At 42.6% G+C, this 54,007-nt stretch overlaps 1 protein-coding gene across 7 annotated transcripts; it reads left to right on the top strand.

Moving 5' to 3' along the window:
• Positions 1–24,013: 24,013 nt before the first annotated feature.
• Positions 24,014–53,468, top strand: MYB (MYB proto-oncogene, transcription factor). 7 transcript variants are annotated; one of them, XM_080583723.1, is made up of 16 exons: positions 24,014–24,292; positions 27,773–27,890; positions 29,496–29,567; positions 30,297–30,389; positions 30,815–31,035; positions 32,571–32,805; positions 33,586–33,666; positions 34,062–34,166; positions 35,500–35,757; positions 36,819–37,181; positions 38,713–38,855; positions 39,247–39,361; positions 39,448–39,573; positions 40,257–40,367; positions 40,925–41,032; positions 50,780–53,468. In XM_080583723.1, the coding sequence occupies exons 1-16, from the start codon at positions 24,270–24,272 to the stop codon at positions 50,894–50,896; spliced, it is 2,289 nt and encodes a 762-aa protein (XP_080439849.1). In that variant the 5' UTR covers positions 24,014–24,269; the 3' UTR covers positions 50,897–53,468. The 7 variants fall into 7 exon arrangements, with proteins under 7 accessions (XP_080439849.1, XP_080439852.1, XP_080439850.1 ...); XM_080583724.1 differs by having other exon boundaries at positions 24,016–24,292; positions 37,029–37,181; XM_080583725.1 differs by lacking the exon at positions 24,014–24,292 and adding an exon at positions 25,897–26,646 and having other exon boundaries at positions 37,029–37,181.
• Positions 53,469–54,007: the final 539 nt, after the last annotated feature.

The raw sequence follows: 54,007 nt of genomic DNA, 5'->3' as shown, positions 1-54,007 counted from the left end.
ACAGAAGCTATTTGTGAAGTATATATGATATTTTCCAAACATTTTAGGTCAGTTACATGATCAGTACAACCCATCTCATAATATAGCTATGGTATTCCCCTGTCAAATCTACAATATGATCTTCTACAGAAAAGAAGAAAAAAAAAACCACAACACAATAGTTATACATATATATATATACACAATACATATATATATACACACACATTATACACTTAACACAATTTTCCTAATAAAATTAGTCACTATTTTTTTGTAGAATTTCCTTATATTAGAAGACACATGCAATATATATATATTAAAATATATATATATATATTTTATCCAATATCTTTGAGTCAGTTCATAATGCCATATAACATATAGTTACCGTTTTTCGGCTTTGAGTCAGATGAAGAGGTCACTTTCTTTTTGAACAGTGATTGTAGTCTGTTTCTTATTTGCGTTCATTCTCATTGATTTTGAAGCTATATTTTGCAAGGTAAGTAGTACTTAAACTTGTATTTCCTGGCCTTCAGGTTAGGATTTCCACAGTTACAGCAAGTAGTCTTGAGAGGCATATTATTTTACAAATATATTTACTAAGCATGTTCGTGGGGGGAAAAAATCAGAAAACCTCAGATGAAATAGAGATTTAAATTATCATGAGGCATAAAAGGCAAGAAAAAAAAAAAAAAAAGAAAAAAAAAGTAGCTATGAATGTATTAGAAAAAGAGGAAAACAATTCATAGATCCATTGCTTTATGTAAGAGGAAAGCAAATGTGCCTTCACACACACAGACACAGAAGATAAGTTGCAATCAAGACATTTGTCTGAAAATATATTTTAACAAAGACAGAAAAATACTGGGCAGAGCACAGAAAGAGCAAGTTTATTCTTTCCAAAGAAGGTTTAGATAAGTGACTTGCATTGTAGCTGGCAGAGCAAGATGAAAATTACTCTAGAAGAAAACTAGCAAAACTTGGAAGTAACCAGGCTAGCTGATATTGGAACTAACAAAGACACTTTCCCAGATATGAGTGATTTCCTTTGATAACCTGGGGAGGACAAAGGAGGCTCCAGAAAATGAGAAAGGACATACACCTTTTAAAGAAGGGAAAAGGAAGATGTGAAGATGCCAGGCATTATGAACTAATCAGTCTATAAAAATCCTGGAACAAATTACTAAACAATCCATGTAAAGTGCCTTGAAGATAATAAAGTGATAAAAACAGGCAACAAGGGTGTGTCAAGAACAGCTCACTTCAAACCAAAGTAAATTATTTCTTTGATAGGTTAACAGACTTAGCACATAGGGGAGAAAGAGAAGATATGCTGTATCTCAACCACAATAGTTTTGTCATTGTCTATGTGGTGTTTTCATACGGAAGTAGAATCTAGATACAGTGACCATCAGGTAGATCAGACTGGCTGAAAAGTTAGTTTCAAATCTAGTTACCAGCAATTCCCCAGCAAAGAAAGAAAGTATCTCAAGTAGATTCTGCCATGGTTCTTCCAAATCTAGATGTATTTAATATTTCCGTAATGACATGCGCAGTATAAAGGAAATCCAACCTAAAGAAATTTGTGGGCAGCCACAAGTAGGATCACAATTCACACTGATTTTTTAAATGGGAAGAATGGTGAAAATTTAGTGAACCAAAATTCAAACAAGAAACCTGCCCAATGCTACACAGAAGCAGAACACCACAAACACAAAAGGAGGAACTATCTTGGCAGTGTGGCAGACCAGAAACTGGAGGAGAGACAACAACATCACATGGCTAGGACAGAAAGCAAATCTTGGTTTACTCTCTGCTAGGGAGACTTCTGACAGTGCCCTATCTGTGCTTATATTATGGGCTCCCAAAAGTGTCTTAGCCACATCCAGAGCACACAGTAGATGTATTGTCTGTCTCAATCCTCCTGCAAATCCTGGGAGCCATCCTACTTCTCTTGTTAAATAAGAGGTTGAAGGATATTGCCTGTGCTGGAGAGGTTTGATGAGGCATATTGTATTGTGAAGTTGACAAATGCTACAGATCTGACTTAAAGGCCACTTCAGTTAATACATTTGATTATGTGCTGGTACGAAGATGGATGGTAAAGTCTTTTGGGCATATTCCAGAAGACTTTAGTTACTTCACTGCCAGAGCGATGGGTGTATTTCAAGAGCAGGTTGGACAATAATCTGACAACTACACTTGTTTCTACTTCACTGACAATAGACTTTTGGGGATGGCACCAGGCTTCCATCATTCATTTACCCTCTGTTAGTTTAGAAACAGTAGTCCAGATGCTCGGAGAGGGAAAAATATCTATAACCCTACTTGAGAAAAATAAGTTTGCCAGATTTATAAGCTGGTTTGTGGTCTGGCCCCAACTGTTCAAGTGTTAATATGATAGTCAGTAGTATGTGAGTATTGTTAGAATTGTTGGTGATATTCTGTTTGGAGTATTTTTGAGTTTTATTGTCTCTTAAAAAAAGAGAAAAATATACATTTCTGTTTTATATGTCATCTTTTATCAAAAAAAAGTAAAATTAAAATTAAAAAAAAATATATGTTAATCAATAAAGTTGGTTTTGGTTTTGGTTTTTACCAAACATTGGTACATATCCCGTTCTTAGGGCTTTATATCAGACCAACATCTACTGAAGTCAAGCTGAGGGGCAGGATCTCCATTAAGCACTGAATCATACCCATGCTTTTTGTCAACTTCACAGTCAAATTACATTTAGTTCTGCATCTCTTTATTTTTCTCTTACAGGTTATACAGAAAAAGACGAGGCTTATTCATGGACACCAAGGTGCCATAAAGATTGATCAAACATAATAAACTCAAATGGTAAGCACAAAGTTTCTGCATCAAAGACTCAAAAGCCTGCTCAGGCAAAACACACCTACATCTTAGCTGAGTACAAACCTTTCCAAATAGCAAGATACTGTCTTTAAATTCAAATACAGATCAACTGAATCTTAAAAATTAGTCTCATGCTATCTGGCCTAAACCCTGGATGACTGAACAAGATAAGGGAAGGTAGATTAACTTCCATGTTAGCTGGTGAGTATCACTGGGACTCTGCCTCTGTGGATATCACTTCAGCAAATGTCATTTATTTTTCATAGCAACCACAGCTTGTATGTGCAAGAACAGGATTAAAGGGGGGAAAAAGAAAGCAATATTTACAGTTGATCTTTTTTTTCACCTAGCTCACACACAGAAGTGATTCATTTTTACCAACAGGGAAAGTAAGGGCACCCCTTTCATGAGTCAGATTCTTTTTCTTGTGGAGTTCTCTGTTTTCAATATTTTATTTCTTGATTTTGCTTTTAATTCCATGTGACAATGATGAGCTTAGCACTGAAAATCAGTAACAATCAAATATGCTTTCTTCTCATTATATCATCCCTAGTAATTTCGATTTAAGTTGCAATTCAGGACTCCTTGTTGGTAATAACAGTCACAAGTGATAAGTCGTAAGTCTTAAGGTTGACTTCAGTCTTTAACTGAAGTGCCTAAAGTTACGGAAGCTAAAAAACGTGCCTTGTTCATCTGTGGTCAACAGAGCCACAGAACCTCATCCAAGCAGGCCATATTTCATAGGCAGATAGACGAGTGCATTTGAGTGCATTTACCTGTAGTCCTTACGGTTTAAAAATCTTGATCAGCTTAAAAAAAAAAAAAAACAATATTTTTTTCTAATTGTTAACTTGTATTTTACAATTCAGCCCTGATGTAACTCATCTGGGCCTCCCAAATCATACCAGAAATTAATCAGCCATATAGAGGTCAGGCTGAAAGGGCTCAAAAGTATTCACTGACTTTGCATGCCTCTGTTTACGGTTGTCTGGCTTTAAACACTTACCAGCAGGTGTCTAAATTAGGCTATCTAAAAAAAGAAGAACCCAAAATGTGGGGGACTTTTTAGAAAAGATTTCCCCAAGTGCCTTGTTCAAGGATTTTAAGTGAGACAGTGCTTAGTTCAGAAAAGGAAACCAAGGGCCTGATCCAAAATTTACTGAAGGGCACAGTAGGCTGGTACAACTCTGAAGTCTGTGGAAGTGACAATCACAACATATTCCGGATCATGTAATATAAAGCATATATTACAGGGTGCTGCTGCAGAGAGATGGTCATTTTCATATTGAAACTATATATTGCTTTTCTATGCACCTGCCTAGTTACTGAGTATACAGACCTTGTCTTCTCTAAAAAGGAATAGATACACACAAAAAAGTGAAGGCTGTTTTTAATCCAGTTCATTCATGATCTATGCTACAATCCCAAAACCAAGGAAAGTATAATCTTTAATCTTTCTCAGGCAGTCAACAAGTGCCCAAGGAACCTACTGCAATCATTTTGACTGGTATCTAGGAAGTGTACCTATTCCTTTTTTGAATTTTCTTGGACTTTCTGGAGCTTAAAAATATCTGGCAAACCAGCGTCACTTGGATACCAGCCATTCAAGTGTTCTGATGCCAGACTTCTACCTCAGTTTTAATCTCTGTCAAAGACTTACTTCATAAGATTTAAATACTCAAAACATCTTAAACTGTTTTTGTATGTACAGCTCTGTTAAAATCCCTAGCTCCTCCTCACTGGTTAAAAGGGCTTAAACACTCCAATTGTCTTGTCTTCCTCAAGATTTTATCAAAGATTAATTAGCATGGGTTGAAATGTATCCCTTTTTTAATAAAAGAAAGGCTGTTTTTTTTCTTTTTTATGTTATTACTAGGAGATTCAGGATATGAAAATAAAAGATTTTAATGATACAGACAGAAAGACAGTTTTGGAGAAGTTAGACTAACCACCTGATAGTGGCAAAGTGCAAAGAGAGATAAGCAAGGAGGTCAAATGTACATCAGTTAATTACACCTGTGAAAAAGGAGGTGTGGAGAATAGTTCACTTAAGAAACACCGGGGAAATGTAAAAGTCCATAAAACACTGAAAACAGATTGTGGAGCTCCCATCCTTCCTCAGCCATCGTCTTGGAGAAAAAAAAAAAAGACAGTGTTTGCCTATCTTTTAGTAAAGAAAATCAGGGAAGAAATAACAGGTTATCTGACTCTTTGCAAAGGTTTAAGTAGAGGAAGAGAACTCCAAGACCTTGGTTGCTCTATGTATTTAAATAAGTACAGAATTGACCTAACATTTATCTTTGTAGGAGAAAAAAAATATTTTCTTTCTTTCATGAAATCTTTTCTAAAACAAGGTAGCACCTGACTTACAACCACTGGTGAAATCCAGTAACTACACACTTGAAAGGTAAGAAAGTACTGTCATCCTCCTTTCTAGATGGAGAGCTGAGATACAGAGCACTCTAAGGTTGGGTACAAAAAGGGACATAGCTGAGCATCTAAGCACCTAATTCCCACCCTACGGCTACGTTAGCAAGCAGAGCAGCTCAACGGGAATGAATTAACTGCATGAGAAGGTTGAAGGTGGGGACCCCATGTCCAACCGGTGAGCGTTTCAGAAGGATTTAATCGAGAGCAGCTGTAGTCTGGCACCACACACGAAAGGTCCTCAGCACAGCAGTGCATTAGGTGTGCTCCTGCTGCACGCACCCAGGTTGCTTCCACCTGGAAGGAAGAACCCAGCTTGTGCTCTCCCGGGACACTCTGCAGCACAAACGGGAGCAGAGGACATGGGGCTGGGTGATGGGGGGAGACACACAGGAAAGGGCCTCACGCTTCATCTTCCTGAAGGCTGGAGCAGCACCTCAGCTGTGGGGGTGCCACTTGAAGCCCCTCGGAGCTGCGGCAGGCACCCCTCACAGGGGACTCAGCCCAGTGGGCTGGCGGCAGGTGAGCCTGCCAAGCAGACTGCGTCCCCAGCGGGAGATGGGTGGAGAAGTGCCAAGGCTTTTTTGGCCAGGCAGGCTCAGGCACAAGCCAGACATCGAGCTGTTCGGTCATGTCCACACTGCAGTATTTTTTTACACAAGCAGACAGAAACAAAAATTTAGGGGCCTGGTGAATTTCAGACCACAACCAGCTAAAGTAAGGGTTTCAGGGCCGTGTTTTTTAAAGTGTTTTTTGTTGCCTAATTACCATTTTAGGGGCTTGTACAGCATATTAAATAATTTGTCCGAGGCCACTACAGCCATTTGTGGCAGAAGCAGGAAATACACCTTCATCCCCAGAGGCTCTGGCTAACACCATAACCACACGAGCATCCTTCCTCTTTTGTCCTTCCTCCTGGCTGGTCAGAATCAGCTTACATTCACATAACAGGGATGTTTTTTGATCACAGAGAGATGGCAGCCCACAAGACATCACAATAAGACAGCCTTTGCCGGGAGTGAGAAAATTTGATCACTATGTGGCACACGGTCTATCGAGTATGAAAAGGCCATGGCTGTATGAAACACAAGAAGTCTGTGGAGATGCACAGGGAAGAGAAATGGTGAGGTAAAAGGAACAGCTAAGGAAGGTGTGTGTTTATTCAAAAGTAAAAGAAAATAAAATTCCTAGCTATCCCCCTATTTCACTCAATAGTAAAATTTCCATTGGGTTCAGCAAGACAACTTGTTGACAAGCCAGACATATGACTAAAGAAAGTGGGACATCAATGTGCAACTTGGTGCTGTCACCCCACGAGGCTCTGAGATGCCAACATTTTGTTTCATTCCTAAACAGGAGGAAAATTTAATCTGAAAACAGTTTGATTTAATTGAACAAGCACCACAAGATTTCCACCCAACTTTCCATTCATTATTTTTTACAAGCTGTACTTGCATGAACAGGAATTTCAATCTCAAAATATAAGGCTTGAATTTTCAAAACTCAGGCAAGTTACCATGTTCAAAATCTGCTCCTGATAGAGGAGTCTTGCCAATTAGTTTTAATGAAACTGTGATATCACCTATAACCTTTCACAAGCCTTGAATCAGACCCTTGGTGAAAAAATAATTACATCTTTCATCATAGTAAAAATCTCAAGAGATATAAATTAATCAAAAATAATTGATTTTTTTTTCTCAAGGACCGTTCTAACTTGTTGTTTAGTTCATGTTAGTCAAACACTTCATTTGTAATACTCTATTTACTCTGTGCAAAAACAGTGAAAAACAATAATGAAAAATAAATTAAAATTTTTCTCTGTATTTAGAAAAAGCTCTTCAACAGCTCACATTTTCCAATGACAGTGTTAGAGAAATATGTTGTATGTTTTCATTGCATATGCAGGAGTAGCATGTATATGTGCATTGCTACCAACTATTGTGAAGCATACATTTTCTTGTGGTATGTTTGCATAATTACTACAAGGGCTCATTGAATTATTCATCTTCCATTCTTTCCCTCATACTAATATGTCATAAAAATAAATAAATAAGATACCATCTCACCAAAATTATATCAATAAGATGTGGCCTTGGTTTGCTTCAACTGTCTAGGTTTTTTATCAGTATCCTGGCATCTAAGCTTCTACAGAAGGAGAAAAATGTTTCTACTCTCATCCCAGACTGTTGAGCAACTGCACAGGGAAGAGGCTTGGGCTGATCTTGGTTTTACAGCTGTAGCATTAGGATGGGAATGAGTGGGTAAGAGGAATGAAAATGAGACAAGAAGCATGTCTGATCTCATATGCACCCCATGAAAACTGAGAAGAAAATGGTGCTGATTAACATCTTATTGCCAGGTAAAAAGAAATTGCATTTCTAAATCTGGGGCTAATAGGCAAAATAATGAGGTTTGCTGTATAAAACAAATTCCAAAAGGTTTCTGTAGAAACACCAAAACAATTGTACTGAAACACTAAATATTAGAGTTTCTGCTACGTGATGTCAGTTTGACAATATGTATTATTATTCTTTCTTTTATTGTTAAACACAATACAGACAGCCTATTAGCATTAATGTAAAATTAAAAAAAAAAATGAATGAAGTAAAAATGAAATAGCACAAGAAAACTGAAATAACATATAAAAGCTGATACTGCCAGTAAGGTTCAAACTATTAAATAAATAAAATACCTTGTAAAATATTTGTATTTTGACAGCAGAATGGTATTGTCTGATAAAAATGACCTGATATTTTGAAGGAATACAATAATTAGGATCATAAGGAAGTGATATATTTGGCTCTAGCTTGTCCTTTCCAATATTTTTTTTTTTGTCATTTTGGTTTTTGGACAACAAAATGTGCAATTGGAGATACTAATATCTAGTTCCTCTTGTATAATGGAGAAAGGACAAGCAAGGATAGAGTTTTAAAGTATTTTTTTCCCTGTGAAGCATATTCATTCCAATATAATACCATGCAATTGCCCATTCCTCTTACAGTCAACAATTCCCTACTAAAGAGAGAAATGGGAGAAAGTATTCAGGGCAAGACTGAGCCACAAGGAGCAGCTTACGCTGGCCCCTGCCCCACTCAGTGCCCCTCGCACGTGCTGCCACTGATGCTGAGGCGAGAGGACTTCATCTGTCTGCTGCAACCTGAAGGGTCTTCACTCCTGTGTCCTCACTGCAGCTTGGGATGCAGGAGAAAAGGACACCAAGTAGGAAGTTGCTTGCAATCACTCTGCCACTTTTTATGAGATTAAACGTGGGGATTTCCCATCAAGGTGAGGAAGACAGCACACCTGTAAAGGCTGAACATCAGCAGTAATTTGGCATGGCCTCCTTCCTGTTCTGAAACTTGCTGGAACATTTTTCACTTTTTTCAAACTCTCTTTTGTGTTACAGCTGAATAACAATATAAAATTTTAAAGCTGTGAAGCTGTACTTTCCCACCTGCTCAGGTCTTAACATGACTGGACTATTTTTGTTTTAGAAAAACTGAAGAACTGCTTTCATACCTCTCTACCTCCTCGTCTTCCAGTCTCCCTCTGTGATTTATTTTCCCCCGCTCTTTCTGTCTCCCCTCCCTTTCTCTCTCGCGTGTCATGTTGATGCTCCCTAAAAGCTGCCGCTCCCTCCGCACTTCGCTAGCGGAACAGCCTGGGCTTCTCCTGGGCTTGGATCGCTCGCTTGGATGTCACTCTGCTGATAGAAGCCCGGAGTGCACAAAGGAGATAAAACCCATTTCTCTCATATGAAATAACGGTTGGACAAGAGTTGACCAGAATGTGTTCTGAAAGGGCCTGATCTAGTATCCACTGCAATCAATGGAAGTCCTTAACTGACTGCAGTAGGTCTCAGATAAGGACCCATGTTAATATTGTTGCTATTATCATTTGTAACGGAGGCTCTGAGTATTGCTGTACAACATGTTCTGTAAGAATAAAAAAATATGGCATGGTATGTTTCTCCCTGCTGTTTTAAAAGAACATATACTTCATGCAAATTTTTGCCTGCTTTGTTTTCTTCCTGCTTTTATAGATCAGACTTTCCCTTGTTAGCAATCCTCCTTGCGTTTTGAGCTCCCTCAAGCCTCAGAAGAAAGATAAGAATATTAAAAATGAACAAGGAAGTTTTTCTCACAAATAGTCTAGGCATTTGTGGTGATTAAGTGTTATGGAAAATAGATTTTGGAATAATTCAGATGAAAAAAAGTCCCACCTTATTTAATCGGGTCTCACTTGTATGGGTGACACTGATACCATTATCCTCCATGTTGCATTGTCTTCCAGGAAGAAACAGACCTAAATATCTGATATAAAAACCCAAGCTGAACTTTCTCAGGCCAAAGATGTAGAAGGCTTTAAAAAAGGCATAAGTATTGCTCCCCTTTTAGAAAATTGCCTAGGTGCTATTTAATAAAAATGTGTAAAGATCACAAAAGTCAATACAGCTGTGTCTGCCCCTGCTGACCTGTGTGGAAAGAAGGAAGTGGAGCAGGAGAAACTGTTCTAAAAGAAAGATATTTCTCAGAGAACTTTTTGCTTCAGTAACTTTCCATTTGATTTATATCATGATCATTTCAGTGACTCTCATGAACTTTAGTGGACTAACTTTTGCAATGTCCTCTAAGGAATGGAAAAGTTATTACCACTTGTAGCAGTCCAAAAGCTGGACACGCTTAAGGTAGGTGATGTGCTTTGCGTCATGCAGCGGGTCCATGGCAGTGTGCAATCCTCTTCACTTAAACTCTTAGCCTCACAAGTGATCTCAGCAACTCCAGGAGTACACTTGAGCACCTGAGGAAGTTGTACCTGTGTAAATTGCTGCTGGCTATTGCTACTGAAGTCATCCCATCTAGAACGGAGCTTCATGCTTTATATTCTGGGCTTTGTTCTTCTCTACAGAGAAGAGGCAGACGCATGACATCATGAAAACAGCCTGTTAAAGAACTGAGAACTAAATTCAGGCTTGCATCTGAGTCTCAATTCCGTCTGTCTAAACTGATGTATATACTTACACATACTCATATGTACACATATTTTTCTGTTGCTTCTAACAACCTGTTTCTTACCCCACTTAAAACTTTACCTCCTCTCCATGATTTTTTACATATCCTCACCCATCACCTCTGAAACTGCCATGCAAAAGTTTGAGAGCTTTTTAAATTGCAGTTTGTATGCTCAAACCTCAGTACAGGAATGAGGCAACTAATCTACAAACACTGAAGTCAGCTACTTCTTATCTCTGTATCTTGCACCTTCTCCAAGTACTTTGGCTTGTAGCTTTTACTTTATTTTATTTATTTATTTATTTATTTTTTATTTTATTATTATTTTTAAATCACAAATATAATTTTAATTGTAAATAATATTATTTATATATCACCAGTAAGGATTCTCTAAATTAAAAGTTATATAGTCTTAAAATTACATTTTCAGTTAAGTTGATGTAGTAAAATCAGTTCAAAGCATGTGCAATTCATATACATTTTATCCAAAATAGATAGTTAAGCTAAATTAATGAGTCACGCTGAACAATATCAATAGCTTTCATACTGCATTTTGCACTGTTTTCACTAATGTGCTTTCCAGCGTGATTTCAAGCTAAACAATTTTAACAACTTTAACTCTGTAAAGACAAAAACCTAAGTCTGATCTTAGCACTCCAAAGCACTAAAATGCTGACAGTTACTGAATAGCCAGACTGGGAGGAATTCTCACGTGGCTACCAAGTTTTAACACAAGGACAGTTAAAGGTAAAGAAGCAATCCCTTAATTTGCAATAGGGTAGTAAATGGAGAGCATTGCTTTGCTGATCACAGTTTTCCTAATCAAGGAGGAAAAAAAAAACACATGATGAAAGCCTTGAAAGCCTTAGGAAACTGAATTGTACTGAACTGAATTTATTTTTATGTCCAAATAAAGCTCTAAAAAGTGGTAGTGCAGCCAAAGGGAGGCTGTGAAGTATTTGCCAAGATGTAACTCTGTAAGAACAATTAAAGTTGAGACAACCTGGTAATTGTTATTTCTGAAAAGGTTTGATGGATGGCTTTCTAGTCATACACCATTGGCATCCTAAAGAACACCACTGAGATGACCCTAAGAAATGTCAGGCATTTAGCAAAATATTTGAGACAGACATTAAAAAAGTATTTCCAAGAAATGACAGGACACAGAAAAGCATAGCAACCATATATAATCAAAGCAGTAGGCAGTACCTAAAGTCTGATCTTCATCATAGATGTGCTAGAAATGCAAAATGTAGGAAATGCCAGAGGAAAGGTCATTTTTCAGTTGTGTGCCGAACAAAAGGTACTAAGGAGGAGCATGCAGGACATTCTTCTTAGGCTCTATTACTTGCGTTAGTAGCTGATGAAGCCTGGAAAGTGGAATTCCAAATTCAAGGTAAGTATATGAGCTTTAAACAGTTAAAACTAGTTTCTTTTGTCAGAGCTAGTATACAAGGATCTTCATTACTATCCAAGCTAAAATTCACCAGCATTGCCCTAGATAGGTAAGGGGAGAACCAGCCTTGAACAGGCACTTTAGAAGGGACAACGCACATCCCATTCATTAGGATCCATCATATGGGAAGGCCACAGGGTCACAATCAGTTGAGCTGCACCATCATGACAATACAACTGCTACAGAAGTTCAAAGGGAGCGTTTGAAGAATGCGTGTCTCTCAAAACATGAGGCAAGGACAAAATGCTGGAGAGGTAGCAGTGCTCTGGCAGCAGCGATGCAGAGCACTAGACTTCATTTATTGACAATGTCTGGAAGAACTAGCCCAGAGATCCCGGCACCACAGTAACAGCTCCTGCAGGATGAAGCAACACAGCATACAGGTAGACCAAAGTCAAACTGGCAAAATCCTGGAAGGAATGCAGTGCATTCAGGTAACCACCCTCCCAAAGCCATCATGCAGATAGATATGTTTCCCCAAGATATGGTATCACAAGTGGACTTGGGTAGGCGTTCCTGCTTGCAAATTCTCAAAATTATTTTCCTACTTCTCCATTTGGCCAATACTTTAAATTTTGAAATTAATCTTTGGTACTGGCAATATTTCCCCACTTTTTGGCACAAGAAGCTAATTCAGGAAGGCCTGAGCCATCTGTACTTCTGTACTGAGTACCAATCTGAAATGCGTGATTAAAGGAGGTCATGAAGGTTTGAGTGTTTCCTTAAGGTTAGTAAGTGCAAAAGTGTTTCCTTGAACAAGGGCCTACATCACCATTACTAATTCAGAGAGAGCAGGAGGTAACTGCAAGGGGAGAATATCTTCCGCCTGCAAAAGGAAGTAGCTAGTGCATTTCATGCTGCTCTCCTGTGAAATGAGACCAGACGAAGACATGTATTCTACAAATGAATCTCTTGTGAGTTTCACTGTTGTCTACAGCAACCCTGAGGTCATCCTCTGCAGTCAGCTCATCTATATCGAATAGGAAAGGAATACAGAGTGATGGGTCTTTTCCAACACCCTACAAGAAAAATGGTGTTTCAGTAACCAAATGCCTTAAAGATGTTTCCTGTAAAACAAAAAGTATTCTTGGTGTTGCTCCTTTCCATGTAAAAGTAGAACAGTCCTCTTTATTTCCTCTTTTGTATGAAATCATGTAAAGTTTCCATGACTAGTTCCTTACACAACATTTCTACTAGTAAGCTATTGGGGTAATATACTCCAAAGTCAGGCATGACATTGTCCTACAAAAAGTGTTCATAACAATGGATATCCCAGCATGTCACCCACTTACAGAAACAAAAATCTAAATATATTTATTCTGTGGAAGAAAGTAAGGCCACCACAAGGTCATGGAAATCTACAAGCCATTGTTCTTTGGGAAAGTCAAAACAAACAAAACTACATTTGCCTGACCAAAACCCGATAAAACAGAGAAGAAAATCTCGAAATACCATGCCTTTTTGAACAGTAGTGAGTCACAAATTACAAGCAAAATTCATATTCCTCTATAGGGTAAGGGTAATCCCTAAAACCTGGAGAGGAAACTGAGAACAGAAGACAGGAAGGCCCTGAGGCTTTTAGAAACTGCTGAAAAAAAAACACAACACTATTTCCATAGTAGGCTGGAACACGTAAAAAAAAAGCCAGAGACTCTCTGAATTCTGACATATGAGTAAGGCAGTACAGAAAGGGTGATTTTCTGATAATGCCAGCTTTGTCTGAGGAAGGCCAGAACAGTGGATGTCAATCATTCTGCACTATAGAGAGACAAATAGCCAGTTGGGCTAGAATATTAGCCAAAATACTTATGAACTGTGTGATTGCCAAGTGCAACTAAAATGTCACTGGAAAGGTTAAGAGTATGTTTTCTTACTGGGGAATTCCAGAGGAACTATTATTAAAAAAAAATGACCATGGTTTATAGGGCAAAGTTTCAAAGCTTTTTTGGCAAGATATAATTTCCACCGCTTTATCACCAGCCTTCAATATCCTCAAGCAAAGGCAGAGACTGGAAGAAATGTGCAGACAAGATGATCCTTCCTTGGCACAGCTACGTACAGATCAGCTCCTGTTATGTCAGCTAAATAAAACAGAATTCACAGGGAAGCACTTGCCTTCTCTGTGACAGACGCTTGAAAAAACTCTCATCTGTCTGTTCATCCATCTATTTGTAGAAGATAGAGGTTGTACAGACTATATTATGACAATGTCCAGTCGTCTCTGAACCATTTAGATTTAGATGGGAATTTAAGATGAGGAGCAAAGGTGAACAATATCTGCAAAATCACAGGAAAATTTGTCTCAGCAAAATCATTAGCGTGTTTCCACAGAAAATGCTGAGGTATTATCAGGAGTGCCTACAATTGCACATTTAAACAGAAACAGCAACATTGCAAGGCCCAGAGGTATCTGAAGTCAAAAAATCACATGATTTTCCAACAGAAGGAACCTCTGGTAGTGCAAAATGTAAAAATATGTGTAATACATATCTACTTCAGTTGAAGGTTTTTATCCCTCACAGCTGAACAGTCAAAGGAACCTGTGAAGTATGAACTGATACGAGATTTCTGCCCATGTTTAAAACATCCTTACAGCAGCTCCAAGCAGTGTAATCAGCTCAGGACACTTATTTGACCAAGCCTGAAAACTAGGGACGCACCATTTAAATATTGTCGTTGACATCAGTTACATTAGAAGCATTCAAAATGTTTCTCAGTTCTGTCCAGATTCCTCCAGAAGCACATTTCTTCTGAGCCAGGGTAAATGTCTTCAGCTTCATTCTGGATCTCTAGAAGATGCTGGTACCAGAGGAGAGGATGTGTGTGTTTGTCTGTGTGTGACTGTGTGTGTATGTTAGCCTACCACACTGAAATTTAGGACATCTGAGGTTAATTCCTGCCCCTTCCTGTATAATTGTACAGTCCTTACATGCCTGTCAAGACGTCATTTGTCATGGATCCATGCTGGCACTTAGTTGGTGTGTTGTCACAACTGGTTTCTGGTACCTCATCCTAAGAGCTGTCCTACTATCCAGCTATATTTGTGCAGAGTGTGGGTGTATAAGCAGACACTGGCCTCTTCATTGAGTTAAAGCAACATCTGACAAGTTATAGATCAGTAAGGAGGGATGCTTTACTTATTCATATGCACCTCCCAGCAATTTAGCTGGTGCCTTAATTGTCTCGTTTAAGAAAAGTGAGTTGCCTCTACTTGCCATATTTCTACCCACTAAGCACTAAGGATCCACCTCATTTTAGCATTGTCAGAGCTACGAAAGTTTTTGCCTCCTTTCTTCCTCCTTTTATTTTGCACAGCAATCACACCCAGTGCAAGACTGCCTTCTCATAGTGACCAGTTTAAAAAGAATCAGATTCTCAAGAAGATGGAATTGTTCTGTAATGTTTGCTTATGTAAAATTGGTGTGTTTAAAAAAAATCGCTCCACAGAGGAACTACCATCATACCTGTCCTTCTCACTGACAAAAGAGAATATCCCTGAAAACTGCATTTTACCTGAAACTGGAATAAACCATTTTAGTGAGAGTTCCATGTGAAAGCATACAGAGAGGTAAGACACTAAAAAATAATATATGATTTAAAGTGAACAAAAAATGAACTCAGCATAATGAAGTTAGTACACTCATGCTTTATTCTTAATGAACAAAGTAGTAAATATTTTATTACAGACTTAAGACTAATAGGTGACTAAGTAAAGGAAATTTTTTCCAATAATAATGTTGCATGACAACTCACTTAGCCAGTTCTCACAGGAAGAAGAGGAAAAAATATCCACCTTTGACCTAAATGTATGGACCAGAAAAGCTGTATATGGCTATATCTGATCTTTATCTAGCAGTCATATCCCCATCAAACTGAAGTCCAAACAATTGCACCCAAAGCAAGTTCACCTCCGAGAAGAAGTTAAGCACTCTCAATGCTCAGTTTCTGTAGCATCTCCAAAAATAACCGAGAAATCAGAACCCAACTGCTGACCTTGTGGTACAACAGGCAGATGATGATCCAGCTCCCTCTTCACAGCTCTTTGTGCTTGACAGTGCTGACAACACTAGAGCTTGTTTTTGTCAATATACTATCCAGATATGACTCAGAAGACATATGGAGAATAGATATGTATACTAGCAAGATTCAATTTTTAAAGTCACTTTTCTGTTCATAACCACACTGAAAAAAAAAAAAAAAAAAAGAAAAAAAAAAAAGGAAGAAAAAAAAAGAACACAACACAAAACCAAACAACAAAAACGTGCAAAACTGACAAAAACTGTCACTAATACTGTCTAAATCATTAGCTGGTCATCTGCTGGCCTTTAACTTCTGTGAGGGTTGGAAAGGGGAAAAGTGCTTAATGTGTGATTCTGGAAAACATCTATTCAGGGAAAATTCTTAGATTAAAAAAAAAAAAAAATCATTACTTTACAAAAATAAAAAACTGAAAGATTATGACAGTTGAACACATAACTCAAACGTATTGGTTACCACTAAATAAATAGATAAATAAATAGATAAATAAGTAATTCAGTTTGCTATGGAGACTTTTGCATCACAATACCTCTGGAAAATAATAGCTGCATATACATCGGAGAATATGCTTTCCACTTGGGCAGCACACCTTTGAAGCTGTATGCATAATGTGGCCATGTACTGGGCGATCTATAATCCATACTAGAAAGCAACAGTAGATGGCCTACTTTTCACAAAAAGTGAGAGCTAGAGAAAACCACATTGTGCCATAGGGAGGGGAAGCACATGCGTAGCCTTCATTATTAATTGGCATACACAGAAAGAGCAAGCAGAAACAAGACTAGTAAAAGAAAGAAGGGAATTCTCCCTGGAAACATATGGGAAGCACAACACAAAAGTAATAAAACATTAAAGAATAGAGATACAAACACCAGTGTGTCCAGAAAGTGCAATTATTAGCAATGAACATAATAAAAGCACTGGAAGTGTGACTGCAAAAGATAATGGCTTCTCTTACACGTGTGAGCGAGTGCACAGCAAGAGACTAGGGTATCTAAATAAGAACTGTATGAAAGAGTCTTCCAAGTATCGTTTTCTATATAACTCACCACCCTTCACCGAAGGGAGAAGTAAAGGAAAGCACAGAAAATTCCATTTTGACACCTGTCTTCTAAAGCTGTTTTCATTTTCACAATTTATCTTTGTAGTTCCTGCACAACGGAGCTACAAAAAGCAAACACTTGCAGCAAGTCAGTCCTGCAGTAGACCTTCTTTTCCTTTCACTTATGCCACTGGTTTACTGCAGCAACTCCTCTTCAAAATCGGCAGTAAGGCTCAAATCCCTAAAGAAAAACAAGCAACCAGCTTCTGTTTAGGCGCCCTCTGTTCAGGAAGCTGAGCATACTGCCTGTTCAATGCTTTTGACTATCCTTTTCCTATCTGGTTGAGCTCTCAAACCACAAGTTTCCGAGTGCTGTCGATGAACATTTACAGGGTACCTCAGGAAATATTTTTGCAGGTCCCCAAACCATTTGCAACACTGGAAAACCAGTGCATGTGAATGAATGCAGATGCAATGGTGCTCTCAGTTTGAAAATTTACTGCGAAAAAGCACTTTGTGAGTGCGCTTTGAAACAGAATACACAAAGTTTGTTGGCCATGGGTACTCAATAAGAACACAGTGATTGTTTCAGAACAATAGCAATCACCTCCTTATCCACTTAGCCTTACTTCTAGTTAGGATCCAGCACTTCTTTCAAAGCTAATGGTGTGATGCAGGAGAAGTTTAATTGAATGAAATGGAAGTGGTTACGGGCACAAGGAAGTCAGGAAGGAGCACGGCGCTATTTGGATACACAGTGTTACTGCAAACATAATTTGACTAGCTCTTAAACAGCAGTGGGTAACAAGGGTTGCAAGATATAAAAGGGAGGTAATTAATTTCGCCTTGACCTGAAATGATTACTTTTCTTGCCAATCTTTTGGCACCTCCTACTGACTAATATAGAAAGGAGTGACATTGGGCCTGAGGATGTAAAACAAACACAGTGCGAAAGGAAAAGTTTTACCATGCAGCCTACATTAGGCTACTACAGCAACAGGGCAAGTGTGAAGGAAAATTAAAAAAAAAAAAAAGAAAAAAAGGAAGGGGGTGTTTGATTCTACTTCATGATACTCAGTTAGTGCAATGCTGGCAGAAAGACTGAGAGGGGGAAGGGTACAAGCATCTAAAATATTGGATTATTATAAGAGGATAATGGACTAAGTGGGAAACAGGGTTTTGTGTAAGTGTCCACGACAATTCTACAAGATGGGGTTAGTAATGAGTTAGCCTGTTAAAAAGCCTCTAAGAAAACACACCAATGAGTGAGTTAGGACCATAGGAGACACATCTCCTTTACTTATCTTCCAGTACAAAATTTTTTGATTCTATAATTTTATTTTTACTGGACTTTATAGCCAATGGGCTTGACGAGACAAGAGGCTGTCCACACTGGTATTTAAACCAGTGTAAATGTAATGTATTTCCTTCCAATGTATCACAGTCAACAGGACAAGATGACAGAAAGACTGCTGTAAGGGGAGGATCACGCCTTCCTCCCCAGTGGTGTGACATGGAAACCTCAAGCAGTGGGCATCTATGAGACATTGCTGTGTTCTGCATTGCACAAGTGGATAAACTTATCTGCATGTGCTTACCTTCAGCAGCACTACTATGGTTTACAGATTAAGCTCAGCTTTCAGTTACACCAGGGTAAACCTAGAGTACCTCAAAAAAACATCGGAGGAGTCAATTTACATTACAAGAGCAAAAATGGGAGAAAAGCAGCAGGCTGGATCCTCTGTTAAAGCAGTGCAAAGGTGCACTTCAGAGGACAAATTTAAAAGCAGCTACAGAACAAAAGCCACTCTCCTTGCCAGCCGGGCATACATTATAGTAACCACACCCTTCTAGGTAAACTGTACATAGAGCAAATCACTTCTTTTGTGAATAGAGTTTACTTTATCATTTTGAAAGGCATATTGCTATGTCTTGACATATTAGAATGCTTAAATGAATCACTTAAGAAAATAAACGTATTTGCCTATGTTTACACTTATTTGTCCTACCCTCTATTATTAACCAAATTTGTCTAATATTTTTATCACATCGTGTTTAAAATAAATAAATAAATAAACACAGCAGTTGCCTTTGAAATACTCGTTGCTAGCAGTAAAATAAAGGCAAGAATACGCGTAGTCTCCTGTGTGGCAAGAGTAGGTGGAAAGGATGTACTGCTCCGGGTGCGCTGATAACATTCAATGTCAGCACCCCACCACGCTGCTAATTTTCTATTGCTTTGAATGTTAGGGACCTGCTAGAGGTTAAAAAAAGATGGAGCTGTAGGTGCAACAAGTGCTTCTTCTTGTCAGCGCTGTGTTTTGACAAGAAAAAACTAATGAAATCGTTCTGTGTGGTACGTTTCCACAACGCGGGCTGCCCTCGCAGCACCACCAAGCCCGCCCTGCTCGGGCAGCCTGCTCTGCGCGGTTCTGCTGATGCCTAAGGAACCGGTGCCACTTGCCCCGAGCCTCATTTTGCACCTACTATACTGTGCCGTTTCAGAACAAATGAAATAACAGCTTCTGTACAACATATGTTCGGTTCCTATAGTACTCTATTTTTGCAGTTGGAAGGCCTCAGGCATTGCTCTCCTTCCAAGCCATACACAAACAAAGAGGGTTTACCACAAAAAAAGAACCTCTGCTGAAGCGTGGAAGGTTTACCTTCACTCCCTCACTCGAGATCCTAATTTCACCAAGTTGTGTCCCTTCCTTTCGCTCCGGTACTGTGTAGCTTGAACCTACAGTTGTCTCCCAGCAGCAGCCCAGGTCCATCTTGGTTTCCCTTTACCTTTTAAACCGATGGGATCATCCAAGACTTAGCCATGGAGAACCTAGATGTTACACCTGAAAGAGAACAGTGCTCCTATTCTGTTGGTAGTCCTTTTCATACAAAATTTCAGTTGATTCAGTCTAACCTTATCACTGAATACTTACTGCTACCTGACCTGGGCTAAGGCCAATGTTCACTTTAAAAATGAATGAAGAAATAAGGCAGTCGGCTGGTATCGGCCTACATCATTGCTCTCTTATTCTAGTTCTGTATGAGAACGCGAGGCAGATTTGCAGCGTAGGTGCTCTGGTATAATCTGTGGCTCACGCAGTGGTGTAGCGGGCTCTAAAAGTGCATGTGCTGAAACCATGTGTGAATGTTAAAGATCTAGGCTATGCCGTCCACACGGCTGGAGCAGGAGAGTCAGCAGAGCTCCTCCTTTCTCTGAAGACATGGACATGCTGCAAAGTGTGACGAGGAATGGGAGCCCGGTCCTGCAGGAGAGACTGCAGCCCTAGGCTCTGCACAGACGGCAGTTTCCAGCTGCTGATCTGGTGGCATGGAGGTGGCCACATCTCCTGAGGCCCATCAGTTCACCACACGTTTTGGCCCTGACCAGGCCCGCACAACGTCGGCCTTCAGCGGGGCAGGGGGCAGCCATTCCCACTGAGGCACTTGCTGCCCTCAGGGTCCCCATGGCCACACAAATTGGTGCGGTGACACCTCCAGCTGCCTTTGAGGCAGGAACCCTCCCCGACGCCAGGGGTGCCAGGCATGTGCTCGCAACCAACACATTTTACTGGAAGGAAGATGTTGATAAATATTGTTGGACATAAACTACATCTGCGAGTAAAGGAACCTGGCTACGCAGACTCCTTTAAGTGATTTGGTGCTTGACACAACCAGCAGTAAACTGGTATTAAACCAGAGTAAATCCCCTGCCTCTCTCCCCAGAGTTTTTAATCTACCCTTATCTTATTTTAAGAGCAACTATGTTAGGAAGTCTACATTAGGGGGAAACACACTTTTTTTTTTTTATTTTGCTTCAAATGTGTTAACAATAATTATTGAAAATATTTCTTGCCAAAATATCAGAAAAAAAAATGATTTTCAATGATAAAAATACCACAACTGCATTTGAAACTTTACAGTAACTACAGTCTAAAAGTGAAACTAAAAAAAGTGAAAGTTGCTTGTTGTTTTTCGCTGCACAATCTGAGAGAAATGCAGAAAGTAAACAAAAAGCAGATATTAACATGCATTTATAAAAATGCTTCTGGCACTCTAAGATGCCTTCGGACCAGAAGGAAAGAAAGGTGAGCATTTATAACACTCATGGTAGAAAGAAATGCTTTTGTGATCACATAAATTGTTAGACACTGATTTCGCAATATTCCTTTCAGATTCTTTGACAAACGTAGAAAAATTAGGAATAACGCATAGGTAGAGATGGCTCGTGGGATTTTCCAAAGTCTGAAAAGAGTTTATGCAGATACCTCCGATCCATCTGGAAAATCCCAGTGTAAGGGCTTACTACTCTTCTTCTCCCAGATAAACTTCCTTTAAAATTCCTTTTCTATTTGGTTAGCCTTGGCAATACTTGGCCCAGGTCATGCCAGCTAAATGGTAGATCACTACAGGAAGGTATTAAGGATGAACACAACACATCGTGGGTTTGATGTTTAACTAGGATTCTCGAAATTTTCTTAACATGCTTTTAACTCCACTTTGAGGTTTTTGTTGCAGAGGAGGTGCTGGAAATCAGGTAATTCAATGTGTATTTACCATTTATATAATTACTTTTATTAAATTACTTGTATAATTTGTGTAAGTAAAAGATCACCAGAACACACAGTTATACTGTTTACAATTGCCACGTCAGTTGATGCAATTACTATAAATAGGCTCAGAGACATCACTAATTAATGAAGTTGGAAGGGTAATGTAAGAAGCCTACTACTGCACATCTAGGGCATATGATCTTTAAGTTCAGATGCAGAAGGGTGATTTCTTTTCCTTTAGGGCTTTGGCGAGGATTTACTAAAAAGAACCCTCACACCCCAAATTGCCTCAGGATACACATGCTCAGGAAAGAAAATAAAATAGTAGAGTCATGGTTCATTTTTAGCTAAACTTTTAACATTAAAAATGAAGCAACACCAGTGAAGTGTATGTACATGCCTTACTGATTTTAGTGCTTTTTATATATGCAGACTTGGAGAAGACTGATCTTTAAACCTGGAGTGATGTTGTTATTTCCCTCTTTACTTTGAACACAATAAAAATGTGTTTTATTTGCAATTTTAAGTATTTTTATAAACCAAATGTATTTTTTTTCAACCTGGGAAGAAAAAAAAAGTATTTATTCAGAGTCACTGGAGAAAAAATGTAGTCTTACAGAAAACCTTCAGAAGAAAATTGTGCATATTAACAGTTCTCTTGAGAGCAATAGACATTCTTCGCATTTATTCAGCAAATTTACATCCAAATCGGGAAGATGTTGGATTTGTCTCAGCTCACATTGAAATATTGCAAAAATCAGCAGGGGAAAGTGCTTCCCACAGAAGCAGGAAGAAATAACCTTGCACAGTTCAGTTTGTACCTCTGTGGGAAACTGTAGGCAACATGACCACACCATTTCACTGAAATGCACATTTTCAGACACAGAATAAATAGTACCTACTAACTACAGATCTAATGCACCCTGCTACAGACTTGTAGCTGCACTGACTACAGGCCCAGCATCAGGCCTCCTACATACGTAAGCAATTCACCCCTGCAGAGCCGCGCTCAGAAGTCTCTCTTTAAATAGCTGCCTGCGAAGGATTTGGGATTAGATCCTAGCAGAGCTGTAGAAGTGTCATCCCCATTAACTATAATGAAAGCAACATTTTGCTCACAAATATATATATATATATATACTCTTGTGGATTATTATCAGCTTTGATTCTGGATTTTTTTTTATTTTTTTATTTTTTTTTTTTCCAAAGGAACGAAAGGCAATATTCCCAACACTCAGCTACAGTGTGGACACTGAGATATCTTTTCAAAGGAGCCCATGCAGTTTTTATATCTTCTCTCTGATTTCCTTCATCCCCAAATACTTTACCCAATACTCCCCAAATCTTTACCCCAAAACCACCTCCAAAATAGAGGGATCTGAGCACCCAACTTCTCTGCTGATGCCAGCACACACTTCATAAAGTTATCTGAATCACGGAATCATGGAATATCCCGAGTTGGAAGGGACCCACAAGGATCATCGAGTCCAACTCCTGAATCTGGGTTCAAAACAGAGCTGAGTTAGTTTCCCAGTTCTCCCAGTGCCATTAGCATTAAAGCACTCCCTTCCTGGCAGAGAAACGCTGTGCAAAGACGGGAAGATTTCGCCGCACAAAGCACCTTCCCCCCGCACTTATTCCCCTGGTGCAGCAGACCCATTTCACAGCTAGGCAAATGGAGGCCGGGAGGCGGGCAGCTCCCGCCGGAGGTGTGAGCAGGGCGAAGCAGGCACGACACGCTCATCACTCGGGACAACCAGCGGTCCCGTGAAGACGCCGCCTCACGGCTAGGGGAGACGGGCGGGCAGGGCAAATCCCTCCCGCTGCAGGACACACGGGGCCCGAGGGCCCGAGGTGACCCGACGGGGCGGTCGCCGCCCCCGGCCGCCCCCCCGGGGCTCGCCCGCGGTCCCGCGGCGGGAGGCGCGGCCCCGCCCCGGCCCAGCCCGGCCCGGCTCGGCCCGGCCCCCCCCGGCGGCGGCTCATTGATGAGCCGCGAGCCTTTGAGGAAAGGGCGAGAGCGCCGAAAGCGCCGCAGAGCCCCGATTTTTCAAAGTGCAGCGTAGCCTGGGAACTTTGCATGTTTCGCCATTTTTCGCGTCCTGACTCATTTCTGTATCAAAAAATGTGCTCTTTGGAGCTCGGCGGACACCCACCGCCTCTCCCGAGCGGCGGCGGCACATCCACAGCGCCTGGCAGCGGCGAGGGGAACTAGAGCAAAAATCCCCCGCGGCACGGGCAGCACCCCACTGTGTCCCCCTGTCCCCCCCCCTGCATTTCACACTTTCCGTCGGGGGGCGAGGGCTGCCGCGGGCAGCGCAGCAGGTGCACCCGAAAAGCGCCCCTAGGACCGGCGGGGAGGCACCGAGGCACCCACCGCGGGTCGCCGAGCCCCCCCCACCCCGGAGCGGGGCGGGGATCCCCGCTGCGCCACGCGAGGTGGGGGTCCCCGTGTCCCCCCGACGTGCCCCCAGCGAAAGCCCTCCCGGCGCGGGGGCTGCGGCCGCACCGTCGAGGGGGTTGCGGGCGGGCAGCGGCGGGAGGAAGGGCGGGAGGCGGAGGGAGGTGGGGGGGGGGAGGAACGGGGGGGCCCCGCCGGGCGCAGCGCCCCGAGCCGCCCGCCCCGCGCCCCGCCGCCGCGGTACGGGGCCGCCGCTCGGCGCCAGGCGCCTGCGCACTGCAGGGGCGCCAGATTTGGCGGGAGGGGGAGTGTCCAAAAGGCCTTTGTTTGATGGCATCTCTGTTTACAGAGTTTACTCTTTAATCTCAACCTGTTTCCTCCTCCTCCTCCCGCGGCTCCTCGGCACTCCGGTGCGCGGCGGCGGAGCGCCTGGGCGCAGCCCGGCAGCAGGGCGCGGGCTCCCCCCGTCCTCCTCCCCCAGCGGCCGGTGCGAGGATGGCCCGGAGACCCCGGCACAGGTAACCCGCCTGTCACACGGCGCCGCGGACACCTCGGACCGGGGGGGCAGCGGCTCGGCGGACCCCCGACCCCCGCCCGGCACCGGGGCACCCCGCGGCACGGCAGCGCCGGGGGCCCCCCGCCCCGAAGGCGCCGGCAAAGCGGCGGCCCCCGGACGGGGCGGGCGGTCCCGAGCCCCCCACGCGTGCCGGGGGGACCGGGGCTGGGTGCCCACGGCACGGCGGGGCTCTGCGCCCCGCAGCTGCCCACCGGGAAGATGTCGGGCGCAGGTCGCGCGTCCCGTCCCGTCCTGTCCCGTCCCGTCCCGTCCCATTCATTCATTCAGTGCCGGCGGGGTGGGACGGCAGGTGGGCGGCGGGCGCGGGGTTGGACTCTTTTTTTTTTTTTTTTTCCTTTCCTTTTTTTTTTTTTTCCTCTTCTTCTTGGCTTGATTTTGCAGCCGCGGCCCCTTTGCCTTCAGGAGCGCCGGTGCGATTGCGCCCCGCCAGGTTTGGCTTCTTCCCGCACACGCCGCTCGCCACATGCCGGGGTGCGGCGGCGCGGGCGGGCGGCTGCGGGAGCTGCGGCTCCGACGGGGCGCTCGGCGGGAGCTGTCACCCGCGGCTCGCCTCCGGGACGGGGGCGATCCCGGCCTCTCTGTGCCGTGCCGTGCCGTGCCGTGCCGTGCCGTGCCATCCCGCGCCGCGCCGTGCCGTGCCGTGCCGCGCCAGGGGCCGGGGGCAGCGGCGCCCCGGGGGCTGCGGGCTGGGCTGGACGGGACAGGACGGGACGGGACAGGACGGGACGGGATATAGATGGATGGGGTGGCCGCGTCCCCCGCTGCGGGGCGGTCGCGCAGTGCGGGCTTGTTGTCTAATTAGCCGGGGACGGCGGGTCGGACACGTGGAGGCTTTTTCTCTTTCTCTTTGCAGCCCGGCATCCTCCCCGCTTCCCCTCCCCTCCCGCCGGGCTGCGTGTGACAGGGGAGAAAGTGGTGCTCCCGCCTTTCCCTGCCCGTCTGCGGGCGGCATTCGGGACCTCGGGGCGCGTCCCTAAGGGGAAAGGGGGCTCGCGGGGCGGCAGCGGGCGCAGGGCCGCCGGGCGAGCGCCGGGCCGTACTTTCGGTGCTGGCGGGGGGGTGCCGCCGGGGCTGGCCATGAATCAGCCGGGCTGTCTCTCCCGACAGCGAGGGGCAGCCGTCGCCTGCCTCGCGGGCGCCTCCCGCAGGGCCCCACCGGGTGCGGACTCGGCCGCCGGCGGCGGAGGGAGCGGGGGCGGCGGGGCCGGGGCTGCGGCAGCACCGCGGGGCGCGGAGCGGAGCGGGGCCGGCGGCGGGAGCGGGCGCGGGCTCTGCCCCGCGGGGCCGCTGCCCGAATTCCTTCAGTCACGGGAGCAGCGGCGAGTCATTTCCTCTCCGCCCCCCCTTTTTTTTCCTTTTTTTTTATTCTTTTCTTTTTTTTCATTTTTTTCTTTTTCTTTCTTTCTTTTTCTTTTTCTTTTTTTCCTTTTCTTTCTTTTTCCCTTTCCTTCTTTTTTTCTCTTCCTTCTTTTTCTTTTCTTTCCTTTTTTATTTTTTTTCCTTTCCTTCCCCCCCCCCCCCCCCCCCCCCCCGTAACGTTGCCCCCTTCACCCCCTGCCGCAGGGAGCCGCGCCCGGGGGGCAGAGGCGCAAAGCGACGCTTCTCCCAGCGCCCGCTGCTCCTCTGAAGGTGCCGGGCGTCCTGAAACCCCATGGCCCCTCTCTCCTGCTGGAGAGCACGGGTAGCACGGCGGGGCTCGCTGCGTGCCGCGGCGGTGCCCGCCAGGCCCCGGTTATTTAAATAACCCGGCTGCCTCGCTGGCATCGCGGCGGGATGGCTGTGCCCCGCTGCGGGACGCGTCCCGGGTGCTTTTACCGCCTGCGAAACTCGTTTTCAAACCGATACTTGGAAATGGAGCCGCAGAGCTTCCTTTGGCATCCGGGCCGTCGCCCAGCTGTCTCCGCGTGCCGCTCCGAGAAGCGAACCCGCCGTCCGTGCGGGCCCCACGGCGCCGCGGTGCCTGCGGGGCCATGCAGGCTGTGGGGCGGTGGCACCGGGGCGCGAGGCAGGGGCACCCCGCAGGGGCCGGGGGGGAGGCCGGTGGCGTCGGGGCGGGCACCGGAAAGCATCCTGCCGCACGCAGGGTTCGGGGCACACGCCGCAGGCCTGAGGGCTGAGGGCGTGATTAGCCCCGCGTCGTTTCGGAGAGCCTACGCTCAGCAGCTTGCGTCTGGGGAGGTGTCGGCATCTTGGCTGAACAGCCCGTGCCTCCCTCGCTGCAGCTCGACTTAAATACGTGATCTCCCGACGACGGGATAACAGGGGAAACAATGCCCGGTGGTTACCTGGCGGAGGGTACAGTGGATTGTTTTATTACAAAACGACTTGATTTGAATGTCTCAGTCACACCTAAACATGCCGTACCGTACCCCACCATCAGATACATCACAGATAGCTTAACATCGCCCCTTTTCTAGCACTGTGGTTTCCATCGCTCAGTTAAAGTGTCAAAACTGCTGTTCATATCTTAGAAGCTGGAAATAAAACATTTCCCACCAGAGAGACAGCTCTTGTTGCAAAACACTCCTTTAGTTAACTGGGTAGAGCAAGGGCTGTTTGTGAAAGCAGTAACAGAGTCCTTTCTGCCCATGGATAGCCTCTGGGGAAATCCCTTAGTCATGAATTAGGTGAGTAGCAGAGTATTTCAAAAACACTATGAGGTATTTAGAAGTGGAGTAGAGGTAATAAAGTCTTAAGTTAGCAAACTGGGTAGTATAAAATGGCTCAGTCATTCATCTGTTGGTTGCAGGATATTAAATATCCTTGTCCTCGGCCCTTGTCTGTCTAGACCCATAAATGGCAGGCACGTTTTATATTCGTTTATTGCACATTAATGCTACCACTTACTGGCTTTACTTAATTAGAGAAACCTCTGACTTCACATGTAGGGTCCATAAAGATAGTCTCAGACAAGGTTATTACTGGTCAGCTTTTTGTATTTGTACACAGTCTATCTTACTTGGGAACAGTAGCGCTATCTGTTCTATTAAACATAAAAACCCCCTAATATTTTTCAGAACGTGTGGCATGAGTTAAAGATTTTGAGTGTGTACTTGTGTAATGGACACAGCCTCTAGTTCTCTTTATTGTCCCAAACATTGTATTTTAATTTGAAACCTTCATTGGTTGAAAGTTTGCCAAATGTGTAATTCACCACTGATCTAACAGTATGAGCAGGTCTAAACATGCACAGTAATAAGAAGGTTGCCAGCCCTTTGCTTGTATCTGTGGATACCAAAAACAGCAGAACCAGTTCGGAATACTAGAACAACAGAATGCAGAACAAAATCTTGTTGTGCAAGTTTTAAAACTTTTATCTGTGTAACCTTTGTAAAGATTGTAGTGTTTTTTGTGTGCTTTGTAATTAAGCAGCTCAAGTCCTCATGTTCCGCTCTGTGTCTCCCTGTGTTTCCTTCTGCAGTATATACAGTAGTGATGACGATGAAGAAGATGTCGAGATGTACGATCATGATTATGATGGTCTGCTTCCTAAGACTGGAAAACGTCACCTAGGAAAAACCAGGTGGACCCGTGAAGAGGTACATACGAGTTAATTCATCTCCAGCATGTGAAAAGCCGGAGAGAGAGCAGGGATCACGTTCTTCTCTGAGTTACTTATTTGCATGCCAACTTCAATGACAATGTCATGCACATGAACAAGGATGTTTTCCACCTATTAGTTACATTCAGTGCTTTACTTAGCTTTGAGGATCACTGTTTTCTTTTAAATAAAACCCATAAGTGCCATTTTTTTAAAATGGCCACCAAGGTCTATGTTACAGGTATCTGAGTCAGTGCAATCCCTGTTGGAGAAACAGCTCAAGAGTCACCTGCAGCAATGCTGGGCTGCTAGCGCTGCCTCTTTTTGTTTGAGAATGGTTGCCATGCGAGGACTGACGTGTGCTCAGTGTCCCACAGCAGCAAACAACTGTGGCAGACACTGCTGCAGTCCTTTTGTGCCATTTGAAATTTGCACTTTAATTGCGGCGTTATGATTCTGAGTGGAAATAAATTAAAAGCTGGAAGAAAGAAACCCAGCGGTACCAAAATTGAGCATTCAGAATGTGTTTTGCTTCTGAAGGTCAGAATGCGTCTTAGTCACACTACCCTTGTGCTGACTTTCCAGATAAATTCTGGTATCAAACTCCTTCGCCAGGTGGATGTCCTGTGGCCATTTAACTGGTTTGAGCTTATTGTGAAATACATTAATACGGTTATTAATTTATGTTTTGACTTTCTCCTCTCTGACAATGTATATTGATATATAAACAGTGGGAGGTCACCTCTTGTAAGCATTTTTTATTTTTTTAAATCATAGCCTACTCTTGCAGAGATGGATGTGGTCATGATACAGTGTGGGAGGAAGGGATGGCAGCATAGCCCAATGGCCACTTTCCTGTCACATGAACTGGGAGCAGACTGGGAGGCGCTAATGGGGAAGGGGAGGGTCGCTGCCCTTCTCTTATCTCTTGGGGCACTTCTCTCTTGTGTTGCACGACCTCGATCTTTCCCAGGACATGACATTGCTTTCTTTTGTCTTCAGGGTCTATATTTCTGGCCTTACTATTAAAAATACTGGGACAAATTTCTTGCTCTTGCAAGTATGTAAAACTCCCTCACAAAGATCAGGAGCAAAAAGGAGCCATTAATTTTATTGCGCATTCATTGTACGCAGACCAGCAATGAGCAAATTACTGGAACTCCCATTACTTGCGAGACATTTAAAGCTTGAGGCTGTGATTTTCAGAGGTCTCCAGACAGCTGGGTGCCTGAGTGTTACTGAATTTCATTGTTTTTCTGATGCTTGGCATCTAAACATCCATGCGCTCCTGTAAATCCAGTACTAGAGTAACAGTTACATTGCTTTGAGCAGTAAAATGGGAATGTCAATGCAAGCCAAACAAGAGCACAGAAAAAGTCAGTCTTTCTCCTACAGCACAGTAAAGAACCTACCAAAATCAATTTCTCCTGATCTAGGCAATTAAAAATATGAGAAGAGTACAGACCACCTCTCCTTACTCTCAGGACACGACCGAACAAAAGAAATAAATGCATAAGGAGCTAAAAAGGGGCCACTTTTTTTTGAATACATCTCATCTGCATTTTAAGAGATTGCAATATTGTTTTTTTTTTTAATGATTCAGGATGAGAAACTGAAGAAGCTTGTGGAGCAGAATGGCACAGAAGACTGGAAAGTCATTGCCAATTTCCTTCCTGTAGGTGGACATTGGTTTCTGTTTCCAGTTCTAGTGACAACTCTTTATCAGAGGTTTCCAAGTAAGGGAAGGGGGAGTGGCTTTTCATAGTTCTTTTTTTTTTTTTTCAGGAGATATAAAACCTCCACAGTTGGGGACCTCAGAAGTTTGGTTAGAATATTGAGGAAACCCTTACCTTAATTTTCCTTGCATTTCTCAGGAGGGGTTGGGAAACATCAGACAGGCTACAGTGGAGGGTAGGGAGATGTTGCACAGTAGAAAGTCAATATAACACTGAAACAAAATGTCTTAGCACAAAGGAAAAGTAGCTTTGGTGAATTATAAGTGAGTGGTTTAGAAAATAATTGTTTTGTGAACACTTCAGCTCTTGTAGAAATACTACATGTGAAAGCATGACAGCTATTGTACCAGATGGTGAAGATACAGCTTGTGTAGTTGTGGCCATACAGTCATAACTGCAGAAACTATGGAAATATTATCAAATTCAGTGAGCAAGCTGATAGTTCGGCACCTTCTTCTTAGACTTCCCAAGTCTTAAGTGTTTAGTACAGTACAGACCTACTGTACCACTCACATGTCTTCAGTTCAATTACAAAACTCCCACGTGTTTAGTCATCGTAGTTGGCAGTGGAATATGTCGGGGACAAGTGTACCTAGATAAGAACATTATCAGTCTATGTTCATCTGTTTCAAAGAATGATCTACTTTGCATGTTTTACATTTCATTAGAATCGGACAGATGTTCAGTGCCAGCACCGATGGCAGAAGGTACTAAACCCAGAACTTATCAAGGGTCCGTGGACTAAAGAGGAGGATCAAAGGGTAATCAGTTTTCCTTTCCATCTGATTAATACCTTAATAATGGATTCCATGTTTTGGGGCAAAACTCCTAGAGACTTTAGTGGTCTCACCTGTAATGTGGCCTAAGGCAGGACTGATCCTTTAGTATCAATGTTGAGTATTTGTTTGCATTGTGATTTCTGAGTTTTCTACACAAATTAATTCATGTTGCTTTACAGCACTGTCACATAGAAATGCAATCTAGAAATGTCTTAATTATTGCCAGATTTTTTTCCTTTTGGGTAAAAGTATAAATGGGAAATGGGGAACCTTAATCATGTGTTAGTTTTACCTTGGCAAATTTGAGAAATGTTGTTGAAACTGTTGCTCCACCACAGAAAAAAACAAAAATCATTGATTCATTATGCATCATTAAATACAGGCAGTTTTTATGTCCTTCTTTGAAGGTAATAGAACTCGTGCAGAAATACGGTCCAAAGCGCTGGTCTGTCATTGCTAAGCATTTGAAGGGAAGGATTGGAAAGCAGTGCAGGGAGAGGTGGCACAACCATTTGAATCCAGAAGTGAAGAAAACCTCCTGGACAGAAGAGGAAGATAGAATTATTTACCAGGCACACAAGAGACTGGGAAACAGATGGGCAGAAATTGCAAAGTTGCTGCCTGGACGGTAATGATATATACCTTCAGCTTTTAAATAGGAAAAAAAGGGAAAAGCTGCAGGTCTGAGCAGGCTGTTTCAGTTGCCTCGGCCTGCACATTATACATCAAAAATTTTGGAATCAAAACCTGGCAAGCCAGTGACATCAATGTGTGTTTGTCTCGGTGGGGAACTGTACTATTTGGTCAGTATGTGGAACAGTACGATATTTTTACGTGCTTTTAATGTTTGCCATAGTCAAAAAAACAGTAAGTAGAGCAAGACCATGACAGTTTCCTAAATGTATGTGCAGTCTTATTTTGTGCTTTCAATTAATCGACAAGATTTCAATTGGTTTAACAGTGAAGGATCAGACTCTGCAAGTGGAACATTACGATCAGCTAAGGGTATACCTGCAAAGTGACATCCCGTTTATTCAAAATGGTTTAAGAGAAGGCTGCTTCAAACATGTGTAATTGCTCATGAATCACCCAGACATTTTTGACCTGTTAAAAATCCACATATAAAATAGGAGAAACTGACTTTCTCAGACTCCAGTCGTAGAAATACTTGTCTCATTGAAAATATATCCACAAGTTGTGTGCAATTTCAGAGATTGTGTCTTATATGCTCTGTAGTAAAAGTGACTCAACATCAAGTGTAGTCAAGCAAATAATGTAAGCAAAAGAAGGTTTTCCCTTTCCATTTTTATTCCTGTTACCTGGCAAAACATTTTCAAGATGTAACTGTAATGCCTGAGATCATGATATCCTTTTAAGTGGGCATTCCATAAGTTTCTTTTGCCTCGAAGAAGAAAACAAGAAAACAGTTGCCACTTGGAAAGTTTTACTGTAGCCTTCACACACCACAGATACTGATGTCTACAGTATCGTGTGGTGGTGATTTTTTTTTCAAGTAGAGGAGCTGTTGCTAAGAGTACTCTTACAGTCTCACAGAACTGATAAGTTTTCTTTTTCTGATTCATGTATTTGAGAATTTGAATCTCAGTTTCCCTGCAGCTAAGAAAAATCACAACAGCTTTGTTTACTGGATTTGTGTACATAGGACAATGTTGTCATTGTCTAGGTGACCAGTTGGAAAGTTTTTTGGGAGTTAGTCTTTTCACAGCTGTGCTCCGTATCCATAATATTTCCTCCCAGCAGTGGAACACAATAAAACAGTAAGACTTACAGAGATGACGTTGGCAGTCTTCAGGGCAGTCTCAAAGGGTTGTTGGCCTTCTCTGTCACCTTACCTCATGGGAAAGAGGTGAAGCTGAAGTTGTTAATGTCTCACAGTTTGAGTACTTCAAGCTTAGAGATGGCTTCAAAAAGTGTATAAACAACAGTACCTCATTTGTATTTTTCCCTGCCTTTTATAGTGAGCATCTTTCCTGAGAGGCTGAGAGTAGTGTCTGTAAAGGTCAGGGCCAGAGAATGGTCAGGGAAGGGCTCGAGGTTTAAACAGAAATGCTAACAGCAGTTTCCTGCCTGTTCACCTCAGTCTGAATTGGAAGCACTTGCTTTTAGCACCCCTCACTTTTAACATTGGTATTTCTGTTGCAGGACTGATAACGCTATCAAGAACCACTGGAATTCCACCATGCGCCGCAAGGTTGAGCAGGAGGGTTACCTGCAGGAGTCCTCCAAAGCCGGCCACTCCTCGGCAGCCGCCGGCTTTCAGAAGAGCAACCACTTGATGGCCTTTGCTCACAACCCACCTTCCGCCCAGCTCCCGGTGGCCAGCCAGCCCCCGCTGGGCAGTGACTACCCCTACTACCACATCACTGAGCCACAGAACGTAAGCTCCCGAGAAACGCTTCTCATTTTTGTTTTGCTTTGTTTAATGGGTGGGTGCGATTTGGCCGTATCTGATTCCAGGAAGAGCGAAGGGTTTTTTCCCGGTCTCCGAGGACGTGTTTGAGGTCAGGCAAGGATGGCTTTGACTTAAGCACTGATGGGTCTATGTACACTTCAAATTGACTGCTGGTGTTCAGGTGGTGGAATCAGGTTTAGCGGTTTTAGTGTATTGTAAGCAATAGAAATGTTTTGAGTACTGTTTCTGACAGTGGTGAATATATATGCATTTTGAAAATCAGTTGAATCTGGTTAATTCTGTATTGTATGTCAAAATCTCCCACGTTCACTTTAGTCATATTCTGTTTATGGGTTGTCTGTCAGAACCAAGTAAACAAGTATTGTTTTTAATCTGATTCCTTTCCTATTAGTGATTAATAATGAAACAGGCCACTGCTTTAAACACTTACATTGTAGAGTTTTAGACGATAATAAATTGCATCTTTTGCATTTTCACTTCAATTTAGAAAAATCTTACAAATGCATCTATAAATTATTCATCTTTTCTCATTCAGGAAGGGTACATACTTCATATATGAATTTTCTTTCTTCCTCTGTAATGCTCACTGTCATATTCCTAAAAGCTGTTCATTTTGCTTGTAAATGTTTTTGGATTTTTTTTGCTATTTTGTCTCCATAGCTTATAAATTTTAAAAGCAAATTTTTGTTTAACACAAATTCACAATGCCAGCAGATAACAGTGTCTTTTGTTTTTTTGGCCTAGGTCCCTGGTCAGATCCCATATCCAGTAGCACTGCATGTAAATATTGTCAATGTTCCTCAGCCAGCTGCTGCAGCTATTCAGGTAGATAATTTGAACATCATTTCGAGAGTCAATTTGTTAAACGTTTGCTAAGTCAAAATGCAAACATCTTACATTAAGGAAACATTTTAATGTAATATGTGTGGAGAGAAAACGGGGAAGGTGGGGGAGTTCTGACAAGGCTAATAATTGCTTTTTCTGAAGTGAATTTAACACACAATAGTTGTCTTCTGGTGTGGTAGCTTTCACTTTCTCCATTTCAAATGTCTGTACTGAAATTCAGCAGGGACTTTGATAGTGGAAAACACAATTGACGTTTGTTTCATCTTTGAGTCTAATTTGGCTATTATAACCACAGGACGGCAAGCCATAAGCATTTTAGTTGCTACATCCTATCAGACCTTTATCTTTTCTTTTCCCTTAACTCTTAATTTCAGAGACACTATAATGATGAAGACCCTGAGAAAGAAAAACGAATAAAGGAATTAGAGTTGCTACTAATGTCGACTGAGAATGAACTGAAAGGGCAGCAGGCATTACCAGTAAGATTGTCACTGTGTGCTTGGATGGAGGGATAGCAGCATTACCCCAGTGCTTGTCTTTTTAACTTTTTACTCCCCCTTTGCCTTCGATACTAATCAAGGCTCTATATTTCCGTTTTAAAAGGATGAAACATAGCACATGTATATTCTGTATCTGCCTTGTAAATTCTTTGATAAAAAAAATCAATTTGTGGGTATTTTACTTTGCAAAATGGGAGCAGGGCTGGGCTCTGTAATATTACCTAATATTGGAACCGTGATGATCGTACTAAAATGAAAAATCCCACAGATCTTAAATCAATAGGATCTGCATTTCTGAAAGTGTGCAATGGTTCATGTGATGAAAATGTAGTGCCTGTATGTTAGATTTTTCTTCTCTGTTGTACTCTTCTCTGCAGCTGTGTTTTATACTTCGTAAGCTTCAGACTTGGTGCATGTTTGACAGTTCGTTTTACTTCTCCGAATAGTGTTAGATCCTTCATAATTGCATGTGTGGAACAAATGCTGGCTATTACTGAATTCTCACACTTTGTTGTATATGCCATTGGATGTTAATATGTGAAAAACCTTACTTAGTCACTTAACACCATCTCCAAAGCCAAGAATCTCCCCAAATTATTTTTGAAGATAGGTGATAGCCAGCAGTTTCTTTTTTTTATATATATATTTTTTATTTTTGGGTAATATTTAAATTAATAGTAAAACAACTGCATGCATGATACGTTAGTTTGGCCACTTTTTAACTTTAGTTAATATTTTGCAATTTCTTCTGTTGCATGATCACACTGGAAAGAAACTTCTGTTAATTTGTTCTTCTGCTTTCCTAACCACGTTGATTTGACAGCCTCTTCATTGCATTGGTGTAAGCTGTAGCGTTAGACAGGGATAGAAGAAGAAAAGGAGATAAGCAAATAAAAGCAACTCTAACTCTAAACCCTTTAGCCTTTTACAGTGCTGAGTGCTCACTAGGGAAATCCTGCCGTTTCTTGCTTCTCACAGAAAATGACTTGCAGACAGCTTTTGAACTTTTTGGAGTTAACGCAGTTTGAATTGATAATATGTTAGTCATGATACATGCTCATAATCCTGGAAGTAAATTATGAGGTAACTTTGGGATAACAAATAAGATGCTGATATTACTTAAAACAAGATCTTGCACTGATGAAAGGAAACATCTTGACAATTGTTTCATAGGCATAAGTTTTTAGATGATGATGCAACTACTTTTATCTTTCCTCCAGTGGCATCTGACACCTTGTGCAATTTCATTGCTAAGTTCCTTCTGCCTTTTTCCCCCCCCTCCTTTTTCTTTTTTTTTTCCTTCTTCTTTTAGACACAGAACCACACGTCAAACTACCCCGGCTGGCACAGCACCACGGTTGCTGACAATACCAGGACCAGTGGTGACAATGCACCTGTTTCCTGTTTGGGGGAACATCACCACTGTACTCCATCTCCACCGGTGGATCATGGTTGCTTACCTGAGGAAAGTGCATCCCCCGCACGGTGCATGATTGTTCACCAGAGCAACATCCTGGATAATGTTAAGAATCTCTTAGAATTTGCAGAAACACTCCAGTTAATAGACTCCGTAAGTAGAACTGCCGCCTCAGGTGAATTTGTGTGTGGTCAAGGAGTAAGGGGAGAGGAACTGGGACCATCCTAAAAGTGTTTTTTTTCTTTGTTTTTGTTTTTTCTTTTTCTAAGTAACTTCTAACTGCTACAAGATCTGAAGCTTAGCTTCTGTATAACGACACACGGTTGCTCATAAATGAAGCCCCCATTTGTGAAAGCGTGTGCTTTTTGTGGGTGTCACCCTTTCCTGCTGCATCTTGTTATTGGGAGTGTGATTCTTAGCAAACTACACAATAGGAGTTTGAAACAGTCTCTTACTATATTGCATCTCCTTAAACTAAAATCAGAGACACTGTGGAAGATTTTAAACACTGAAACAAAACTTTTTTATATTTGAAATGACACATGCTGTAGGTTTATGTGTGGCTGCTCATGTATCTGCATCCTTTTCTAAAACTTTTTGTCGTAGCATCAATAGCTGCTTCTCAAGACTTAAGGAGCTTGTCCTTGCGTATGTGAAGAAAACGTGGATTTTAACTTATAGGCAGCTGAGTGACATTGACATGTCTTCTTCTCATTATGGTCTCCAAGAAACCGTGTGTAACAGGCGTGGTGCGTTGAAATAGGTTTGTCGGTGGCACCCTGCTTCAGCTGCAGAGATGGCTGCTTCACGCAGTGCCATGTCCCATTCAGCATGTCCAGAGCAGTAATGCTGGTTTAGAGGAGACCAGTCTTGGTTTAGAGTCCAAGGCGCTCATTTCTCTGTAATGATTTTCTGTCTTTGTACCCTGCAGAAAATGCTGGACAAGCAGATAGTAAGGACCTAATTTGACTCATTGTTTCTTTAGAAGCTCAGTTGCCAGCAACACTGCTAGGGTGATAGCTTGATATGCTTGAGGTATCGACCGAAAACACACAAAAGCCATCAGAGTATTACGACTCGAATAAACAGGGTCAAGTGGAAATGAATTGGGAAAGACTTTGCTGGTGGTGGTTACTGGTATATCCTAGCGCTGTATTTTCATGAGGTGGCACTATACACTGTCTTATAGCTCCGTGCCTCCCACGTTGTTTCAGGATCCTTCATCATGGGGTGATCTCAGCAGTTTTGAATTCTTTGAAGACACAGACACTTCGGCTAGCAAAGCTCCCTCAGGCAGAGCCGCACAGCTTCAGCACAGAGCGGCCAGTGCATGTAGACCTCCAGGACACCCCACCACAAACCTGAGCAAAATCCTGTTGAGTCAGGGCCTTCCTGGCTCACCAAAGTCCTTGTCTGCCTCACAGGGCAGCCCGGCTCCGTGGGTGCTTCTTCGCAAAAGGAGAGGGCACTCCAGCCCCTTAGCCAGTGGCCACTGTAGCGCCTCGGTACTGGCTGACGGCAGCAGCTCAACTCCTAAGCGCTCCCCTGTCAAATGCCTGCCCTTCTCTCCCTCGCAGGTAGATCAAGACTTCTGCACAGATGTTACTAATTCTCAAAAGTCACCGCAGTGTTAACAATTTAGAAACTAATCCCTTGGAACAAATGACTAATTGCCGTTGCGCTTGTTGATTTCAGTCCGTGTTTGAATCTTCTCACTGCTCCTAGTCTTCACCACTGGGTCCAGATCACCAGCAAGCTAACTGTTGATTCTCTTCTTTTAAATTCATCTGTGGGGCTTGGGTTTTTGTTTGATTGTTTGTTTGCTTGATTTGGATCATTTTTGTAGGAGAATACAATTGCTTGCTTTGCTTTTGCTGTTAACTCTTTCAACTACCAGAGTTTAACATTTCTGATCATTTGTAATACTTTCCATCTCTGTCCACTCACAGTATGATTCACATTGACATAGAAAACCCCAAGCTGCATTTAAATAGCATTCAGGTTGTGAGACAAACTGACAACAACCAGAAAATTCAAATCGTGGCTCGCCATCCTCAATACCAGCCATGTGGGGTAGAGTGGAGTAGGAATGAGGAGAAAATTGGCCTCTTAAAATTGCCTGGTGTGCACTTTGAAATTCCTGTCCATTGTTACTTTGTTTCACAGCTGTGGCACTATTTAAAAGTGTTGTGTTTTGGATTTGTTTGTCTGTTTCTGTTGTTTTTGCCTTGGTTTGGCGTTAGTCCTTAAAGTCAGAGAAACACTATTGCATGAAGGTTACCAAAAGATTGCAAGTAATGATCTCCCACTATATCCCCAGTTATGCATTAGGTATTTTAATCATGTATCGTTTGCCCAGTGAAACGATACCACGACACTCACAGATTTGTAGACACTAGAAACGGAAGCCACATTTTAGGTTACCAAGTAGAACTCAACGCAGAAGCGATTTTCTCCAGACTGTTACCACTGCCTCCTATTCAGTCAGCTGTCTCCATTCCAAAACATTCCATGCAGCCATCACAGGCGGCAATTTTCATTTTATGCTGTGACAGTGGAGCACTTTGTTTTGAGAGAGAGATGATAGGAAATTTTGCTTACTGTCATAACTGCTTTATTTACTACTTCAAAAATTCCTAGATTGTCCTAATAGATCTTTGTGGATTTTAGCCCCATATCCTGTGAGTTTCTTTTTGAAACATCCCCTACTCATTTTCACTTGGTTCTTACCTCGAGCAAGAGGTAAGACTCTTACCTTACTGCTCTTAATATTAATTACAATATATGTGCAGAAAATAAAAATCAGGCTTTTAAGATTTCTCTCGTAAAGTAATGGAGAAAGTTTCTGATTGGAACAGAGTGTCATTTTGTTTGTAATTTCCCAGTCTGGAAATGCTAGTTTTTGCTTCCTGAATGCTCCAACGTGAGTACAGTTTTGTCACATAGTCTGATACCCCACATGCACCTACCCATATTGTAGAAACAGGAGATTTACTTGCAGCAATGAGAGGGAAATGGTTTCTTTTCCTTCTGTTCAATAAAGTCAATTTAAGAAGTCAGCCTTGCAATCTAGATGGTCTTGCTGATTTTTCCTTTTCCTGCCTACAGTTCTTAAACACCTCATCCAATCATGAAAATCTGAACCTCGACAACCCTGCGCTAACTTCCACACCGGTGTGTGGCCATAAGATGGCTGTTTCTACCCCATTCCACAGGGACCAGACTTTCAAAACTCAGAAGGAAAATCATGTGTAAGTCTGTAATCACATTTTGTTGTCAGATTCTTTAGGGTTAATTTTTTCAAGTTTGCACACAACCAAAGTTCTGGGTAACTGTATGCTTCCTGTGGAGATGTGCTCTAATACATTCAGATTTTTCTTAGTTTGGAGTAAAACTTCCACTGTATAACTTCAGAGATAGGTTATTGTCATTCACATAGACTCACAAGTTTTTTTTAAACAAAGCCATTCTGCCTTACCACAGTTAAATAAATGTTCTTCCAGAAAAGCAAAATGGAGCATATGATTGCTGGAAAATATTTTTCAGAGTCTTATCACTGTCGTTGCCTCTATGCGTGTCTTTTTGTAAGGTGCTAATATTTCTAAGCATGTTCCTTTAAAGTTTTTCTCCCTCTTTCTAAAGTTTCAGAACTCCCGCAATCAAGAGGTCGATATTGGAGAGCTCTCCGAGAACACCCACTCCATTCAAAAACGCACTTGCAGCTCAGGAAATCAAATACGGTCCTTTGAAGATGCTGGTAAGAAGGAAACAATGATAAAAGTTGCTTTGATATTAGTGCAGAGGGATGTTCTGGGACTTGCATGTAACGTTTCTTCCTTTCAGCCTCAAACTCCGACTCATCTTGTAGAAGATCTGCAGGACGTTATCAAGCAGGAGTCGGAGGAATCTGCGATAGTGGCTGGGCTACATGAAAGTGGACCCCCTTTGCTGAAGAAAATCAAACAAGAGGTAAATCACAAACTTACCTGAGGCAATTTAATTCAGCCCTCTTTGCTGAGAAACTTAGACCAATACCGTTTTCTGTTAAATAGCTGTGTCTGTTTTTCTTTCATGTGAGCCCCAAGATCTTAGTGTCGGTTCTATATAGTGTACTAGGCATGCCTAATTCATCTCCCATTGATTTCCATAGAAGTCTTTCTGCTGTTTTCAGCAGGGGTTTGCTTGGGCTGTTCTAATGCAGTTTTCATTTGAAACTTAAAAAGAAAAAAAATTAGACAGGAATTTGGATTGAATCTTTCTAATATTGGTGAAAACTATAGAAGAACCCCACAGGGACCAAGCTACATGGAGTGACTTAGAAACCTGAACATTTGAGGATGTTACATTATATTACTTTGTCACTAAAATTCTAAAAATACATATATTCTCAAGCCTTTTTAGGGGATTAAACTCTTGAATACGGACAGAGCACTGAGTGCAAGTATTCAAAGTTTTATTAGGAGAGGATTTTTTTTTGAGAACCTTGAATATGCTTTTCAACAAAGAGCAAGGTTGCTGTAAAAGAAAGTACTGTAAATGTGTTGTGCACAGCTGTGAAGAATATTTGTTCGATTTGTTAAACAACTGACAGATATATCTCCTTCTGGTCAGTTAGATACTGTTTTTTTTCATGGTTCCTTTCCTGCTTTTAGGTGGAGTCTCCAACAGATAAAGCTGGAAATTTTTTTTGCTCGAATCACTGGGAAGGGGAAAACCTGAACACTCAGCTCTTTACACATGCATCTACTATGGAAGATGTGCCAGTAAGTGCGAGCTTTCACACCACTAAATGATTTTTTTTTCTGTTTTGCACCCCTTTCAGTTCTTAAAAGGAAAAGATTTTTATGGTTGACCTTTCTCACCAGTAGCCCTTACTAATTACATCCATATTGTTTTCCTGTATTAAGCACATAAGAAGCAAAATTGTGCTCTTAATTAGATCACTGTGATGCATATAGAAGGCCGCAGAAGTTGCAGTCCCTGAAAAAGGCCTTAGTCTTTATAAAAAGCGTGCACGTGGAGGGCATCTGTGCCTGCGTACAGAAATGAGTGGGTCACAGAGCTAAAACTGTTAAAAGAAGAAGACACTCTGTTTTGTTTTGTGCAGAGAAGACCTGGCATGTCCATGGTTCCCTTTGTCCCACCAGACTGCTTGGTGCTGCTGTTGTTCTTGCACTCAGGAGTTTCAGGCTGAGGTGTGCTCCCAGGCGGAGCATGCGTTTGTGGCGGTTCAAAGTCAGGCCGGGTTTGCTTTTAATATGTTCAAATGCAGGTTGTTTTCTTGAGTTCCTGACAACGATTTTTTTCTTTCCCTGTTCAGAATCTTCTTACCAGCTCCATTTTAAAAATGCCAGTGTCAGAAGAGGATGGTAGTTTTCACAAAACATTTGCCGTACCTAGGAACAGGCCACTAGCTAGTCCACTGCAGGTAACAAAAAATACCCTTTATACATATATATATAAATGTCCTTTATGTATATGTATATATATATATGTATGTATATATATGTATGCCTAATGCTCTCTGACAGACTGATTTTAGGCTTTTGGATAAGGGACAACATTCAGATGAGCATGGTTGAGGATCTCACCATGCTTGTGGATGCAAGGAGATGGTGCTCAGAGCAGTGCTGGGGAGCTGAGCATGGCAAAGCCCTGCACATGGGGTGCTGCATCTCAGCAGGCTCCGGTGTTGCAGGGGTGGGACAGTCCCTGGCTGGCTTTCACACCACGCCAACCATTACTCACCAAAGCAATTCCCAGGCACGGTGCGGGAGCTAACGTGGGCCGGAGGCTTTTTCCTGCAGACTTGTTGGATGCGGTTGTGCTGTTTTGGAGAGCGGGAGGGTTTGATAGTAGGGCGCTGGCCAGAACTTGTCAGCCAGCCTGGGGCGGGAGGAGGGACTCCGGCAGCCCCGGTGCACAGGTTCGGGTGCAGCCGGGGCTCCCCGAGCGCTAGCTCCGGCAGCACACTGGAGGTGCAGGAGCCTCCTAAATGCTCTTTGTACGTCCTGAGGCCTCTGAGCTGAATTAAATGTGCGACACTTTTAATGCAAGACAGATGTCAGGCTGGGTTTTGGGCAGGTAGGCTTCTTCCAAGTGCTAGCAATTGTATACATTTGCTATGCTTTTGCTACTACATCGGGCCTGATCCAAAGCCCACCACAGGCATTAGCAGCCTTTGTGTCAATTTGTGTAGACTTCAGATCAGGCCCTCCAACCTCTTTCAGAGAACAAAATGCAGTGTAGATAATGATTAATTGTACTTCCACCACAACCCTTATTTTTGAGGTGGATGAATAAGTGATTTTACATCCCTTCTCCACATGGGTGAGTTGAGGGAGAGCGAGTCATTCCCCAGAGTGAGTCACTGTCAGACTTTTTTAATTTAATTTCCTTAAATTATAACTCCACAGTTCCTGACTTTCAGAAAGACAGTCCACGTGGCTAAAATTTTCTTTCCCCTCTCTCTCTAAAATTTACAGTAGGGGTTATTTGCAGTAAAAAAGAATGAACAAAACCTGGTTTAGATTAAGCATTTCTAGCCTGGCATTATAAAGATATTAAAATTTCACACATGTCCCCGTTTTTGCATTTCAAACATCAGTAATATATGCTGATGGCAGTAACAGACCTGTGTGAGAACTGGATTTTTATTTCGTAGGAATTCCGTGATTTCATCACCTATTTTCCCTTTGAAATGTGAATGAAATAGCCTGAAATTTAAACAAAGCAAACCACTTCCGGATGAAACATTACAGTTTACTGTGGAGCAGGTTTACATTTTGCATTGTAGAGTCTTTTGGTGAGAACAGCTTCGGGGAGCAGGGTCGGTGTCTCCCCTCTGCAGGGGGGTGTCCACAGGGGCAAAGACACACTCACACTCGGTGATTTGCTCTTTGCTCACGAGCTGCACCACGGTGGGGGTCCAGAGAAGGGTTTGAAGAGTCACCCTGTCCCTGCTATCTGAATTCAGGGCAGTCGTCTGGGGACTGACCTCGAATCATCTCATGGCGGAGCAGCCCAGGGCTCCCACTCTGTGGGCACGTGTGCCTGGGCTCTCTGGTGCCTGGCCACATCCAGCAGGCGGACCCCAGGCTCCTCAGTAGACTTAGGGCAAAATTTTCCGGTAGCTAAACAGAACATGGCATGGGTTGTCCTGTTACAGGGTGGTTGCCTGCGCTCTGCCTGTAATAAAAATGAAGCATCTGAGGCGCCTGTAGAGTAGGATCTTTTGATCTTGTGTATAACAATGTTATGTTTCCTGCTATCTAAAAATAATTTCTTTACAGGCTGCTATAAACGAAAGGGCTTGTTTAACCTACTCTTCTAACTCATGCTGGTTTTGGCCAGGAAGTTTATACAAATAAGGTTGTGGGCTATTCTGGATCCCATTCTTTAGTCCTTGGTCAGGAAAAACCTTTAGTTTTGCATGCTAAAAGTCAGGTATTCTCATTGTTTGGATAAAGATGACTTTTGCTTAGGTAGAACTGAGTTAAAAAGGATTTCCCAACTCATCTCAGTGTTTAAAAAGTGTTGAACTAAAAGAAAAAGCAGTTGTAAAAAGCCCCCAAATGAATACTTAGTTGCGACTTCTTTGTGTACCAGTATGAAGGTAAAATTATTCTACTTGCCAATGAAGAAACACTGAGTGTTTCAACTGAAATGTAACCTAAACAAAAAAAAATGAGGTTAGAGGCATATGTGTCTGCAGCATAGACAGGTTTTTCAGAATGAAATACAGTCATTTCATGACAATGCTGTACTGGGTGTCCACTGCTGCACAGTCTTAGTGCCACAGCTATGAGGGGGAATCTTCTCCCCCAACAAAGCTTGCTTGGCCCCAAGAGGGGAATTTGGTGTCATACAGCACCAAAAAGAGCTGTGGTCTGGATCTGATTCATGCCAGAACGGGTGCGCTGCTGCTGTGTCCCTGTGTTTCTCCCCATCTATGACAGGGCAGCCATGTGCCTATCTTGAGGACACAGCCTGTCTAAAGGGTGCAAAGGTGCAAAGCAATTGAAAATGCTGGTATTTGCACTTCATTTTTGACTTGTAGCATTTTGTACGTGATCAGATTTTAGCGTCTTACTGTTCTGTGCTTTCCATCTTTTTGTTGTATTGCCTACGTACACGTATTCACACACACACACACACACATGCACACACACTGAACTAAATCCATTGATTCCATGCAGGTAGAAATGAAACACCAGGGAACTCATCAGGGTGAAATTTAATTGTGGCTGCATATGTTTACATTGCTGCTGTTAATACTTTGGGACTGATCCAACAATTCTTACTGAGGCAAATTCTCATTGACTTCAGTCCAAGTACGAACTATAGCTCTCTTTCCACATTGGGATGTGTGCATGGAGAGGGAAGAGAGAAAGAGCAGTACACTTTTTTTTCCCCAGTACTCTTTTAATACACTTTGTTCCTAAAATTCTATTTTGTTTTAAATTTCAACATACATAAGAGGGAAGTAGTATGTTACCAGCCTGCAACATTTTTCATTGCTTTAGTAACTTGTACCGCATTTACTTAAAGAAAAAGATTCACGGCTAGCCATAAGCTCACCAAAGTGTTTGATTACTTACAAACATTCAAAGTAAACTCTTAAAGATATTTTCAACTGCATTTTGGATGCACAACTGATCATACGCAACTTGGTAAATGATAGCTGATGACCGTATCAGTTGGCATGATGTGATTCACCATCACTTGAGAGGAACAGCGTGTGACATCATTTGGCAGGCAAGGGCAGGATATAACGGCACAGGGAATGTGGCAGTATCAGTATTACTTGTCAGAACAAAGGGAGAAAATGTCCTTAAACCCAAGGAGTTTGGGGTTCATCCTCATTTGATCCCCTCTGTGTAAAATGCTGGGTGTAAAAGCATCTGTGTGTAGAACCTTTCTAGTAAGGTGTGAAGATTCAGCCTGCATTTTTGTCCTGCAGGGCAAATCTTATGGTTTTGCATTGGGTATTCTCTTTCTGGCAGGAACAGGAGATGTCTTGCCATCCCCATGTGTTGCCTAAGCATGGAATTAGTCTTACACTGCATTGCATGGATCCCAAATATTTTTGCTTTATAGTGGTAGAGTTAGTTACAACCAGTGTTCTATATTTTTGTCACTCATACCACGCTCAGTTTCAATGCAGGGAGATTTTGGCCTCACTAGGAATTTTTTCAAGGGTTAAGATTTTGGGGTAGCGTATGAAGCCCACATCGAGGCAGACTGATGATCTATACAGAGCATTTGCTTGAATTGCACCAAATAAGTGGTTACATAAAAACTATGTTTCTGGCTGTTCCTGTCTAAAAGTTATGTTTTATTTCTCATTATGTTCTGTAGCCAGTCAAACAAGTAGCAGTACATAATTCAAACTATCCTAACATAGACATTTTAACAGTTAGAAAAGTAGGCTAAATTGTAGGCCATCCACCTAACCCTGCAGGCTATCAAAAGACACCATGAAATGGAGCCTTTTAAGAAAATAGCGCTGCTTTGATATCTTCTTCCCCCAGTAACAAAGGAAACAACACAAGGTAAAAGCCCTGCAAGCTAAAGAGAATGTTCTTAAACCCATAGCTCCTGTCACTTTCCATTTTTTAACCACAGACTGACACGTTTCAGCTCGAATTTCCTGACTTTCAGCGGTTTATGTAACCCTTTTCTTTAAAGAGTAAGTTTAAAGGATTTTAAAACAGTTACTTGGTTAACCTTTTCAAGAGCATGAGCTGTCATTAGCCCTAATTTTCTCCATTTAAAAAGCAAGTTGTGGAATTTCATTTACAGCTAGTTGGAAGACAGAGCTTATAGGCGAGGCAGCAGGCTCTCCTGCAGCAGCAGACCTCAAGAGGAGCCTTTCTCTGGCTTTCCTCCATGCCTCTTTCAGGCAAGAAGATCTCAAAGTCTCATACTCTGCTTTGTTTAATCTAGGGAAAGGGGAAAACATGCTGTGTTCAAGCCCTGTGAGTTTCAAGATTTACATAGCAAAGAAAAGTAGCTGTGAAGTTCTCCCGCACCAACGTTATCTGTTCTCTCCCGATCTGTACAGGAGCTGTGCTTTGTGCAGGTGAGGAAAGCAAAGGGAGGTTGGCAGGTACAGGTCGGTCATTGCAGGTTTTCTTCCCAGAGCAGCAGAATTTAGGTTGTGAACAGTTCAGGAGTTGTAGCTGCCCCGAGCAGGTGATGGTCTTGCAGCTTTCAGAAGCTGCGGAGCAGTTGCAGAAAAGGGAAGGCTTGGCAGTCAGCCATTTGCAGCCATGTGTTCTCATCTGTGAATAAAAATAAAATTACTTAAGGTCCAAACTAGAAAGGTACCGAAGATCCTAATGTGAGTTGCAGGTGCTCAGACCATTTCCATCTCTCCCCCATTAGTCTTACTTAGAAAGCTCATACTTCTCAAACAGGAGTTTTGTCTGAGTAAGGGCTTCAGGGTTAAGCTCTTAAAAGCACCATCAAATAGCTCTGCCTAGCACTGGTATCAGGCTTTTAATAAAAGCTGAAGAGTTTGGCTGTTTTTTTCTTGCACATGTAGCAAGCTGTATTTCTGAACAACTGCAGAAACCACAGAGTTTGGAGAAAGGCTGTCCCACGCCCCAGAGAAAAACTCGCAGAAATAGTGCTCTGCCTTAGGAAATGGAGTGGGGTAGTAGAGTTCTTAGCTGGTCTTTGCTGTCTGCTCGTGATCAGTAGAAGAGCTTCCCTTGGTTCTGCATTCTTACGGAGTAGAAAACCAAACTGTTATACACTGTATCCATCACATCCTGCTGGGAAAATCCTTTGTTTAGGGCACTGGCATTGATTGTTTCGGTGCTTAGGAAGGAATATTGCGTTTCTGTTGTAAGCCTTCTCTTCTGTGGCATGTTCTGCAGATTTGGCTAATGTGACGCAAACGTATGTAACACCAGCAACTTTGCTGGAGTTGCTGAAGACATCTGTCAGCGCAGCGGGGATTTAAAATCTGTCTTTTAAAATATTTCTTTGCCCAAGCACTCACACAGCACTTGCAGCAGTTGGCGAGCTCTGCAGGGCACTGCTGCAGTGGCGTTTGGTTTTGCTCTCCCCTCACAGGCAAGATGTCATGATGCAGGAACTCTCCTACAGCGCTTGAAGAGGCGGGCTCGAGTGCAGAGAGTTCGAAGAGCACCTTTCCAGAGGCTTTTCTTTCCTTACTCTGGTCTGTTTTCTCTAGATGGTCCAAGTTTTTATTTAAAGTGCTTTAACTGGATATCCCAGTTACAGCTCTGACAGCTTGTTTACTGTTCACATCTGCCCAAGGGCAGTTGAAGGCACATTACAGGATAAGTGAGGTAGTCCTGCTGCCAGGAGAAGGATGTGCTGGTAGGATTACTGAGGTAAAAAAAAAAAAAAAAAAGAAAAAAAGAACCAGGGAGAACAACATAGCTGGAACTGTACCATGGGTCTGTAATTTTATGCTATGGGAACTCACAGTAGCATACCTTCTTCTTCCCTTACTCCCAGTTTTAATTTTAAAAACTGCTGTGCATGAAAGAGAAAAATGCAGCTATGGAAATACTGGCAGACAAGGCTTAAATTCTTTTAATTAACAGCAAAATTAAGAGTAGTGTCCTGCTCTTTGAGCCAATAAAAGACATATTTGGAATGAATCATACTGCGGAAATCCCTTTCTTTCCCCACTGGCTAGGGATTTAGGTGCCAAAAGGAACACCTCACTCTTAGACGGCTGAATTTAAGTGGAATGAATCCCCTGAACTGATGAAAACATGCACATCAGTTTCAGTGGGTTTGGGGTCAGGCCTTTTGGCTTCTAATTACAAAGCTTCTGCATTTCCATCCATTGATCTGCAGAGTTGGACCTTTAAAAGTGCTAGGGGAGATAAAATGAGCTTTCTCCAAGAGGAGTGTTTTAACTCTGTTTCTGGGCTGTCCCTAGCTTTTTGCCCGGTTCTCTTCTCTTCTGATGAGTCTGGGAAGCGCCATTGTCTGCAGGGCACTGACGCTTTCTGGTAGCAGAGCCCTGTCGATACGCGCTGAGACACTGACATGGAAGGAGACAACGTGTTTCTCAGCCTCTAATTTTGCTTCCCCTTTTTGCTCAGTGATCCCTAAGCTGCGGGTGTTCAGCCCCGGAACCTGGGTCGTGAGACCCAGTGCTCCCTGCCAAGAGTGGAAGCGGAGTTTCTCGCATTCAGATGACTTTCACACATGCCTCCGGCGCTGCGCTGCAGGGCTGGCAAGGCAAAGGCATTGTGCTTTGTTATGTGCTTGCTGCTCAGAGCCAAGACTTCACACAGAATATGTTTATTAAAAATGCCTACTGTAAATGTTATGTGAGTTCCCCGGGATAAAATTGAAAATTCTCAGTAAGTGGGCTGCTTTAGTAAATACACCACTTTGGGTCAAATTCTGCATTTGCCATCTTCAGTGAGACTGGAAAGTTAGTCTCGTTTTATACATTGCCCTAGGAGGAAAAAAAAAAAGTGTAAGGTATTTCTGGGAAAATAATACCAAGGTTGAAACTCAGTGAGGCAGCCTGCCCCACACTGTCTCTGCAGCAGAATTTCGTGCAGGCAGGAGTTGGGGATCCGACTGATCCTCCCATCGCTTCCCATGCCGACTGCACCCTGATTCCCCGGGGTGCTGGGACACCCTGGGACACCCTGGGAGAGGGCAAGGGGTTACAGCCCATGCAGCTTCTGCTGCTCCTCTGACATCAGGCTAAGCGAAGACCAGGCTTTAGGTGGAATGAGTGACATGTAGCAGCCTGCTGAGATGTTGGAGATAGCAGGATATTGATTTTTTTTTTCTTTTCTAAGCACAAGGCTGTTAATACAAAGAGCTCAGTGTAGATACTAACAATTAAGCCTAATTTATGAAATTGGGACACTACTTGCCTGAAGTTACATCCAGTTTTTAAAATTTGGGCTTTTCCTAATATGTTTTCAGTTATTTAGGGGACTGCTGATCTAACTTTTTTAGACCAGTGCTTTGAAGCTTTGGAAGATCACAGGGAAACATTGGCTGGACACAAATTTCTGTCCTTCAAAACGATGGATATTTTGGAACTACCAATTGCTTTTGAGGTGCACAGACCAAATCTGACTTCTAAGTGAGACTGATGGCATTGCACCAGCCATTACCTTGATACCTGATTGACGCAAATGTCTCTGAGATAATACGGGAAAGTGCGTTAGTCCCACTGAGGAGCTATAGGAGGTTGCAGGTTCCCAGCTGATGTAGGCACCTTTGTAAAAGTTACCCTGGAAGCTGTCTAAGCAAAACATAAGAGAAACTGTGGCATGCCCCATGCGTGTCTGCAGCACACAAAAAGTGTGTCACACCTGGTTTTGGCTGTGGTGTGTACCCGAGGCTGAGCCACAGCACAAAGTATACAGCCCACTCAGGCTGAACAACACCAGAAAGAGGTGTATCATGTTTGATCACTTCACAGAGGTGGCTTTCTCACAAAAAGCTGCAGAAACTAATGATTTGAGGTCAGGCCTTGTTCTCCTTCACACAGAGAACTCCTGCTGAAACTCGGCAAGAGTTTTGCCTGCAAAAAGATGTCAGGAGCAAAGGCAACATTTGAAACATGTCTACAGGGAAGAGAAAGCCATGTCTGGGGAATCACAGAGGACTAGCATGCTTGTCCCCATCTTGGTCGTGCTTGTTCTTTGGTTTTGTCCCTTTTGAGCCTGTAAGCTCTCCAGAACAGGGAACCTCCATCCTTGTGTCTGTACCAGTGCCCTGATTAGGGCAAGTAATGAAATTTATCTACATTTTGTATGTTGCGGAGCCTTTTGACCATACATACGTCCCAGATAACACTGTTTACAGTCTGAAGAGCATTCTCTGACAGCGTAGTTTAAGGATCCTCTTGCACAGCTAGCAACTAGAAGGAGCGTCATAAAGAGCCATGGGTGCGTCAGGACACTTCTGCTCTTAGCAGACAGTTTGCAGTCCACTCATTATGCTTCACCCAGTGTCCTAGTTATTGGGAGGGCTTTGGCCAACTTGTTGAGTGATGTAGATCTTGAAATGCAAAGATGATTCCGTTGAAAGCAGACAAAAACAGATTTGTCTCCTGATTTGTCTTTGTTGGTTGATCTTGGGCTTAGACCTTCTTAACCTTGAAGAGTACTTTGACCCCCCTGTTGGCAGGCAACCTTCAGCTGAGGACAGCTGTGTGCTTTTTTGGAATGCAGGGCGTTCATGCAACTGCTTCTATATAACAATCTAGTTTTTATTTAGGGCTTAATGAATACCTCAATGTGGAAAAACAGATGGACTGAGTAAGTGAAAGAGTTCAAGAAATAAAACAAAACACGTGTGTGTAAGTGTGTGTGTTATACTGGTAAATTCCAGGAGCTTTGAAATTTCTTTACTGTTTATAGCTCAAGGCAATGAGAAACATCTCGCATGTGTAGTGAGTAAATAAACACACTGCACACAGCCTTCTGTGCAGATATGTTTATCTCACTTTAACATTATACTAAATGATGTCTCTAACCTCCATAAATACCACAAGAAGTAAAATGGCTTACTTGATAATTAAAATGCTGTTTCTGCCAAGGGTCCCCCCGCGTCTCTTCTCTTTTGCCAGAGGAGCTCTGCTAATGGGCACGTGCTAATCGCTGCGCACAGGTGAAAGCAGCTTTGAGTGCAGGCCTGTTTGTTAGCTGTGGTCAGGCCATCGGGATCATCGGGGTAGTTCGGGGAGTGCAGAGGCATTGCAGCTGCATCGCTAGAATGAGGGCTCAGCAGTCATTTTTCTGTGGTTACTGCACCAAGCATAACTGAAGGTTTTAACCTGCCTGTGCCCTGTTGACTGTAAAGTCCACCTGCAAATAAAGTGCCTGTTTAGGCCTTTAACGGAGAGGAAAGATGAAAGGCGAGGCTGTAAATGTGGACTTGTAGAGAAGAAACCGAGTGGGAACTTGGGAGGTTTTGAATCCTGGCTCTGCTGGGTGGTCTGGTCTGCCCGCCCCTCAGGTCGCAAGCTGGGAAGCAGGGACAGCATGTTTTTGGCTCTTGTGTCGAGGCTTCACTTTCTGTGGAGATGGCACAACATCCGGCTGCAGGTTCGCGCAAATCTTAATGGCAAGTTTGCAGCTCAAGGGACGCAACCAATTCACTCAATGTTCACCCCAAATCTCCCCACTGTTTCCTTCCAACTCAGCATCTGAACAACGCTTGGGAGTCAGCGTCCTGCGGGAAGATCGAGGACCAGATGGCCCTGACCGATCAGGCGCGCAAGTACATGGCCGCGTTCCCAACCCGGACTCTGGTGATGTGAAAGGGCCGACGGACTTCTCCGGAGAAGCATTATGGTTGTCAAACACTCCACGTTCGCTGGGAAGTCCCTGTTCCTCTGCGTGAAGACTTTCATTGAATGGGAGACAAGCCTATCTTTGTTGTGGTACAACAGTTGGGAGCAGCACGAAGTGCATTTAGTCACTGAGCATATATATTCTTGTTGGATTTCACCCAACTTAAGAGGATTTTTTTTTTTTTTGAGTAAGTGATACTTGCCTAAATTATTAGGTACTAAGTTTTAATCAGTAATTAATGATCTTAAGTGCAGACTTATAATACAGGTAATTTTTTTTTGTACTTTCTGAGATCAAGCAGACCTAATGCACCAGTATTGTTATTTCAGTGATGTGCTATCCAGGGGTGGGGTTTTGTTTGTTTCTTTTTTATTTTTTTATAATAAAGAGCAGGTACTCAAACAGATTTATTTTAAATCACTGAACAAAATGCATTGGTGTAAAATACCGAAGTGAAAAGCATTACTACACACGCTAGTCTGTGCAAAGGGGGAAAACTGATCCAAGATCGTGAATGCTCAGACATCCATGCCTCTTGAAATACTCTTTCATCCTGTTTATGGTTCTAGACCATTATACATTGTGTGTGTCTGTTGGGGGGAGTTAATTAGCTTGCTTTAAAAAAATATTACTGTATGAAACATAGATTTATGAGAAAAATTATATTTTTATTCAGTAATTTAATTTTGTAAATGCCAAATGAATACTGTGTTTTGCTGCTACAGACCTTAGCGTGTAGACATGCTGCTAGTGTAAAAGGAGCAGTAGAGCTTTATATGGAAAGAAACAGATGTTGATGTTAGCTAATTGACTATGCACTAGCATTTCAGACCTTTTTATTTTAAATTTTTTTACATCATTTATATTTTTCCCTTTTTTTTATAAGCAATATTTTTGAACACTGTTCCTGGGAGATTTTTTTGTCTGGATGTGTTGTTTTGTTTCTCATTGGTTTATAACAGCATGCATTGCACCTTCACATGTTTGGGAGAACACTGTCTTGTTCATGTTGTCTGTTTTGTTCCATGTCTAGCTAATTGTTCCCTAACTTGGGTCTTGTGTACTGAATCAGGTTCTTAGAAATACATGGTTCTTTGTACTGCCATACCAAACCTTTATCGATATGGCAAAACACTGATTTTATTTTATTTTTTTTATTTTTTATTTTTTTTAATAACAGCCTCTGACTTTGCTGCCTTAATAGCATTTGGTGCAGCTTCATCTGCACTTAATTTTTTATACGACAATGTACTGCCTTGTAGATAAATAAAGTGTGTTCTTTTTTACTTAAACCCGCATGGTCTCCTAATCTTGTTTGTCTTTAATGTTTTGGCAGTGTTGTTATAGGCAACAATCAAGCCACGAAGGTTTTTTTCCAGCACACTTAGATAAGTGAGGAAGAGAGTTTTGCACACCATAGGTAGCCTCAACATCCTCAATTCTCATTGATTGTTAACGAAGTTGAAGGAGCACAGCACAAAACAGTAGTTGGCAGGTTGTGGGCTCAAGGTCCATCTATAGGGACACCAAGGTCCAGATAAGCTTCAGCTGGTGGGAGGGTAACTGCAGCTTGCATGCAAAACTGCTGTTCTACCAAAATACTGGTTAATCTATTCCATCATTTAAGACCATCAGATCAAGAATCAAATGAATAAGAGCAAAATATTCTGGAGCTCCAATGCTGTGGAACAAACTTTTTCACACCTGTCTTTCTTAAGAAACCAGAGGTGAGAATATACTTCAAAACCCCACTGCATTGTGCTCCGCAGCAAGTTACTGGGCAGACCTGAGGACATTCAGCTCCAGAAAAGCTAGAAAATATAAACAATTGGCTTCTTAAAATAATGAAAGAAGCATGCAACTTGCAAGGAAGAATTTTCATTTTATTTAGGAGCCTTAAAATGCATCCTTTGCTGAGGTTTCTGCAAGTGCTCCAAAGTCATTCCTGAGAGCAGACTACAGCTCTGTGAAGGAATCAATTGAGGTCAGTTCCAAAAGCTCTCTGAAGGCTGCTGGTGAGGGCTAGGGTGCATCAAAGCCCCATGGCTGTTTGGGGGAGAGCTGTCCCAGTAAGGACATATAGGAATATTCTTTGCAGCTCTGCTGCTGCCGTGCTCATACAGAGCATCCCAAGGAGCATCACACTAATTTTAGAAAGGGGAACCTGAGCTTTCCAGGATCTACTTTCCAGGTTGGCAGGAGGAGTGGAGGTGGGTAGATGGAGAGAGGGACCGGTTTCCAAGTCTATGTAGTGGAGGGACCCAGGGAGAGGCAGCCCCTAGGTAGTTTAGGAGCTGTTGCTGCAGGCAGGCCCCCAGAGCAGGGTACGGATTACAGAGGAGAGGAAGTCTGCGGGAGCGCTTGCATTTGTGAAGGTTGTGGGCTCAAGCCGTAGAAACACTTGTGCAAGATGCACGAGGGGACTGCAGGGCTTCATGGGGTGCAACTTGGGAAGAGGGAAAGGTCTGTCTTTGAGGCATGCCACAGCTTAAGCAACGTGTTGCAGCTTAAAGGGAAAAAAAAAAAAAAAAGGAAAAAGAAACACCAAGCTTACAACAGGTCTTAGAGGCAAAGTTCTTGCTTTGTGAGGCTCCAGCTGTAACTGCACCAGGCACGGCAGAGTTCAAGCAGGTCATTATCCAGCACCCTGTGCAGAGCAGTGCCGGGAAGCATGGAGGCTCACTCTGCAGGTGCCCAACATGAGGATTTTCTTCTTCCTATGCCTTCAGCTGATTTAAAACACATTTTTAACATGCAAAGTCATTGCAATAATTTTCTTGTTGATGGGCGCACTTACCTCTAATATGGAGGAAAATGTTTCTTTTTCTCCTCTCTCATTTCACTGAAAATGTAAACCACTTGCTAGATTAAGGGTGATTTGCATATGATTCTGCATGCATGTGGCACTCAGCATGAGCGAAGGAAAAGGCTTTGTTTGAATGCTGTAGCCCAGGAACGTGATTATTTTTCCTCCACCAATACTCGGTAAATTTCCTTTGCAACAGAAGTGCCACCTCCTACAAGTATTTCTCACACAAGTATCCCACAATGTGACTGTGTTCTGTTTACAGTCAAAA

The sequence above is a fragment of the Anser brachyrhynchus genome, assembly GCF_964034855.1.
Source record: "Anser brachyrhynchus genome assembly, chromosome: 3".
Lineage (NCBI taxonomy): Eukaryota > Metazoa > Chordata > Aves > Anseriformes > Anatidae > Anser > Anser brachyrhynchus.
This window is presented reverse-complemented; position numbering and strand designations above follow the sequence as displayed.

What these genes read in the sequence shown, in the direction of transcription:
- MYB (XM_080583723.1), top strand. Translation starts at nt 24,270, where the DNA reads ATGGCCCGGAGACCCCGGCACAG. An exon ending in CAGCTGCTGCAGCTATTCAG is followed by an intron (nt 33,667 to 34,061) that starts GTAGATAATTTG and finishes TCTTAATTTCAG; the next exon opens with AGACACTATAATGATGAAGA. An exon ending in AAGGGCAGCAGGCATTACCA is followed by an intron (nt 34,167 to 35,499) that starts GTAAGATTGTCA and finishes TTCTTCTTTTAG; the next exon opens with ACACAGAACCACACGTCAAA.